At 40.2% G+C, this 72089-nt stretch overlaps 2 protein-coding genes across 4 annotated transcripts; one reads left to right on the top strand and one right to left on the bottom strand.

Annotated features, from left to right (window-relative positions):
* The first annotated feature begins 2892 nt into the window (after positions 1 to 2892).
* Positions 2893 to 4718, top strand: LOC115357118 (BTB/POZ domain-containing protein KCTD12-like). The gene has a single exon (XM_030048497.1). It carries the CDS (start codon positions 2923 to 2925, stop codon positions 3724 to 3726), a length of 804 nt encoding a protein of 267 aa, XP_029904357.1. The 5' UTR covers positions 2893 to 2922; the 3' UTR covers positions 3727 to 4718.
* A 12582-nt stretch (positions 4719 to 17300) lies between these two features.
* Positions 17301 to 48538, bottom strand: lmo7b (LIM domain 7b). Of its 3 annotated transcripts, XM_030045626.1 has the most exons (30): positions 48432 to 48538; positions 48161 to 48253; positions 45224 to 45294; positions 43275 to 43344; positions 42758 to 42864; positions 41287 to 41317; positions 39828 to 39941; positions 39558 to 39723; positions 38342 to 38495; positions 34863 to 34922; positions 33798 to 33963; positions 32333 to 32481; positions 31943 to 32126; positions 31127 to 31738; positions 29658 to 29999; positions 29263 to 29377; positions 28362 to 28523; positions 28022 to 28185; positions 27836 to 27890; positions 26329 to 26354; positions 26115 to 26222; positions 25749 to 25835; positions 23501 to 23682; positions 23181 to 23225; positions 22561 to 22613; positions 22315 to 22483; positions 21899 to 22141; positions 21658 to 21766; positions 20967 to 21069; positions 17301 to 17943 (listed from the first exon to the last, which is right to left on the bottom strand). In XM_030045626.1, exons 2-30 carry the CDS (start codon positions 48227 to 48229, stop codon positions 17921 to 17923), a joined length of 3939 nt encoding a protein of 1312 aa, XP_029901486.1. In that variant the 5' UTR covers positions 48230 to 48253; positions 48432 to 48538; the 3' UTR covers positions 17301 to 17920. The 3 variants fall into 3 exon arrangements, with proteins under 3 accessions (XP_029901486.1, XP_029901500.1, XP_029901494.1); XM_030045640.1 differs by lacking the exon at positions 21658 to 21766; XM_030045634.1 differs by lacking the exon at positions 34863 to 34922 and having other exon boundaries at positions 48432 to 48537.
* Between the last annotated feature and the right edge of the window lie 23551 nt (positions 48539 to 72089).

The raw sequence follows: 72089 nt of genomic DNA, 5'->3' as shown, positions 1-72089 counted from the left end.
TTTTTTTTTTTTTTTTTTTTTTTTTGGTTGTTCTATCTAATATTCTGTTCACAACACAGCAATGGTGTATAATGGAACCCTTAGAGTGAATTATAAAATGAACACGCATCTAATGCTATGATGTTAAGATAATGATGAAGTGATCTTGTCTTTATGTCCTACAAGTTGGAGTAAAAATACAGAGAGTTGTAGTCTATGCAACAAAAGATAAAAAACATTTTCTTGACCACGACAGGATATCAACTGCTTAATAACGGAACAAGCCATAGTTGAAATAAAAAAAAAAAAAAAAAAAAAAAAGATCACAAAACTCTCTTATCTTGTAAGCCTAGGCTCAAGATTGCATCAAAAAATATACCTACATTTCTCAATAGCTACTGGTTTTATACTGACAGAGAAGCTACATGCAATATTTTCTCGAGGTTACAGATTCTTTACACTTTTCAGAGTAAAAATGATTTAATGTATTGACTAGAAGAAGGGCAACTGTCTGAATCAATAGTCTTCAAGAGGATAGCACTTTAAATGAAGGTTAGAGAAATAAGCCACTTCTCTTAAACCCTTGCTAATATTTCAGCCCATGGAAACATAATTCTGTGGTCTGTTATAGCCTTGTATAAATGTCATTTGTGGTCTTACGGGCATAAAAAAAAGTATTTCAAAGCACAAGCACATTCAATGTCAATCTCAGTGTCTCGGTCTTGTCCTGTTACTGGCTATAAATAAGGCACAAATACACAAGGAGATAGCCAGCATCAGCAGGGTGTCCATGTCATGAGCATTATTATGAGGGCAAATACATCATCCTCACCAACAGTGCTACACTGATCTACAGCTGTCTGGAAGCAGATATACTTAACGGGACTCTTGTGGTGGATAACATATTCAGCACAAACAACATTTGGCAATTCAAAGTGTGACATGTAACACGCAAATAACATCAGACAGAATTTAGAATAAATCAGTGGAGTTACAAGCAGACTCTGTGCGCAAATCAATCTTAAACAACGCTGTACACACTGTTTAACTCACAATTCACTTTCCCTCTAACTTGAAACTGGTTAGGATCCTGGCCTGAGTGTGTATAAAGTCTTGAATCTTCAGGTTCATAAACATAAGACCAAACCATTGCAATTCTTCAAGCCCCTGCCACCTCATTGATCTTGTTGTTAGTAACAACCTCGGTTTGTTTGGGTGGGGTAACTAGGAGGACTGGACACCAACTCTAACATCACCTATACTTAATCAAGTTCAAGAAAAAAAATATTCAGCAAGCTTCTCACTGTTGCACAGAGGCACTGGAGGTGGTTGTTAAAAAGGCCTCTGCGACTATCCTGGCAGAAGAAAATATAAAGATGCAGGAGCAGACATCTACACCATCTGCACAGCGGCTGGAGGGCAACTGGACTTTTAAAGCACTGGCCTTAAGGTCAGATGCTCATTTCTTTGAGTGCAACATTAGTTGAATCCAAATGACAAAACTAGGTCAGGATATGTTCCTTCAACTAGACACTTCCCAAACACCCAGAAAGAATTAATGAGATCAGGAAACAACATCAACCAGGCAGGTGCAGATGTTGAAATGATTCCAAACTATTATTCTCAACAATTATGCAGCAAGACCAGTAACACTGAGAAATCCTAGACCATCTCTTTGCTAGATTAGCTGAAAGATTTTTGTTTTTAGAAAAGTGATTGATACACATGTCATCTGCATTTTGCCACTACAACCAAGTAAAACTGCCACTACAATATATTAAAGTTTTAATGCTATTACCAAGCATGAATGTACAATATGCTATTTAAAGGCCGACTATGCAGTTTGAAATGGCACAAAATTTTGTTTACTAATGTTAAGGAGGCTGAGGCTGAGGAAGAATAAAACGCCTCAGGTTCATGCCAAAACTAATAACCCATAGAATTAAGGGAAAACTTAAATGTCTGCCTTGAATCTAATGTTCTGATGTCAAACCCTCCTGCTGTCTGTGGGGTCAATTTGACACCATTCAGTGTTTAATGTCTCTTTTTCCTTATTTAATTGGGACAACTGGGTCAACATAAAATTTACATAATGACATGTTTTCAATATCTTGTACACATTTGGTACACATCACTGTTTGGGGCCAGGACTCTAGGCTTTTTTAGTTGTATAAAGCATATGAGAAATATCAACAAATTTGTTTAGTTGTGTTGGACACTGAGGAACAATAACTAAATAATAATACATTTTTGAATTTCCCTTCAGGGATGAATAAAGTTTATCTATCTATCTATCTATCTATCTATCTATAACATGCTATTTCTAATCATCAACAAACTTTCCTGTACCTTTAGTAGTGCCAGAACTAATCCAGTTCATTTGACATTTGGGAGGGAAAAACATGATTCCCACATGAATCATGTGGGAAGATTTTGTTTTACTTAAAGTGCTATTTAGTTATTCAACAAGACACATACAGTACCTGAGACATAAACTTGGATAACAATTTTTATTATAATCACATTCTGTAGGTTTAAATTTTAAAACATTTGAAGGTAACTAGGGGGTTAACGATGAAGCAAAATGCTCTTATATTTTAGGTTATGATGTGGTAACAGTGTTGTCCTGAACTCCTGAGGCATTTCTAATTTATATTATTTTGAGAAGTGAGACCATTCATCACTCTTTACCACATCATAAGTAGGTGGGGTGACCTCCCATTTGAAACTGCACAGTCTGCCTTTAAAAGAAGAAGTTGGGAGCTTAAAGGGGGGCCCTGTAAGCCACCATATGGTTTCAGTGTTTCCCACTGAAGAGTTAATGTCTCAGGCCGTCCTCTTACCCTTCTCCTCCCACTCAACCAAACCCATATAAACATTTCCTTACTGTGAGGCAACTCCCTAAGCGCCCATCATCACAGGGGCACAGCGCAGAGCATTGAGATGGCACAGAGCGGCAGCCAAAGTTTGCCCTTCCCAGAGATAGTGGAGTTAAACGTGGGCGGACAGGTGTACGTGACACGGCTGGAAACTCTCACCGCGGTGCCCAAGTCTCTGCTATGGCAAAAGTTCAGCCAGTGCTCCCCGGGCGACCTGCCCAAAGACAGCAAGGGGCGCTTCTTCTTCGACCGGGACGGCTTTCTGTTCCGCTACATTCTGGATTACTTGCGGGACTCGGACCTGATACTGCCCGACTTCTTCAAAGAGAGGAGAAGACTTCAGAAGGAGGCGGACTTCTTTCTGCTCCATGAGCTGTCGAGGCGCCTCGGAGCAGTCAAAAAGGACAACTCCTGTGGAAATGAGGAGAGCGGGGATCCGGACGAGGCTGAGCTGAGCAGCCCGGCCACGGTCACGTCTGACAGAGCCGTGCGCTCCCCCTTCCAGGAGGGCAGGTCCGGGTACATCACCGTAGGCTACAGAGGCACCTACACTATCGGGAGAGACAGCCAGACCGACGCAAAATTTCGCAGAGTCGCCAGAATAACGGTGTGCAGTAAGATATCGCTGGCGAAGGAGGTTTTCGGAGACACCCTAAATGAGAGTCGCGACCCCGACCGGCCGCCTGACAGGTACACCTCCAGATACTACCTGAAATATAACTTCTTGGAGCAGGCGTTTGACCGGCTGGCCGAGGTTGGTTTCCACATGGTGGCCTGCAGCTCCACCGGGACCTGCTCATACGCCAGTAATGACCCGAATGAAGACAAAATCTGGACCAGTTACACCGAGTACGTCTTCGCCCGATGAGCTGACTTTTTCTAGGGGCGCGGTGGCCTAACCCCACTCAAAAAAGTAGTGCAACACGCACTATTTCAACAGGCAATAGGCCACTTATTCCATCCTGGGAGCAATAATTAGTTACACCACTCCTTCCACTAGCTTTCTGTTGAATCTCACACACAGATGGTTATCTTTCCAACTCATTTTTCCATTAATGATAACCAAATATTTGTCATGTCCTATTGTTTTTGTCTTCCCTTTGCTCTGTACAATGAAAGTAGAAGGGATAGGTAACTGACCTTTGATTGGTAGCCTAATAGTAATTTGAAAAGTTACACCAGTTGTTTCAGAGAAGTAATATAACTAACAGTGAGGCGTTTCTCCATTTAACACTTCCTGCAGGCTACTGTTTGCAAAGACACAGCTTGCCTAATAAACTTTATGGCTTTTGCAAATGAGTGTTGCATTTTCAAGCAGAGGACATTAATTTAGATGTCTTTTTTTATGATAGCCATATGCCATCAGAGAGATGGAGTGGCAGAAAATATTAGGAGCTGGTTTCTCTGATGTGTATCTCTAAGGTTATTTTCACTCATAAATTAATGTGCTTGCATTTGTATTATTGAGATTGCCGTATAACCGTAGAGGCCACTGATGCTCTGAGGAAGGCCACGTACACCTGTACTTGTAAAAAGCCTTCTAGTGTTTGTTTTGGTCATTGAACTATTAGGTTACAGCTTTTCCTGCAATTGCTTTATGCATTTATCTTGGTTTTTTTCAATATGAGTGATTGACAAATAAGGGCAAGGATTTGCAACATTGGTATAACATTGTGAGTATGGTTTATTATCCACGTTATCTGTTTTTACTCATCTGATTACGCCCACTCATTTTACAGCTTCACAAAAAGTGACTTTTATCATGATAGATTGTTACATGCCACCTTTCAACTGTTGTAACAGTTTCTCTATTGTCTTTATATGAAGCTCCAGATAATAAAGCATGAACACTATTGAGCAGACAGTCTCTTGAGTTTATTCACTGATTCATTCATCGGTTGCAAAATAGAAGACAAAAAGACTCCACCTGCAATGATGCTATACTTCATGAAAGTACATTTCTTTATGCTAAGTTCAGGTTCTTTTCATGTGAAAACATCAAAAATAAAGAAAACATTTCCAAAAACAGTTGTGTTTTAAAATTTCAGTGAAAGATCATTTTTTCTGGGGTGTATAGTCAGTCGTGTTGCAACACCCTCAGAGCATGTAAAGGTTATTGCTGCATCTACAGTGCTTTGACATCAGGCTGAATGTGCACCCCTATGGTTAGGAGAGGATCGCACTAATTACATGTTCATCATGTAATTAGGAGGCTCTGAATAAATTCACATACATATTTCACTGTTAAATTTCACATTTATCAAATCGTACATATCCTGAAATTGTAGTAAATCCTTCTACAAAGTGCAACAGCTACATTATATATCATAAATTAAAGTGCCTTTAAGTCATGTAGTCCTAAGCCTAACATCTAAAAAAGGAGGGCACTTAGTGGTTGACAGTAGAGTAATAAACTGATAGTTCCCATGTGAGATTCTGGGGCACAAATCTAGGTTGTTCCAGGATCAATTCAAGTACAAATCTGTCTTTGTGTACGCTGCGTGCTGGCACTTTTTTTTTTTTAATGCATGTTAAAATAAAAGTCCTAATTTATTAGTTAGATATGCAGTGACACTGAAGCTGTTACTGAGGGCTTTCGCCATGCATCTGTACACAAAAATAGAAAGACATGTCCATGCACCAACAGACACACACAGACACGCACACACATTCACAAAACACAATCAAATTTGCTGAAGAGCGGTGAAAAGGCCCACATCTCTCTACATACAAACCTCATATCTGCTGTCAGCTGCTGTTTGCTCTTTTCCTGTCTATCGCTGCTTCTCTTCCTCTGTGGTGTCATCTCCAGAAACAGGAAGTGGTGCCGCTGTCCTCGACTAAATGACAGCAACAGGGTCTAACTCTGAAATCAGAAAAATTTGTCCTTGTTCTTGTGAGGCTCTAATCTCGACCATATAAACTATTTGTTGTTTATTGCTTGATCCTCTGAGGGTATAATTACATGAAACGGTTTGGCTACCAAGTCACATGTCTTGTGCTGTATCAGCAGACATTTATTATACACAAGTAATTGTGTGTGTGTGTGTGTGTGTGTGTCAGTGCACAATACTCAGCTTCTGGCCAATAGACCATTGTTACAGGCAACATACAGTGTAAAATGTTTTTTTAGATATTCCTCTCTCTCTCTCTCTCTCTCTCTCTCTCTCTTTCTCTCTCTCTCCTACACACACACACAGAGAGAGAGAGAGAGAGAGAGGGGAAGGAAGGGGAGGAGGGAGAGACAAAATTAGTCAATTTGTGGACTTGGAGACAATGCAGAAGTAGGCCTGGGCTTCACATCAGTCACTATGTCCTCTAATAATGCCCCATTTGTATCCTTGACTGTTAATATTTCAGAGAATCTCAGATGTACTGTCTCTAGCTCAGCTCAATAGTCTGCATTGTTTTGATTCAGTTGACTGTCACTGTGAATTCATAACCATCACCTCTCATACACACATTGTTATTTAGGCTCACAGAGAATGATGCATGCAGAGTCATGTGTTTCCCTTTTCCAATGGCAGGAGTGAGAGCAGAAAGTGAAACACCCAGTAGCTGGATGAAAAAAAATCATCATAATAATGTTATTTGAGGATCTCTTTTATAGATAAAAATGTGTAGAATTTAAAGACAGAATTCAAACATTTAAAAAAAAGACAGTCATCATTGCAGAAGTTTCTCCTTTATTTATCTCTAATGAGAACTGCAGATTTTTCCAAGCAGTTCACCACAGCATTACGAATTCAGCAACCACAAATGAATGAAAGCCTCACAAGCACAGAGCCTGTGGAGTAAACTGAGGATAATGCAGTTCACAGTTTTTTCCATGTGATGGAAAAAGATGCAGTTTGAGAAGGGCAAGGGTGAAAATGCTTAGCTTGGTTCCCATCTAATTATCAAATAAATACCCAGTACCCTAGCTACTGCTAAAACTACTGAAACTGTGAGCCACACAGCCGACCACAAGAAATTTTTGTTCAAGTCACCTTAAATCAATTTAAAACAGGAAGAGATTTTTTTTTTAAATGTGACAGATGCTATGACTCCAAAGCCCAGATAGAATTGCAATGAGTTTGTTTGACTGATTGAAATAAATCTGCAACACACTGCCAACACAAACTGTAAGGAAGAAACATGTTCACCTCATTTCACCTCACAAAGATTTTACCCAAAATAAAGCACTCGACATTTTGTCTTTCTTCCAGCTAGTGTTAATAGTAGACACATTTTGCTGATGTAAGTCATTTAGCAGACATCCAAAACACAGAGTCCAGTTCTTTGTCTGCTTTTTCCCCTGGGCCATTACATTGTCTACCACATAAAAATAGAAAAGAAAAAAAATCTTATGTTTAAAATGTCCATATGGTTTCTGACTACATTCTCCTTTGCAGGACAAACAAAAGTCTTTTGACATCATTACATTTTGCAAGCACTTGATATCAGAGCAAACACTTCACTATTTGAATAAACCCTGTGGAGTTTTGTAGTCAAAAGTAAGGTGGGCAAAAGTAAGGTGAACACTCTGTAACAGGGCACTGAAGGCCTATTTTAACATAAAGTCACATTATCAGTGTTTGCTAAGTACCTGAACTAATAATGAGCCCATCAAAGTGTTTATGTTTCCAAGCAAGGAAACCATTAAGGGGCCAAACATTCCTCTAGTCATTAACACAGTGGTCAAAAAATGCTGGTGCCTGGTCTCATGGTAACCATCATGGCTGTGTGCTCATCATAGCGCTGTTTATTACGTCAAAACTAAATGTGCATGTATGACAGTATGAATGGAGGTATGTCTTCAATAGATATTTGTGTTTTGTCATTTCATCAGATGTAATTTTAACCAATTTTCTCTGTGTCTGCCAGACAACATCTCATCTGTGTTACACAACCGCAACGACACATCCTCTTTCGCAAGTCCTTCCTCAGAGCTGGCAGTCCTGCACAGCAACTTCAGACACACAATCCATCATTTGAAAGCACAACTCAGCTCTCTGTTGAAACATCAGACTCCAATCCATCGCAGTCCAACACTAAGATCACTTATTCAGTCACATCAGTTTTACTTGCTGGCAGTTTTTGTCAGTATGGATTGCTTCTCTGTCCTGCACCTCACTCGCTCTGCAATAACACAATAACGTGCAGGTGATACACTGGCAAGGCAGCAGATCCAGGGGTCAGTGTTTTGTTTGTCATGTCCAAGTACAGTATTATATACAATCTCTGGACTCTGTCCCTGGGAGACGAGGTAAGCTACCGGAAATTAAAGCAATAACAAAAGCTGTCTTGTCAGAGCTGTGCTCTCCAGTGAGACTGAGTTAAAGACAACCTGACACAACCTGTCCTGTTTCATCCTGTCATGTCAATTCCCAGCAATAAGAAAACATATACAAATCTGCTTTTCCTCTGCCACCACTGTGTTTACCATAACTCATATTAGAAATCATAGATATGTTTCTAATGTCTTTAATAAATACAGATCTTAAGACGTATTTTCCATCCTAAAAGGACATTACAAAATACATTTCTTGATGTAGCTTGATTTTATGCAAATGAATTACATCATATAATTCCTGCAACAGAGTTAAACCTGTCTGCATCTATGCTGATCATCACAACTGCAGTTTTCACAACCGTACGTGTACAAAAGGCATTCTTGCAAAACAAGTAGACTATCTAACTTGATTTGACATATTTATAGATAGAAGGCCTTGTAAACAGAGAGTCCCTGGGTGACATGTTGGGTGGCCAGTCATTTGCGCCTCAGTCCTTTTAAATCAGGTTTCTTGCTCTATTTGATCTGCCAGCAAAACAAGTGTGGCTTTTTGTCTTTAATAAGACGCTTAATGAACTGGAAGCAATCAAATTCAGATATGTAAATAATCATTAGCCAGTTGAATGAAATTATACTGAACAGTTCTCCAGAGATTTGGGCAGCTGAAAATGCTAATATGATATGGTACAGCAGCGTAGAGTCCCCTTGTCTGCAAATATAAAATCTCATTCTAAAAACCTAGATTTTTTTTTTTTTTTTTTTTTTTTTTGGTGAACATGTAAGAGTGTTGCAGCTGAGAAATACAGCAATGTTACTATAAGGGTCATTGTGTCTGTATCTGAACTCAAAATGATTATTTATGTGTTTATATACTGACACTTAATGCAATGTCCTGTCTGCCTGTCTCACCAAATCTGCTCTACTGCCTCCACTCAGCCCAGAACTTCACCGTGAGGCTTCTCCCTCATAAAGCTCACATCTCTGCCATCTGGGCTGTCTCTACTGGCTGTCTGTTAGACTCAGGACTGATTACACAATCCTTCTATTTACCTACAAGACTCTGCATGAGCAGGCACCTGCATATATTAGAGAATTTCTGACCCATGCCTTGCCAGCTGGTCTCTTAGGCCTTCAGAGCTGCTGTCTGCCTTCCTTATATCTGCTCAGCTAATGTGAACTGGAAACTACAATTTACACGGTGTGATGTGAGTACTCATTTTGTCACTGCACTTAAATATTAATACATTTAAAATACTTTAATTGCAGATAAATAGAGGGAAAACAGGAAATCCACAATGTGGATATTAATTTTAGGCTATCACAAGTTTTGAAACTTTGCTTGCATTTGAAACACTTCAAAAGCAAATTCATACAACTTGAAAAGAAGTGGGCCACTTGTGGCCCACTTCTGCCGGGCCACAAGTGGGTAGAACCCAGGTTTTCTTGTGTATTTTGCAAAGCAGAAAACCTGTGATCCTCCACTCGCCCTGTTAGACTCCTCTGTACCGCTTCTCTCCATAAGACCTTTTCTCTCTGTTTCCTCTGTTGTATTGTTTAGAGGAGGGAGGGTGTAAATGTCGCCAGCCTCTGCTGAGCTGCTCCCTGGGCTCAGCGGCAGACCGGAGACTGTTTCAGCTCCCAGTGACAAAGCTGAGCCTTGGACCGCATCGGTAAACTAAAAGGTAAAGGCTGCCAGCATCAATCAACCACAGGGAATAGAGAGGAAGAGAGAGAGCATCCTCCACCCCTACTGGGGCTGCAGTGGGTTTCCTTTCAGAAGAAAAGCACCCCCCTCCTCCTCCTCTCAGGTCTGTTTGAAAGTGCAAGACACGTAAGAAGCTGATTCAAAGTCCATTAATCAGCCAGTCTAATATCTTGTATATGTGTGTGTGTGTGTGTGTGTGTTACTGGTTTGACTTTAAGCTGTCATCCTATTTGTACTTTGATATGTTTTTTTCAATATGTGACACTGACATTGCCAGTATGATCAAATAATATGTTAGAAGTGGGACAGTTACACTATTACCTTATCTAAATCTGCCAGATGAGAGGCAATACAATTAAAGTGAATGGAAACAGGCAACTGTAAATGCATGAAATATTGGTCAAATAATTTATGATCAAAATTATAGGTTAAAGGGTTGAAAAACCTAACTGAGGGGTTTTCCTGCCTGTCTGTCGTATTAGCCAAATGTTTCGGTCTGTCACTCGGTCTATCCGTGGAATGTGCTCTGGACAGTGTTCCAGCAGTGTTCCTCAGAGGGAGGGCACGCGTCACATATCTACAAGGCACAGACACACCCATTTATTCCTCTCTGCTTCCTGTGTCATGCAGATAAGTATCCCCCTAATTTCTCAGCCAATCCCAGATTGGCAGTCTCTGAGGTGGTATTACCATGGTAACAAGAGGTGGCCAGCCAGAGGCAGAGAGTATTTATGACACATGACCTCTCCCTCCTCAGGCCAGAGATATTGACAAACCAAGTGTAATGCAAGTTTTCATTTATTCCATATGCAATAAATACAACCAATTTCCTTACAATTGAGAATGCATGCACTTTACTTTGTATGTTTACATACTTTGGCATATTATCATCTAGTGTGTTAATTTATCATTTGCATCGCTGCCTTGCCCTGGTATTAATAGGCCTTTTTCATAGTGACTGTTATCATATTGTGACATTGTGTCGTTTACTGCTTTGATCATGCCTTGCTGCAAGCTGAATTTTCCCTTGTGGGACAATAAATGTCTGAACTGAGCTGAATATGAGCCAAAGCTATGTCTTAATGTCATCACGCTTACCCGTTAGTTTACATAAAGATATCCTGTACAGATAGTTTGTCAGTGGTCTGGTCACAAATTGTTAAGTGCAGGCCATAAAATGTCTTAATATTGTGTGCTATGATGCTATCAGGGCGAGACTTAAATCACAAATCTTTGCAATATGGAAACTAACGACATGGAGTTACCAGTGATTGAGACAGGCTTGGGACCAGATCATACTGATGCATCACCTTGGCAGAAATGGTGAAACTGACCTGATGATAATAAAAATTTTATAGAGCACTTCTTGAGCTAAGGATACAAAGCATTTCACAGAAACCCAAGGTGATAAAAACAACCAAAACAAACTGCAGAGACAAAATGAACAGACAATAAGAAGAGAATATCATGATCAATCTAGACACAAAAACTAAGTAAAAGGAAGTTTAAAAAAAGATTTTTAGGATTTATTTAAAAGAAGACATTGACGAAGCCTGATCTCAGGCAGTTTGTTCCATGCTGGTGTCTGCACTGAGAAGGTCTGATCAGTCTTTGTTTTGAACCTGGACTTTTGACCCATACAGCATCCTGTCCGAGGTTCTCAGGCTGCAGTTTGTCTTACAGAGATAAAACGGTCCAAAATAAGGCTGGGTGTTTGTCTAGAACAAGACTTTAAGGTCATCACTTTAATCTTCAATTTGGTCATAAAGTTTACCGGTAACAGAGAGAGCTTCAACAGTAACAGGAGCAAAAATAATTCAAGTAGACTAAACAGTATCATTCAAAAGCATGGACTGCTCATGGACAAAAAAGGATTTAATAAACAAAAAAAAAAATACTTTATTTTGGGGATGATTTTCAACTGGAGGAAACAGGGTTGCAGGTCTTTCTTATTTTTATCACCAAAACAGGGGTTTGGTTGAAAAGTGACTCCCAGGGTTCTGATTGCAGGTTTAATATTAGCAAAGAGACTACAAGATGAGACCATGGCTCATTATTAAAAGAGAGGGACAAATAAAACAATCACATTTAATGGAATATAAGGTAGTAATGAAAGTAAATTGTGTTGTAGAAAAATGTTTACATTTCTGCAAACCAAGGAGGCATTGAAATGTCACCTTTTCAAATTTCACAATGTAGTGAAAAGCAAGGAAAAAACACCATTTCGTAACAATGACCTTTTCCCTTAAACATGATGATTAATCTTTTCTTAAGTTTACCCATGATCTTTTCTTAACCTTAACCAAGCAGTTGTAGTGACTAATGAAGCTAATGACACAAATGAACGTGGCTAAAGAGGCTAACAAGCTAATGTTAGCCAGCTAGTGCTAATGTTAACAGACAAGTGATGCTGACACAGGCTCTACCACACTGGCTTTAGGTCGAAAGTTTGACATACAGTGGATTTTTGCTTCAGAAAAGTTGACAAACAGTGGATTTTTGCTTCAGAAACTTTGACATTTCAGCGTATTTGCTGGTTTGCAGGAATGTAAAATGACAGCATTTTAGTGTGGCAACTGGTTTGTGTGCTGGTGAATGATTTGACCTGAAGGGAGGCATATAGATAAAGAACTGTAAGGTATCTGGACAGAAGATGAGCAGAGGACAAAGATTCATTACACATAACCACTGTGAAATACCTGTAAGGAATCAGTACAACAGTGACAATGGTGCCTGTGGCCTAAGTATAGAATGGTTGATTGTGCCAATGGCAGGAAGGATTAAAAGAAAGCAATCACCAATACTGTCAGATCATAAGTGACTTTAGAAAGTGCAGTGGTGCTTACTACAGAGGGCTCTTAAACCAGGCTGTAATTTCTCACACAGTTAAAAGCAATCTGCTGAGAGGGATATTACAGCTTAGAAAAGGGTTGGTGAGAAGGAACTGTGAAGAACAAGTGGTTGTAAGAAGCTGTACCACATGCAAGCTAGAAAAAAAATTAAGGAAAGAACCAGAAGACAGGGGGCTATTAATAGTTGATAAAATATCTGGTCCAAGTGAACCAGTGATCTGTTTTTGAAACTTTGAAAAGAGGAGGATTTCATAGGAGAAATGGTTTTCTTCTACAGCAAAAATAGTAAGAGGTTGAAAATAGAACAATATATAACAGTTTTGGGGCATCTCTGAATTATTTCCCAAAAAAAAAAAAAAAAAAAAAAAAAAAAAAACAGAGCACACAAACAGGGACAGTTGTCAAAATGAGAACTAATTTAAGAAAATATATATTTCTGGACCATGTTTTCGATACATTAGGAGCCTTTCATAAATCATTTTCACTTCAGAGGCAATAGAATGAATCTCAAGTTGTCAGATGTTGTCAACCAATATTATAATTCTAATTAGCTCTAGGCTACTGCTGCTTTCTTATCTGCTGTATAATGTTGGCATAACGGACTCTATGGAACAGCCTGTTATGCGTTTCTTCGACCAAGACCAAGATCATATTTGCCCATAATGGTTGATCTGTGATCATGTTTCCAAGATGCAACTCGTCATAAAAGTAAGATACTAACAGCTTCTTCGTAGAAAATCTGATAACAATAACAACAACAACAACAACAATAATAATAATAAAACTTTATTTGTATAGCACCTTTCATACAAGAATTGCAGCTCAAAGTGCTTCACAATAAAAAGAACACTCGAAAACCTTAAAATTAAACATTAAAAACAGCACAGGGTGGAATTAAAAAGAAAAGGCTAAAAACGAGAACTTTGAAATAAAACAAAAGATGCAAATAAAACAATAAAAGACAACAGTGTGGAATAATGATGCTCAAGACGGTCCAACCTGACGGCCAGATCTTTACCCCTCCCATCCTGGCAGATGTGTATACGCGAGACTGATTGGCAGGTGTTTTGACTGCACTTCACTCATATTTACACCTGTCAATCAAGATGAACAAAAAAGCAGATGCTCAAAAGTCTGACATTCTCCCTTTAGATGCCAAATCAGATTATTCACCAGCTGTCCGCTTCTTTGCCATCCATGTTGAGTTCATGCATATTGCTGCTGTCTTGCGAATACCACGATAGTCACCAAAATGACAGTTTTGGTGACTACCAGCTCCTAGGTTGGCTGAGAAAATTCTCCCATCCTTGGTCTTATGGAATGTTTTCAAATTCCATCATCATTCCATAGACAGAAAAAAAAATCACAGAGGTTAAGCTAAAAACAAGGCTTTTATTTTCTATGTTCCTGAAATGGAAATTCGATTTTGGAGCGTGAAGTATGGTCATCATATGTTAAAACAGATAGATGCTCCAAACTGAACTGAACTGAGCAGTGATATAATCCTTGATACACTGAAAGCTTAAGGACAATTTTTAGTGTAGGGCTGATAGGCAAAGCAGAGCCTGCCCTGTTATGTTAAAGCTCTCAAAATATCTTGCCTCAGCCTCGTGTATAATGGAAAATTATAGCTAGAGAGCTGAAGAGGGTCAAAACATCGTACAGCATGAGGATGAATTTGTCCTGCGGGGTCACATCCCGTGTTACAATAACACCACTTACGCTACAACCCACCCACCCCCAACCCCCATCTCCAACCCCAAACAGTCTGATTTAACATTATTCACATTGTGCTCTAAACTACGTACTGATTTGTGAGCCATTTAAAATACTTTAAAATGTTTTAAAACTTCCCCCATTCTATAAATGCCAGTATTTTCTACTTTATTCTGTGTTTGACTGACTAAACTTGCTAAATGTTAATGGAAAAGTACAAAATACCCATGGTGCTATAAAAGAACAGATAGGCCAGGATATTTTTGTTTTCCTGGTGATAGATTCAGTACTGCAATGGATTGTTTGGTTTCCTTCAAGCTAGTTCACCAGTTACAGGACACACACACACACACACACACACAATGAAATACATTACAGTTTGGTCTTAATTGCATGTTTTGATTTAGATTCTGAATGACAATGAAATGCATAATAACTGGGAAGTAAATATTTGCCTAGTGATGTTTATGGATTTTAGACATCAACATCAAGTCATTGTACAATAAAAAATTATCATACACAACAAATAAATTTCATCTTAATCTGTTCTGCAGACATCATAGACATATATACGTATATATGTCTATGATCTCTGCTATCAGCTGTTGTAATAATAAACATGATGAGCTGTATTAGAATTGTGCTATAATGCAGATAATTGGCTTCAATTAGAGGGGGGTTTCAGTATCTGCTGGGAAGTGAAATAACACTTTTAGTTCATGTTCTTGACATTTCTGACTGCCCAAAGTCAGAATAAGTACAGCTCAATACTCAGATGTTTAGATTTCACAGGGACATTGATAGCTGTGCTTACTCAGGTACATGTTTTGATACACTGACCCAGGGTCACTGACTTGTCATCTCTGCCATAGACATATATACATATATAAGGTAGACATCACCTTGACCATAAACACACCCCCTCTGCCATATCAAACCTAGCTGCTTTTGAAGATACTATCCACATACAGGCCTGAGTAAGCACAGCTATCAATGGGCCTGTGAAATCTAAACATCTGAGTATTGAGCTATACTTATTCTGACCATACGGTCAGTATCAAACCCTTATATCTCACTAGTGGGACGTGACAGTGACACTGAGAAAAAATCTGAATTCGACCAATGACATATGTAAACATTATGTCCAATCTGCTCAACCCATTAAATCCCAAACTACATTAGAAGTAAATCTTCTGGCTGTCTCCTTGACTGTGATCCTTCAGTGCTTCCGCTTGCTTGTGGTATTTTAATAGGCCAGGCTGGGGTCAGAGGAACCATTCTAAACAGATGGAACATGTCAGAAATTGAAAAATATTTCTACTCGTGCCTTTGGGGAGCTGATCTGTTCCTCCAAACAGAGAGGGTCATGGCAAACCGTACATTTCCATCCATCAGGCCAAGAGGACTGAGAGACTAATGTTTAACATTTCAGCTTGGCTGTCTCTACTGTCCTGAGAGCTCCGTCCTCCAAGGAGTGATTAAATGACCTGTCGAAGACTAAAAGTTCCTCCTAAGACTTGTTGTCACCATGACCTAGAGATAATATGTACTTAATGTTCTTCTTGTTCCACTTTTGCATTTCCTGGTCTTCACTTGGCACAGAGATCGACCATTCAAGACTCTCCAAGAAATCTGTAACGTTATACTTTGTTCTGGCCTGCATTGTTTTTATTCTCATGCAACCCAACTTTCGCTTTTAGTAGCAATACTGCTGTTACAGTATGTGTTAAGTGAACTCAGGTAAAAGGTCGGGGTATTCATTTTAAACAATGACAGAGTCTATTCCTACCATTTTACAGCACAGCACTTCCCTATTCACATGCAAAAAAACAAACAAACAAAAAACATTCTCTTCTCTCTTTCTCTTTAGAGGAAATGGGTAATGGAGGGTGAGCAGACATGGTCTGTGTAAACCCAGTTACATTTCTGAGTGTATGGATGCATATCATACAAGCTGCTAGAGTGGATTTGTGTTTGGGATGTTTACACTGGAGGGACATGTTATGTACAATTAGGTGCAATGTGAACCAGAATGTAGACTTTATATCCTCAAAACAGTATACATAATAAATCCTGAGTTTTACAACATGCTTTTATAACAAATCACTGTGACTTGCAGCAAACTTTTTCAACACGTTACAAAAATAGAACTTTTTTTTTCTTTTTATTTCTCCATGAGTAACAGCTGCCAAAAATGGACATCCCCTTTTTCAGCGGTCAGCCCTGTGATGCATTCGGCAGCAATAATATATCGCCAATCACAGAAACAGGAGGCAAATATATGTCAAACTAACATTGCTCCTTCAGGTCTCATTTAACACCTCATGTCAACACTAGATACCACAGTAAGCAGAAAAATAAAAAGGACAGTGGCTCTTTAAGTATTTTGGCAAATATGCATTCAAGGATTCTGATGGATGTTTGTACTCTTGCATAAGTCAGCGCGAGCTCAGAATTTGTTGATGATTAGTTCAATTAATCTTCTGACAAGATTATTTTAATAACTTGTAGTGTTAATTCTACATCCAAAAAGGTGCTGTTTGTTTACCTGCTGTTCAGCATTGTTTACTAAAAGGCTCATTACCTGATGCCACTGCTATCAGGTCATTCTACATATCCATAAGCTAGCAAAGTGAAAACACACCTGAAGACTACTATGTGTCCTTTAAACTTATTGTTTCTGCATCATATCAAAATTAGATACATTACTGTACAGTACAGGTTAAAAAAATAATTCAAACAGTTACATAGCCGGAGCTCTGTAGGGTATGCTTAACATACACCTAAATCTAAACATGACATCTCTCTTGACACTGAAACAGCAGATTCACTTTGAGGCCAATAATGCCACCATGTGGTGTGAATATGCACAAACAAGTCAAACACCCTCCAGATATAAGTTCAGTGCTTTTTATTTGCAAACAACGTTTCAGTTAAGATACCACCCATTATCATGTGAGACATGTAAGTACCACTGTACCACTGATTTCCCCAAAAGCACACTTGGTGAGTGTGCAACAGAAAGGAAAGTGCTTCAGTAAAAGTCACCATGTGCCTCCATCCATACAGTCTCCCCTATTAAGGTTACATTAAAGGAATCTCAAAAAAATTACATATCGCTAAAGCAATCAAAGATAACACAGGTAACTGAATGAATGGCAACACTAATGTCTACATAAAAAGCATTTATCAAAGACTAATAATTACCATCAGTTTTATATATTAAATTTTAGTGAATTTACTTGGATATAAATGAGCAAAAAGGACAGACAAATTAAGTACTAAATCTGATTAAAAAACAGCCATTTGGAGTGTACACTGCTTATAGATCGACTAGGACAACTCTATGACCGTACATGACATCAGAGTTATGTTTTTTACCACAGGTTAGGTGATGAGAGTCATGGCCCAGTTGAGTGGATCATGTGTCATCAGCACGTTTTCTTTAGAGCTTTATCCAGCAATGTGTGTTGAGGCAGCTGCTTATGCCGCAAGCTGATGCGCCACATTCTGGTCACATGGAGGGGGCAGACATGTCTAAAAATGTTTGAAAATAATTAATAATCATCAATTCCAAAAATTATTTTAAAGGAACAGTTCACCCAAAATACAAAAAAATGGTCACCCTTGTCTGGCACCTGGCTCCTGAATAACATGGGGCTGGAGGTGTAATGTTTTGAGGAGCTCAAACTGTCAAAAATGCACGTTAACATAACAGCAACAGCTTTTTCCAAATGATGACACACACACCTGGTATAATCCACAGCCATCACTGGTCAAGAGTTATGTTGGGAACTATTTCCTGGATAAATACAGGATGACTGTATTTATCTGTCTCTAATTTGTACTCTATGGGGGGTGGAAATAGTAGTAAGGCTGGTCAAGGCCAATAAGACCAAGACATGATTCAAATGCTGTTTGAAAAAACGTTTTCCATATTAAAATGAACAAACAATAAATGAGACTATATCAACTAGACTGCCTCTGTGTGCAACAGCTGTTCAAGAATAAATAACAGCACTTGCAAGGCTTGCAGACATACAGTACAGGCCAAAAGTTTGGACACACCTTCTCATTCAATGCGTTTTCTTTATTTTCATGACTATTTACATTGTAGATTCTAACTGAAGGAATCAAAACTATGAATGAACACATGTGGAGTTATGTACTTAACAAAAAAAAGGTGAAATAACTGAAAACATGTTTTACATTCTCGTTTCTTTCTTCTCGTTTCTTCAAAATAGCCACCCTTTTCTCTGATTACTGCTTTGCACACTCTTGGCATTCTCTCGATGAGCTTCAAGAGGTCGTCACCTGAAATGGTTTTCCAACAGTCTTGAAGGAGTTCCCAGAGGTGTTTAGCACTTGTTGGCCCCTTTGCCTTCACTCTGCGGTCCAGCTCACCCCAAACCATCTGGATTGGGTTCAGGTCCGGTGACTGTGGAGGCCAGGTCATCTGCTGCAGCACTCCATCACTCTCCTTCTTGGTCAAATAGCCCTTACACAGCCTGGAGGTGTGTTTGGGGTCATTGTCCTGTTGAAAAATAAATGATCGTCCAACTCAACGCAAACCGGATGGGATGGCATGTCACTGCAGGATGCTGTGGTAGCCATGCTGGTTCAGTGTGCCTTCAATTTTGAATAAATCCCCAACAGTGTCACCAGCAAAACACCCCCACACCATCACACCTCCTCCTCCATGCTTCACAGTGGGAACCAGGCATGTGGAATCAATCCGTTCACCTTTTCTGCATCTCACAAAGACACGGCGGTTGGAACCAAAGATCTCAAATTTGGACTCATCAGACCAAAGCACAGATTTCCACTGGTCTGATGTCCATTCCTTGTGTTTCTTGGCCCAAACAAATCTCTTCTGCTTGTTGCCTCTCCTTAGCAGTGGTTTCCTAGCAGCTATTTGACCATGAAGGCCTGATTGGCGCAGTCTCCTCTTAACAGTTGTTCTAGAGATGGGTCTGCTGCTAGAACTCTGTGTGGCATTTATCTGGTCTCTGATCTGAGCTGCTGTTAACTTGCGATTTCTGAGGCTGGTGACTCGGATGAACTTGTCCTCAGAAGCAGAGGTGACTCTTGGTCTTCCTTTCCTGGGTCGGTCCTCATGTGTGCCAGTTTCGTTGTAGCGCTTGATGGTTTTTGCGACTCCACTTGGGGACACATTGAAAGTTTTTGCAATTTTTCGGACTGACTGACCTTCATTTCTTAAAGTAATGATGGCCACTCGTTTTTCTTTAGTTAGCTGATTGGTTCTTGCCATAATATGAATTTTAACAGTTGTCCAATAGGGCTGTCGGCTGTGTAGTAACCTGATTTCTGCACAACACAACTGATGGTCCAAACCCCATTGATAAAGCAAGAAATTCCACTAATTAACCCTGATAAGGCACACCTGTGAAGTGAAAACCATTTCAGGTGACTACCTCTTGAAGCTCATGGAGAGAATGCCAAGAGTGTGCAAAGCAGTAATCAGAGCAAAGGGTGGCTATTTTGAAGAAACTAGAATATAAAACATGTTTTCAGTTATTTCACCTTTTTTTGTTAAGTACATAACTCCACATGTGTTCATTCATAGTTTTGATTCCTTCAGTGAGAATCTACAATGTAAATAGTCATGAAAATAAAGAAAACGCATTGAATGAGAAGGTGTGTCCAAACTTTTGGCCTGTACTGTATATACATGAATACATAATATAAAGCTATTTCATTGAGGTTGTCTTTTGGTGAAATGCTGTGAGTCAATTCAGTCCCTTTTAATGAGCAACCACGCAGTGTGTATATGTTCAGGCCTTTCATTGTGTAATGACAAAGGACACGGTGGGAGTTACATGTACCCCCACTGATTATGTTTGATGAAGTAAAAGTTTTTATGAAGCCTTTGTATTGTTATTTTACATAATCCGCACGAGTTATAGGCCTTGGAAAACTGTGGGGTGAGGGCTGCATTTCTTGGCTGTATTTACAGAATCCTTCCAAATGGAACAGCCTTCGATGATGTCTGCAGCCTCGGTTTTGAGTAGCAGTGCCATTAAACCATTAAGTGCCGGGCTGTCTTTTGAGCCCCTTTTGAGGTGCTCAAAGTCTAATTGAGATGTTTTTTGAGTCTAATTGAGATGTTTTTTGAGGTATGAGGGGAGGAGTATTAAAAGCAATGAGGATTTGGAATGAGAATTTTTCTCTCACTTAAGATACATTTTTGATGGTTTGATCGCCTTTTAACTATCCAGCCCCACTGCAAGACTGAAACAAACTGGAAACCTTGCCAAAACACACAAACTATCTGGATGGAAACATTTCACTAATGTTATGTGGGAAAATAACTTTTGTATTTTGGGTGAAATGTTCCTTTAATCTGTACTTGACATGTAGACTGATTGAACTAGAGATACTGGTGCAAGAAATATCGGAATGGAGCTTTCAGAGAGTGAGCTGCAAAGAAAAAGAGTGAGCTGCATAGGGTAGTAATGTATGGCACAGCAGAGATAAGGTGCAACATGTGGTTGTGAAGATGAGGCTAAGTCACTGTTTTCATACAGACCAATACTCACACTTGAAGTGGAAATAGCAGGGCTCACAGTAGGGCTTCTTGTTTCGGATTCGAACCTGGACTCCTGTCTCTGTTCCTCCGAGAGGTCTGCAGCACTCCACACACTGCAGGAGCATGAGAGAGAAGTGAGAACAGGATCAGAGACTAAGCACAAGAAGTTCACCTGATATTGAACAATGTCTATGAGTCCAATTTAGCTCACCACATTCTTCACCTTAGTCAAAAATAGAAAAGCGAAGCAAAGTGATTTTTGTATCATAGTTGTATACCATGTACCACTATTCTATGACTGATAATCATTCTACAACCCTCTGACAAATACAACCAACTTTTACATCGAAATGACAATGACCATTATTCAAATAAATCTGGTGTCGCTCTGTCAGAGAGACTTTCACATTGAGCATCTGAAAGCAAAGTAAAACACTGTATTGGTATCTTCTGCCGCAGCAGCAGTTTTGAAAGGAAAATAAAGACAGAAGATGATAGCATGAGGCACCACCAAACCAGACACACCACCAGGCCACACCCTTACAAAGACCGGTTAAGAAAGGTACAAACATAGAAAGGTGTCACCAGAAACGCTCATGCTAGTGCGTGCTTATTCACCTTGGCAAGGTTAGCGATATTACTATGAACTATGGCTGCTAACAGACTCCCGCTGAGCAGACTAACCAGCCAAAACCTCTCACCTGGAAACAGGCGAGGTGGCAGCAGAGGCCAAGGGCCTCAATGACCATGGCTGCCCCCCTACCCAGGACATGCTCACACACACAGCATGTCTTCTTGCCACTGACAAACCTGGGCAGCACATGTGATAGTGTTACGGGCAAAACAGATCGTGAATGTGCATACAATCATCCTAAGATAAGAAGTAATATACAGCACGACATGCAAAAGACACATAAGCCCTAAATGATTCACATACAGTACCTGCCATATTGCTGAGACCCAGGAAGGGACTGGTTGGCTGGCTCATCTCCAGGGATGAAGCCACTGGAGGAATCGATGGACCAAGGTTGCTGTCTCTGGGATAACCCCGGCCCAACACTGTAGCGGGGAGAGCAGGTCCTACTTGGCAGAGAGAAACCGGCAGCAGAGTGTGGTCGGGAGTAGTGGGGACTTGCCATGGTGCTCGAGACTGCAGAAGTGTGGAGGTTGTCCAGAGACTCATACCTGAAAAGGAGAGGCCACAGTTCAGAAAACAGGGTAGCAGATCCTTTCAAGAGAATGATACCGTTACTGGGTAAAAAAAAAAAACAAGATGTTAGAACAAACAGCTGGCCAAGATAAAAGGCTATACAACTTTAGAATTCTGTTTGAGCCAGGTACAAAACAAAATGATGTACCTCTTCAGGGGAACTCCAGTATAGACTGGTTCCTTATGGATGCTGGAGCTTCGCTGGCGTATCCAGCTGTTGTCAGTCAGAAGCTGAGTTCTCTTCTTCATCTCCTCCAAAATCTGCTGCCTCTCTTGCTCTGCCTTAGATATGCACTGCCCCTTCTTCTTCTGGTCCCCTAAACCAGTGGAACTGTGTGGTTAACCCAGGACATCATCAAAACAAAATAACAGTGTAGTGTGAAGCTAGACTAACCTCTTGTCTGTTTGTGTAGGCTGGCCAGTGCTGGAGTTGACTTGGACTTTGCCCTTTGAGAAAGACAGTCACAGATGGTTCACTTAATTCTTCAAGAAAAATTGCTGAACACAGGCATAAGGTGAGCATGAGTAACTAACATAGGCTCTCAGGGACTGGTAAGCTATAAGATGACAGTAAGCATCTAGGGTGTAATTTCCATCTATGCAGTGGAAACCAGAGAAATTTCCTACGGGATCAGAACAATTTTAGCTTTCTAATCTAAACCTCATCTATAATCACCAATTTTTGAGGGCAAAATATTAGGCTCTGAACCAAATATGTCCCCTTATCATTCTGATATCAAGGTAGGATATGGTTATCATAAGAGTTCAAGACATTATAAAAGCTTTCTAGCTCATGCCAGCATATACAGATCAGACCATTAACCAAACTAGCCAGACAACATGACTGGTTGTCGGTTTTGAATATATTCTCTTGGTTGGCAGCCACTATTACAGATCAAACTGAAATATGCTACTGTAGGACCCAGACCCAGAGTTCACCCAGAGCTTGACAAAAATAACTGACTAGCCTAAGTGTTTGCAAAAAAGAGGAAATTGAGCTAAACTTGCACTGACCTGTGTGCAGGAGACAACTGGGCAAAGCCACAGGAGCCTGCAGCCCTGAGGCACAGCATTAGCAGCAACAAGATGCAGCACAAGAAGCACCAAGCGCAGCAGAATCAGCAAAAGCAGTGAGGGAAAGAGAAACCATGCCAAGTTATAAGAAATGGAGGCAAGGGATGTCACAAAATTGCTTTAGAATTTACCCCAACTCAAACAATACTAACCACAGTGGTTGTGCGTGCTGCATGTAATCACGATTGCACTCAAGAGGGACGGAAGCAATTGCACAATGATGGTGGCATCAAAACCAAGTGGAATAAAAGTTTATTTACCAGTCTTGTTCTGTAATCGTGTCATTCTGCACTGCTTGCCCATTTCTCTGTGGCTTTGACCCTGTCCTTTTCACATCTTCCCTCTCAGGACTCCACCCATCATCTTTTTTTCCAATTCCATTCACAGGGAGATTGGTCCTGACAGAGCTTTCAAGACCTTTGGTTATCTCACAGGCGTTCAGCTGAAAATACATGAAAGGCATTTTTATTGAAACACGGTAAAGAACTGGCAATTAAGAGTGGGCCGCAAGGATCCTCAAAAGGTTCTCATGGGGGCCCTAACAAAACAGTTTAAATGAGGGCATCACTGGAAAACATACATTTAATTTAGTAGGCCCTTGGGGCAAACATAAGTGTCGGCACTTCCAATTAAAAATACCAACTCAGTATTTTTAGTTTCACAGATCTGGGTTTCAGGATTTCCAATGTCAAAATAGTTAAGTATGGATTATGACGTTTAAACAAAATTTATCAGTCCACACTTCAGGTATTCTTGTATAAGTCATATACATTTTTTAAAAAGGTGGAGAGAAGAAGCTGCCACCTAAGACTTGGGTGCATAGTGACTGTTGGTGCTTGATATGTAGATATTGCAATACCATGACGCGACAGGTTACAAACAAATGCACCCCAAAAATGGCAATGTGCGCAATTTTTGCTGGAACCTAAAAACAGCAGTCATCGTACATTAAAAACAACGTTTTCAAAAACATTTCAATGTACACACATGTATTACGTGGTGTTCTGGAAGCAACCAAACCCCAAACTCAAACTTATGGAAAGCCTGGCATGAATTTGTAATCTTCCAGGTGTGTTTCCACCTTCTACAGAGTACAACAGGTGATGATATCACCTGGCACCAAAGATCAGCAAACTGGACAAGTCTGATACGGAACACAAACACTGCTGATAGGCTATGTATTTTCTGGCTTATGGGTCACACGTGTCTGTATTTATATGTACTTTGCTGTGCTTTGTGTGAAACAATCACTTCATTGCTGCAGTTTGGCACTAAGCAAGGGACAGCCTTTTTTGGCTACTTTGTATTTTCCTATTTGTCCTTGCCAACTGTCTTAGAGTACTCCAGCTAAGTTAGCTGGCTTACCATGACAGAAACAATTTTCCCCCTGTCTCTTCTTACATTCAAATCCTGACGTGGTGCCACTGATCTGTGGAGCTGTCTCATACTTGGTGTAGTGCATGGCACTGGAAAACTCTATTCTAACTGATATTCTAAGTGGCTACAGTGTCTACACCCAGATAGTACAAATACATCTGCCCAATACAGGCTGTAGATCTAAGATTGCAATTGGCTGACTTGTGTAGGTCTGATGTTGACATTCCATTGGACTTTTACTCCGGAGACCCAACGTTATAACAATCTCCAGAGTATATCAGGATGCCGTAGGGCTGATGTGAGTGTGCTATTAGGGAAATCTCTCAGACAGCAGACCCATTCTTAAAGAGTAAGTATTGCTGGGTGATGAGCTTGGCCAGGACTTGTGCATCAACTGCCTTTGGACTTGGACACTGTAGTTGGGGACTCATTTTTTTCTTTTTGCAGTATTCAAAGATGCTGAAGGATAATCCCCTTGTGGTGCGCTTTGCCTATACAGATTTTGCAATGGATTCAACTAAGAGCTCAGCTAGATTCTCAATCTGCAAACAAATAGTTGAAAAAAAGACGGGGACAGCATCATATTTTAATAGACATCTGTCAAGGATGCATCCAGGAAAGTATGTGAGCCGATGTGAAAAGTAAGCAGCTGTGTTGTAATCAGTATACATTAAGGACAGGTAACATTATCATAAAAATGACTGTATGTCCTGAATGATCAGCTCTCAGTGAAGCGATGATGAAATGTAACCTCCATGAGCGAGTGAAGTCAGCTAACAACAAACAGAGCGGTCTGAGCCCAGCTTGAAAATCAACTCAGACATGGACAGATGACTTGAGCACAGGCACAGGTTATGTGGACTGGAATCAAACACGACTCAAAATTGGTGACACAGATATGACTCAAACACGGAGGACTCGTGACTCCACTGACTCGAGGCCTAGGGAGTCGAATACAACACTGGGAGGGCTGCAATTTGAGAATTTTAAGTTTGAGGTATGTTCATAATTATAACCATACAGTGGGAAGTACTACAATATTCACTAAGTATGCTGCCTTGGATAGATTCAGCTGTAATTAAGAAATGTGGCTGCAGCCTGAATTTGATTCCACAACCCACACAAATTTACCTCTGGTTTTCTGTATTCTCCAGTTGCATCTTGTTGCGCCTTCCGCCACTCTGCCTCCAGCCTCTCCTGATCCCGCTGGTACTGCTCCTGAAAAACAGACACACACACACACACACAGTTGAAACCACTCAAACCTTCCACAATAAGGTGGACACAGTTAAAGAAATAAATCATGTGTTATCACCACCACCACCAATGGTTGAATCCACAGTTTTCTTAGCAGTGCTATTTTCTCTGTCAGTTATCTTGCATGAACTTAGTATGGTTTTAACTAAACATACGTGTTTAAAAATCAAGAAACAAGACAATATTGTAACTGAGTGCCCTCTCTGCCTTCTGCGATTATGTTCTGGGAATTGTCGTGACCTGTAGGAGACGCTCCTGTTCCTCCTGCCACTTCTCCTGGCGCCTGCGCTCCTCTTCATGGTCCCAAGACCAGCCGGATGAGGAGGCATTAAGTGATGGCACCTGGAGCTGGTGATGCAAACATTAGCTAAATCACAAACACAAATACACAACCACTTTTGCCACACGCATGTAAGCATGCATGCACCTACACACAGTATTCAGCGTTACTTACATCAGATATTGCAGATTCTGAGCCACCTAGATGAAAAAACAAAGTCATCACATTAAGTCTATGTCTCATGTAGGTTTTATACACACTGCACTAAGGCTGGGGACAAACTAGGAGTTAAAGAATCAAAATTAATTTTGCAAATCTATTGTGTCCAATACAACAACTGGTCTCAGGTTTACTGTCTCTTAGACATAAACATGCTCACTCCGAGGAGGGGATACTACACAGTACACAGCTTAACTCCACTTATCCTGCTGAATCCTGATATGTCACTTGTATTGCTTCTGCCTCGATCACCTCACTGTAAATCCAGCTTTCACTGGTTATTGGCATTCGCTGCTATAATGAATCTTTGATCCCCACAAAGAACTTGTTCAGATTGAGAGCAGATGTCAGGTTGTAAATATCAAGCAGGTTTGATCTTATTGGGGCAGCTCACATCAGCTTGTGAGTCGATCACAGTGGCTAAGATTGAATCTGTAAACCCTTCCCTCTACCAGATAATTTATGCCAAACACTGTTCGTGACCAAGCCTCTGATTAGGATTTCCTTCCGATTGTTAAATGAACAAGTCAGGAGTAAACCAGCCTGGTGATCTGCTGATGTATCCCCAGCACAAGGACAGCTCACAGCAAATACTGAGAAAGACACCGTATTGTGGAGAGCAAGCTTGTATGAGCAAAGCATGCCTTATTAGGGACAGAGAAGAACTTCACATGCTGTAATAAAAACATTGTTCACACGCTGCAACACTCCAAAACAAGCAGCCACTTCTGGACTTTAGCATGCTGATCAGAAGCACAGCATAATATCAAATATGCCCACACTATGTTAACATTTACCACAAAGGTAAACCCACGAGTTGATCCTTGCACATCCTGAAGAGAAGTCTATTTTTAGAAAACATATGATTCATGACTGAACCCACAACATTATCAAATCACCATCAACATGTCTGCCTGTGGAAGAGACCTAAATTATCATGAAAAATTACTACCAAAATTAGTGACCATTAACACAGGACTTCCTACATGTGGTGCACGCCCAGTGTATTATTACATTACGGCTATCATCAGTGTTATGTCAATGATACTTGAGTCCACTTATACACAACTGTCATTGTTGCACAGGGACATACAAAGACCGAATTCATCACTTGCATATTTTCTACTGAGACTGTTCAACTACTTTCTTGATTAAATTCTTTTGAAATATGTTGGTTGTTGATTTTCTAATGTGATAAAACACTTAACAATTTTACAATTACCAACAAGCAAAGCGCCAGCCACCAATAGTGTCTGCAAGGAGCCAAAGTTTAACCTGGAATTTACCTTTTTGTTTGAAAAATTCTGCTCTCCTCCTCTGATTTTTCCTAATAATAAGTTTATAGTCTACATAAAGAGGGAGGAAATGTAAGGTGAGGAATGACAGAAGCCAAGTTGCTCAATGCTACTGTTGTTTGTGCTCTATTTAATGTAATCCTGCAGTGCTATAGAAGAGTTATTACCTTTACTCCTGGAGTTGTCAGAAAACTCTCCAGCCATGCCTCTGCAATCTATACCCTGTGAAAGAACACAATGCTTCATATAGTCAGCAGCTTTTATTAAGTTGCACTGCCACAGGTAGAGATTTTGATTCCATGTACTATATTTTGAATACAAGTGATTGTTGAGGAAATTGAGTTGTTGCTCACATTGACTGGCTGTCCGTTGATTTTGGACGATTCCACGACTGTGGTTTCTGCAGAGGCAGCATTGCCAGGGTGACCTATTAGTATGGGTGCTGTAGCAGTCAGATTGAGGGTCTTCCTGCTCTGACATGGCTGGTTGTGATGACTCCCACCACTGGTGCTCCAGTCTAGTAACCAGCCATCAGAAATGAGGTCACATGGTAAATGACACTGCTGCTTTCACAGGACTTTACCGTTTGTAACCACAGAAGTATGTTAGAGTTTAATAATTCAGAGACAAAGAGTGCATAAGAAGTTTGGAGATAGACAAGCTCTCATCATTTGGCTTTTCTCATTCCCTTACCCTTGTTGCCATAGCGCCGAATGTCCATGTTAAGATTGCCATTTTGCAGGGCAGATGTCATGGTGTTCCTCCACTGGTCGTACTTCATATGTGCCACCGCGATTCCATCAACAGCAACGATCTCATCACCCACACACAACTGGCAAAGTTCTGCTGGACTGCCTGAAGACAGAAGAAGAGGCACCATGAAAGAATGAAGGAGCTGAGGGTAAGGATGGCATAAGATAAAAAAGCCCAACTCGAGGAATGGTTTAACACAAGTTGAGGACTAAACTGCAGAGCTGAACACTAAGGTTTAAGATCACAAGTTAGGGGCCAGGACTTTGTCTGTAAATTACATTTCCCTGTCCATGTATATATACTCTAATCTGTTTGGGCAATCCAAAAGCACTGACTTCCTTTCCTATTAGCTTAAAAGAGCAGACCCCCTGCAAACATGTGTGCTAGTAGTGACAACTTTCAAACCAAGTTTTACCCCTCTCTCATTCGACCACCAATATAAATCCTTGGTCTTTTCTACAGCTCACTTCAGCAGGAACTTTGTGTCTTCTGCTGTCATGACTCTCAATAAACTGCCTTGTTAACATCTGTACCTTTGATGAAATTGTTTTTCTTCCTCTCTACTGCCAGCATGTCTATATTTCAATGCCCGGCTTTACTTTTCTTTAGTATTTCCCTGTACTTTGAAAAAGGATTGCCTTTTAGAGGACACTAGATTATTTATTTATAAAAGGGCGACTAATACAGTCATCCCCATCAGTAAAAATGGCCAGTTATCAGAGTGTAAAGTTTCAAGAAAAAAAAAAAAAAATCTAAACTCCATACTATGCCATGTCAATAAAAAATATGTAATATAAATGTATTAAAATTTCAGCAACCTAGAGTTAAAGTGATGTCTTACCGATTTCAACAAATTTGACCCTTGCTCCAGTAGAGTCCCAATGTGTCTCGAAGCCAAAGTCCGGTCTGCTGTTGGGTTTAAGACTAAGGCTCACTCTCATGTCACTGTGATGCACCTGAGAAACACACATACACACCACCCACAGGTAAAGCTGACACCGCGTGATCCAATGTCTTGTGCTTCCTGATGGAAATCAGAGACTCTGATGGCATGCTACAGTGGTCAAGCAAAGGATAAGTGGGACACACATGAAATGCTCTTGTGTTCCATTGTATTAATTTCTAAGAGTCAGAATTACACATTTTCAGCACTGTTTATGGATACAGACATATATCAAAATATATATAGAAAGTACATATCGAGCTCACTGGAGAGGATGACAGAGATTAACAAACCTCTGGGGGAGCAATGGCTAAATTAGATGACAGAGTTGGGGTTTTGCTGTGGTGGGACTGTCCCTTGGTGAGCAGGGCTACTGGCTGGGTTTGAGCGTATGGTTGGTAACGATAGCTACTTGTCTGGCAGGAAAAACGGCTGAATGAACTTGCATGTTTCCCTTCGTCCCTCCGTTCTTCACCATTTTGCTTTGCTTCCTGGTTACCACTGTTCTGTGTGACTGAAGCCTGGCCTTGACCCATAATCTGGGAGGTCGCAGCCTGTCTGGTGAGGGTGGGTCTGATCAGCTGCAGAGATCCATCTTGCTCACTATTCAACAGAGAGCTTGCATTGTTATCCTCCTAGAAATCGACAAAAAAGAAAATGTGTGCTCAGAGGGAAGGCATTCAAGTATATAAACACCATAATTAAACAACATGTCTGTAAATCGTTATTATGGATCCCATTACAGTTCTTGAGCAAGATACACATACCGACGCTGACTCATCATAAATTTGTTGGCATCTTGTCTGCTTGCTAAAACAGGCTTGACATATAAGTCCTCACTCAACCATAACCCTAACTTTAACCATTTCTGGGTTTATTGCCTATGACTCTGGTGGGTTTCATAATAACACAGTGGGGGTCCTTCAATAATGTCAACTAGGCCTACATGTTTGTTCAAATTCAACAAAACACAAACAACAGAATGTCAATAGATGTGCCAGTATGTTGTTGAAATACAATTTATGGCTGTTGACATTCCCCTGACATCTTGTTGATATTTAACTTTTACATCAACTGACTTTCTGTTGAATATCTATATGGGACTATCCAAGGAAAGTGAGCAAATTTTTTTTAACCTTGTAGTGAGCTGACACTAGTTACAATGGTGCAGCAGCATTTGCATTATTAATAGGAAAGGAGATCTGGGAAAACAAAGGTAACGCAAGATCTCTCATATGTAGTACACACACACACACACACACACACACACACACACACACACACACGCACAGGAAATGCTCTTTTAAGTCCTACTTCAAGGCATTACATTAACTAGCTTCAACCTATTTGGCTGGCTAAGTCCTGACACACCTCCCTTTGCCCTACAATCCGGCAATGCCAGGCAGGCTACCTCAAACAAAATCAGCAGGTAGCAGCTCTTTCCACTTTAAACATCAAACATGAAACTGGGCAATCTATTTTCCAGGAATGACTCACAACCATCTCTATGATTTCTTATCCTTATCCCACTGCCATAACCATCTGAAACATTGTTATGGTTTTATTTGATAGTAGGGGTGAGATTATTCAAAAATCTGTAATGTATTTTTGGTTAAAAGTTTTATGTATGCCTCCTGGTAAGCCAGCAACCACTAAAAGGCCATGTTCCAGAAAGCAAAAGTAATGGGATTTTGATGTAAAAGAAACCAAACTAATTTTGTGCTATTTATGTTATGTCTGTGGCCATAACCAGTGGACTCACATTGCACAGTCTGGGTAGTGAGGACACTCTGGATGGCTTGGTCCCATAGGGTCTGGCTGTGACGACAGCAGAGAGACGGGATGAACCTTCAGACCTCCGGTAACCTCGGGGAAGGCTGGCTGAGCCTGACCATGACCCAGTTCTGGAGATATACCTGTAGAGGCCTGGGGCCTGCTGGTCAGAGGCCTCCACAGACATCTGCTGGGCCTCTGCTTGGGACCTCTGAGCATCAGCTGTTGTCTGGTGAAAGATGGGAACTTTGGGATCCATAGGGGAGACTTCCATGTGACAAAAACCAGTGTCCATAGCAGAGATGGGGCCATTTGTGACAGCTGCTCTTGAATCATTGGCACAAGTTGCTGTTATGGTGTCATTTGGCAGTTCTGTTGTGACCCCAGAGGTGATTTGGTCTTTCAAAATATTTCCAGGCCGGGCCAATTCAGATGTGGGTTGGAGAGAAGTTGTGCTGCCCTGGACCTTGGCTTGGGTCTGAGAGCTGAAGGGGTAGCCCAGAGAAGGTGTGGTAACTTCATCTGGGGCTAATGAGCCAGACCAAGCCTCTTCTGCCAAGACTGTGACATCTGAGCCAGGCATTGTGGCGATGGGATGTTCCTGAATATGAATAAATTGACAATGGCTAAAGTAAACACTTTTTCTGTGCCCCACTGATAAAAGGTCTGCTTTGTAACAAACTGAGCAAAACAACATTTATGATACATATCATGCACAGCTGCAGCTATCATTTCATGAGAATCTTTCATCACAATTCTTGAAGTTATACTAAGGTAAACATTGTTAAATGAAGTGTGAGCTTACCTGAGCGTGAGCTGGGTTGTGGGTATTATATGGAGCCGTGGGGCTGAAGAGGCCGTCACTGGTATAGCTGCGAGCCAGGAGAGCTCGAGTGCGGGGTTGGAGATCAGAGCAAGATGATTTTGATGCAGGGCAGGTAGAGGAAGAAGTGGGGGCAGGGTTTCGGCTGCTTAGTGACTGCGGGTCTCTGGAGAATTCAGCATGTAAGGAAAGAGGAGACAATGCAACAGAGGGAGAGAGAGATAGAGAAAGATAGGAGGGGGATGGTGTGTCACATTATATCAGTTTACAGCAGAATTCTCAACAGGTTATCAACTTAGGTTAGCAGTTGTTGGACACAGGTTTGAGAGAATATGGTTTATGTCTTACATCCCATATGTAGTATGAGCGTACCTTTGTGGCAGCCCACCATGTGTTCCATTCTCCTTGAGGCCAGTTACAGCCCCATTGGTTATCTGCTTAACAGCATGCTCTCGTTCTTGCAACTTCCTAAGGAGGTCAGAGTTGGTGCTCTTGCGACGCATCTTCCACTTTGTCAAATCCTGACACAAACACACAAGCCAGCAACACTAATATGTGAATGTACGGTCATGTTATTATCAATATAAAGTAAACAAGCAAGGGGGACGCTGTGGAACTGTCCACTAACATGTTAGAGGACCAAGGTTAGAGTAGTGCTGCCAGGGATGAGTTATCAGTTAGTCTGACAGGCACTACATGGTGCTGCTGTTTAGAGTTCAGCTTATCAGAGACAACGACCAAGCAATACAGAAATCTAAAATAATCCTGAACTAATCCCAACAGAAACATCAGATTTTTCATACCATTTTGTTGAACTTTATATCTTCGAATGTTACAATTGCAGCTGAATAATGACCACAGAAACGATCAACTCAGAAGCCTCTGCAAGTCAAATGAAACACCAGCTGTCTACCCAAAAGTGGCTGAGCAGCATCACAGCAACTATATCGTGCAGCCCAAATGTCAATATATTACCTATCGTTAATGTTAGTCTCCTTAGAAAACCAAAAGAGCTCTCTCACATGTTCTATTCTTAGCTAATTTTGTAACAGAATGGTTTCTGAGTGTATCCTCATGATCACAGTGTATTTAATGTATTTAAATAAAGTTGTCTGAACTGAGCTGAACAATCAATGTTCAGTTTGTCAATTTCTCAGTTTAAGCAGGAGACAGACATAACCAGAAAAAGTTCAGCTGGATGATGCAAGACACCAGGTAAAGTTAGCAGCTTGTCCAGACTCCAAGCTGTTGGTTGTTAAATATCATTCGTCTTCCTACCCCATAACATCTAATAAAATGACAGAACAAGACTTATGAGGGAAGATCATGTTGTGTGCTGGCTGAATGCACGGCAATGACAGCCACCTCCTCACCCCCAGTGAATCCCGAACTGGCTTGAGAGGATTAGAGACACCTGATGGGTATTTCACAAAGCAGGATTAGACAGTCAGCCAGATAACTGTGAAAAAAAGATGATTGTTTATCTATGCCAGTGATACTGGTTTGAATCTGTGAAAACAAAACATGCGTATCAGGATTAAGACATATGCTGTTGTTATGCATGTTGGTGATGGCTTATTTCAGAACACTTAAGCTTATCTAATTTGCTAATCCTATTTTGTGACATACCCTGTGGTAAAATCTATTGTCCAAACTTTTGTAGACACACACACACACACACACACTGCCAGTGGTTGGCACCCATCTCACACTCCTTCCCACGCTTTTGAATATATTCCAAGGCTCATTGAGCATCAAGCAGCATTGAGTCATTTTATTTCAACAGGTACACTCTGAAAGCAATTACTTGTTCTTGAATTGATTTTGCTTAACTTACATCCTGCCATTTAGCTTCGCCCTCCTTGACTCCGGTGGTGCTCCTCTGCAGGTGTTCCTGTTTCCACTCCCTCGCCTCATCAATGTGTTGGCCCGCATCAAACATATTCCCATCAGGAACTTTATGCACAGGATATACCATCGGGATGTCACTCATTGATTTGCTCCTGGTTCAGGCAGGCAGAAAGTCAACAGATCTAATGTTATACCACATGGAATACCGATCAAAAAACACACAGTGGGGGAAAATGCAGTTTTATATGGCTTGACAGCATCACCTTCTGAGCAAGCAGCAGCATTACAAACACGATGAACCAGCAGCAGCTTCCCAACGCAGCACACACGCATGCACAAACACACCATGTTACATTGCACAGTATGTACTCTATGCCAGCTTCAAAACAAAAGGTGCATGCCAAAATGTGTTGAGCATATGGTAAGCCACAGCATGGCAGCCACAACACAGCACATTTTATATTTAAGCAACAAAACCCTTCACCAAGTGAGAGCAGCAGGCAAGTGAAGTGCCTGACCAATACAAATGGCTGTGGGTGTTCTCATTTGGATAGCACAGCAGCCACGACGTGTAACAAACAATATTGCTCTAGGCGACAGAGAACGTCAAACTTGACATTCAAATTACTCAGAGGCATTTGGCAGCTAGGTGCTGCATCACAACAATGACATCATTTGAGAGAAGGCAGCGAGACTGTGATTACAATTGATGCTGCAGTTTGTCATGTTTTAACTGCCAAGTCTCAGCTCAGCAGAGAATTAACAACAGCTATGCCAAGTATCTTCATGATTAGGCAAAGGATGTGTGCGACTTATTTTCTGTGTAGATAAGCTAAACACGGCGACAAAAGCAAACAAAGACAAAGCAAAACAAAGCAGACAGGCTCAGAGAGTTGTCTCAAACATCTTTTTCAGATTCTTTGGATGGACAACGTTTGCTCAACACCTTCTCAGGGCTGTTTTGACAAAGAAAGGTTCTTGCTTTTGCTTTGATATAGAGAAAAGTTGATTTTGAGGAGTCAAAAAACCTGCATTTCGCTCAAGGACTTACCAAATCCAGCCAGGGTTGACCTGAGGTGGTCTCCCAGGTCTGGCCTGGATTTGACATTCTCTACAGAACCAAAGAAACAGACACAAAGACTGATGAAGGTCAATATAAAGCTACACATAAGGCGCTGGTTTAAACCACTTAACTCACATCACTGAAACAAGTGATGAAGATCAGGCATAAAAAAACAGGCTACACTAAAAATTATATTAATATTAAAACAGGCAGATTATTAGAAGGATATATACTTAATGTACTTTAGCATACTTTGCTTCACCGCCACTACTGTAATGTCCCTCTTTTAGCAAAAATAAAAAAAAGTGCATGTAATGCAGACAAACCACATGATGTACAATACTTTATTGCCACTATTACATAGTCTGTTTTTCCAACATTAAAGCCAGATACACCACGAGTCATTTGTTTGACCATCATTTAAAGTGACTCATGACTCAGCATGACACTGTCAACACCAAAAAGTGATCACATCATAACTACTCCATGAAAAGGTGCCCGAGTAAATGCCAGATAACACAGCAAGCCGTACTTAGGAACAAATGTTTCTGATAAACTTTAATCATAAACAGTAGAAATTCAAAGGCAAAGTACACTTGACTGATTATTTTATAAAAAACCCATTTCATAAACACAGCAAAAATTTGCATATCTTAACCAACGTTATGTAGTTCACTGAAGCGTGAGATAGACCTGCAAATAAAGAGCAGCATGTGATGATAGTGTATGAAGGGTGTCTGTGCAAACAGTGGAAAAGTGGAGTGCCAGAGGGCTTGCGTAGGAGGTATATGTGCATGTGCACACGTGTTGTGTTTTGGGTGGTGAGGAATGGAGCGCATGTCCAAGGTCAGAGGGGGGACTCTCAGAGATGGTGTTGATACTCTTGAGATATAGGAGAGATGTTTCGCGCAGCAGATGTCACAAGCCAGGAAATCTCAAAATCAAACTCATCCTCAGAACCTAAAGCTTTACGGCTACAGCAAAAGAAATAAGAAAGGAAGAAAAGTGAATCAAATGAGTAAAGAACAACAATGGATTGAAATGTATGTAGAAGAGTTGCCTTTAATTCCAACATTGTAAAGACAATGCATAGCTATAAAGTATATAGTATAAAGGTTGAGCAGTTTCAGCTTTTATGGATTATATCCTCTACTTAAAACTAGCTTGCTGGTGTGGTTAAGCTCATCAGTAAACTGGTGTCTAAAGCCATAGCCTAAATATTTAGGATTTATTATTAAATTGCATCCAAGTAGACAGCAGTAGACTACAGATTACAAAGTCAGCCATGTGCTGCTGCTCTCTGCTACTTTTGGCCATTTAATGTTTCCAAGAATAATTGCCATCCTGAAGCAACGCAAACAAAAATTGTGCAGAAACACACACTTGAAGCATGAGTGAGTATAACACTGCCTTTCAGCTTTGCTTTGTATTAAGTGAGGCACAATTGCTTTAACACATTCATTCTTAGCACTGAGGACTACTGATCTCAACAAATGACAGACCTTAAGTTTTGCATATTACGGTACCAGGGTCTCTTCTGGGAGCCTAGGTAGATCCTGCGGACACGAATCTCCTCCTCAGGTGTCCAGTATCGAGGCAAGAAGCAGTCATAGTTGGGGTTGGTGGAGGTCTGGTGAAGGGCCAGCTGTACTCTCCTGACATATAAGTCATCTAAGACAGGGTCTGCCTCAGTATTATCATCTTCAGAGTCTTCCTCACTCTGAGCTCGCAGAAAAAGCTCTTTATCAATGGCTTGCTCAAGGGGTGACGAGGCAGGGTGTGGTTCAAGGGTGAAGGGAGCACCTACATTGCTGCTGCAAAGAGTGGTATACAGTAATCATGCCGATGTTTATTCAGGGCATGTGGTGTTGCATCATGTATGCACAACTTTTGAATAAAATATTATCACCATCATTAAGTATGTTACTTCACAAGCTTGTCAAATCATATAAGAGGCAGAATTCTAACTGAAAAATTAAGCATTCTGGGCTTCACGATTTCCAAGTGTAGTGTGTGTAAGTTAGCAGAGCCAGGCACAGCACCTACAGGTATAGAGTTGTTTGCTCAGCCCAATGCTGAACTGCTTGTTAGGTGGATGACAAGGAAGTTCACTATCAAGACAGCCCGAGACAGCCAGCTATATCAAACGTTGTCTATTGTCATTTCCAATGTCTGAATAATGTTTTTGTCTTAAAAGGGGCACTTATCTGAGCTGGGAGTGATAAAAATCCACCTGAAAAAGTATATATCCTAACCCACTTCTTAGGGAGGGGTTGGGGTTTCACAGTATTCATCCTACAGAGGGATGGTAAACAAGACGTGGGACTCAAGTGATCTGCCATCAGGTGATCTGCCATCAGGTCTGGGTCCACTCACAGTTACAAAGGTGAGAAGAGGTTACCTGGAGACAGCTCTTCTCAGTAAAAAAAAAAGGTGATACATACTAGGTCCTGTTGGTCTTCACTAACCAGCACCAGAACCAGTCAAGCAACAAGTTGACAATTTCTTCTAAACAACTTAAAACATTATGTACTGCAGACATCAATTATGCATCGGACTCATGGTATTCTTTTGACTCTGAAACGTAACGTTTTCATTTTATTACAAATAAACACAAGTGTTAACACAGAGTGATAACAAGCTGCTACCTCAGTTCTACCAAATAATTGTTTTGTTAATCAAATCACAGAACCCGGGTTTAAAAAGGATAGTGCCATTGGAATTTTTTTTTTCTTTCAGTAGTAGATTGACAGAAATCTATTTTTAATAGATTTCCATGTATGGGGACCAGGAGCAGCGTTTGTGTATTGGCTGTGTGCATGAATGTTAGCCTTTAGTCTGAAAGGCTACAGGAAAAGATAAGGATAGACAAGGATAAACTGTTAAAAAAAAAATGTAAAAAAAAAAGACTGAAAGAACTGTGGTTCCAAACTGACTTCACCATGGTAGATTTGCTCAATAATGAGTTTCAGCTGAGAACAACACATACCATGACAGTGAGGTTAGAAGCCACTGATATGTAGTGATGAATAGAGAACCTGAATGTCATTTTACTGTAGTATTGATTTCCACATATTATGACAAGTAGCAATAGCTATAGTTTACGAGATTCTGCCACTGTTCCATTAAACATAAACACTTACTTATTTGCTTAAGTTCCACACCATAGTTTTAATGCTAAGTAGTAGTATTGTTTATTCCATGTGATTGTAAAATGTCTTTGAGCACTAACAAAAGTGCTATACAAATTTATTATTATTTTTTAAGTAAAAATCCAAACCTGAAATAAATAAAATAAAAAATGTAAAAGAAAATACTGCAAGAAAACCAAAGTTCAGGACATGCAAAACAAAATGTAAAACAGAATTTCAGATGCCATGCAAGTCAATGATAAGTCAGCTACAGAGAAGATAAGTGAGTTAGTAGCTGCATGTTGGGTGTCTGTGTAGTTCTCATGTGAGCAGTACCTGGTGAGGGAACTGGGACAGTCCCTTCCGTTCTTTTCCCACCCTTGTCGTCTCCGTAGGAGTGGTGGTGGGACATGGGCTTTGTTTTGCTGGGCTGCGGGCTGCGTGGCCTCCATCCTGAAGCCCTGCTCTGCTTCTGCGTCACTCCCACAACCTGTACACCACACAGACATAAATAGGGAGACACATGAGAAGTGAGCAATGCAAGCAGAGGTGGGAAATGAACGCAGCAATAAAAGCGAAGAAAAAAAAAAAAAACTTCACACCAAAAGAGAATACTTTATGCTTTTAAAAGGGAAGTAAAAACCTCAAAATCAAGAGAGAACAGATGATAAACCTTCACACGTCCCAGCCTTTAGGGAGCATTGCAACAGGCGCTGCACTCCCTCCAACCACATGCACTTTATCACCACTGTGTGGAACTTGCCAGAATCTATCACTGACGTGTACTGAGCACAAGCATAATGAGGTTGCATAGAAGTGAAATAGCCAGATGAGGGAATCACAGACATTCAGACTGTTGTGCATAAAATGAAGTTAAGTTCAACATGCATCACAGGACTGCCAATAAAATGGAAAATAATGTAATATCCCAATATATTTTCATTTAGACATTTGTTTTGCTACTGCTTATTGCCACCTGATGCAAAACTAGAGTGATTCAACCTATACTCAGTTCAGAAAAGCTTCTACATATGCTGTTCTGAAGATATGATAGCATCTAAGTCTTTCAAAGGAAAAAATCCTCTGGCATACAGAAAGTGACATATTTTACATTACCATTTAATATACACAAGATGGTGTGTTAGCACATGTGACTGTGATAAACATGCCTGACTCCCCGGGGTAAATTTATAATTAGTTTAAGAAATAACTTAAGTGAGTGCGAGCCGCTTCCTTTTGAATGTTACTAGGAACAGCGACAGTGTTTTGTTTGGAATAAAACAGAAAAAAGAAAACACTTAGTGTGAGCAGTGACAGCCACCGTTGCTCAACAAAGAGCTGCGGTACCGACAGAAACTCCAAAGAAAGTCACATTGTGGAACTGAGCACACTGATTACCAGGTGATCTCTGGGAAACAGAGCAGAAACACCACAGCAATAATCTATAACAGCATTCGACAAGAATCTGGCAGCCCTTTAAGAAAGTTGCAGGCTCTGATGTACACAATTCATAGACTGTGCAGAAAGGATGGAGAATGCAAAGGAAATTTACATTCACTGCCGGTACGACGGGCACGCCAGTCCAGGGATTCGATGCTGTCCGCAGAGTTCTCTCTCCTGTAGCCTGGCCTCATGCGCCGTAACTCCTCTCTCTCTGGATAACAATACTCTCTGTATCTGCTGTCTTTCACAGACACACTGCTGCCATCGTCTAGAGCCTGGGTGCAGAGGGCAGAGAGACAGGGTTAATGCAGGTGGGGACAAAAAAAAAAAAAAAAAAAAAAGAACACACTCATGTATGAAGCATGGAGACGCAGTCTACCTTAGACAAGGCTAACCCCAAAAGCCCTTCAAAGGCTTTGAAGTTAAGCTGAGGGCCACTGTAGAAGGGGTCTAGTTGAGCCTTTCGACCCAACCAGTAGATTGTGATCAAAACCTGGATAAGAGACCAACAAAAAGAAATTAGGTTATTAAAAAAACCCACTGCTGCACATGTTTATATACATTAAAAGTGTGTTGAATACCCCACACTGGCAACCCACAATAGTTATAATCTTTTAGACATTTATTCCGTTTTCCTTACTCTGTACTTGCAATACCCCTTTGTACTGTAAGTGAAAACGTATATAAACACAAAAAGTGGGATTTCCATGATTATTCTAGAGAACCAGTGCCTGCTACACACCAGTAAAGCATCTATGCTGCACATGCTATTCATGTACTGAACTGCTGAGGTAAGGTGATGCCACTTTCATATTTCCTCAGAAATGACTTACACCTGCCCTGAATAAGGACATGCTCAGTCTAAAGCAATAACAGAATAGAGGGATTAGGAATTAAGAGTTCTTTCAGTCTATGCATAAGGGTCATTTTAAACATGCCTATCATAACTTAATGGTGGTTATTTGCAGATATCTTTTAGCCTGCAACACCAGTGTATGTACGGGTACACTATGAGCTAACAATAACCAATTTTCATCAAAGCTTTATTAAAGAAGACATACAGTCAACTGCTGGCTATTTAAGCCTATTTGTGCCATCTCAACTTAAAATGATCTTGGTTTTCCCTCATGTCTGGCCAATTACCATATTAAGGCACCAATTCCCTTCAGAATGCTATAGAAAAAGGCTTCAGTTAAGTTTGTATTTTAACCCATTTAAAAAAGGACCTTCAGCTGCTGATGGATGTTGGGGGAAAAAAAAAAAAAAAAAAAAAAAAACTTTTATTGGTAAAAACTCACATTTTTCAGCAGAAATGGGCTTAAATCAGGGAAAATGACAGACCAAGGATTTTAAATACTTTTCCAAAAGGGCAGTCTTAATGACTTTATAACAACCAGAAAGACTGTCATATGCAAGGTGTTAGTGTAAAAGAGTGACATTTCAGCATAAGAAACATTCTTTGCAAGTCACAGCCATGGAAATGTGAAGAGACAATTCTTATTAGGCTCCTTCCTTGGCTGAGATGAAATTACAGTGCCTAGTTTTGCAATGACAAGATCAATTCTGTAAAATTAGACAAATTGCATTACAATTTACAAGATACATCTGTCTGCCTTTAGAATGTCTCAATTCCTACGTCACCCACATTGCAAGCAACCAGTGTCATAACATTAGAGACAACCAAGGAAAAGAAAACAGAAATATACTATCAACTGGACAGGGAAACTACCACTACTCTGCATTACATAGAAATACTACAAATGAGTACATTAGTGTATTAAAATATTCTAAAATGTAATTCTCTAAATGACATTAGCAAGTTTAAATACACTACTTACATTTTTCAGTCTCCTACTGCTTTCTTCACGCCTAAAGTAACAGGAGAGATATGAATGACTTCATGCAAAGAAAAGTGATACTCATGATTGTATATACAGTGACATCACTTGTAACAAGGATCCAGTTCAGACTAGCAGTATCTCAGCTGCTCAGAGATACAGAGCCATAAAGAAATAAAACTACAGCAATATGTCAAAACCTTCTCATTTGCAATGTCCAGCTATGAGCTACCGATTAGAGTTTACACAGGCCAGGTCATCAGCTGGCATGAACCAGCAGCTTGTCTGGCACGACACAGGGGTAATTTAATATGTCTGAGCTCAGAGAAACCAGAATAAAAACAAATCAGTTATGAAGTCATGAGCACGCTCCCTGTTTTTTTTAAAGCCATCTGCGGTTAAGAGCCACAACCCCATGTTATGAATTATTACATCAGAGCTACCATCACAGAGATTTCTGAACTTTTTCAAGCATTTCAACTTTGGAACTATGTGCAATTTGAAATCACATGCTGTGAAATAATGATGTAGGCACAGTCACAGTGGAGAGAGCCAGGAAAGACAGGGCAGAGCCAGAGCTGGATTCAAAGGAGCCACTGCAGCTAAGTTAACCTCAGTAGTATGTGGTGCACACTTCGCACAGTGAGCCACCAGGGCGCCCCAAACTGAAATATAATTTAATGATAAAAGTTCCATTAACAATTTTGTCGCCATTTGGCATGTTAGCCCTGCTGGAAACCAGCTGGAAATCCCTGTGCCCTCACTGCTGACAGATACATAAGGAGATGTAAGGCACATAAGCCTCTTTTGGCCAAAATTATTCTGCACACAATGCACAAAGCTTTTCAGCACAGGAAACATTGTATAAATATCTTATTAAGTCAGATGTAGCATTTTAAACAATATTTTAGTGTCACAGATGAGAGTTTTGCCATGGGCAAAGTACAGTATCCACACTGCAATGCATGTACAGTGTACAGCACAAACAAAACCGCGCTCAGGGTAGAGGAATGAAAAAAATACATCACATGATCTATTCTAGAGCAGTGGTTTTCAATCTGGGTACTTGTGACAAACCGCACTGCTGGTTTTGATTCTTGTCATCTAATGCTATATCTAGAATGAAATGTAACTACATGACAGGAGAGAAAACTAGCACTACTCTGGGTCCCACTGTTTCTAGATGCCCATACATTCTTTATAATGTTACAATAAAGCTCATGCTGTCATACTATACACAGCTGATGTATATACTTGTCAAAAATCAAATGGTTTAGATATTTAAGTCTAAAATTTTCCATTTATTGTATCTGCCAAGAGAGAAAAGATGGGCATTTCTTATATAAGTATGAGTTCCTATCTTCGATTAATCCACCGGACACCCTGAGCATGCAGGTTTGGATGTTCGCACATGCGTACACACACATACACACACACCTGCCAAAATACTGCTTCTTAAAGACAATTATACCTGAGTGTTACACGAGTGGACAGGTCCTGTAGGTCCCCTGGGTGAAACAGCTGTGACTCATTCAGTCCAAGTTTTCCACAGGCTTTCAGGAACACGTTCACATTATCCTGGAGCAAAATCACAAATATTCGTGAAGATGAAAGACAGGGGTTGGAAGGAAGAAGAAAGGCAATGCTAAGCAAAAGGGAAAAGTTAAAGGAAGGTGGTTAGGGAGCAAATAATGCAGAGAATTTAAAAGATGAGATACTAAATAAAAGTATTCTTACAGTCAAATGTATAGATGGACACCATTTCTCTCTGAATATCAGTTTCACTTTAGTTTTAGGATAAGCCAAATTATAGCAACAGTATGATGTTGCCCAGCAACGCTGACAGGAAGCCACACAATGTGTCTCACTTCCTGGCTGGCAGGTGCCTTCTCACAATACACTTGCATGCAACCTCGGCCCCTGTCCCACAAGAAACCTTACAGCAAAAATACATTTGAAACTCAAGAGATGGGTAGTCCAAAACTCACCAGCCCTGCAATGGGAGTAGAAAGCCTGTTCAGTCTTTTGATAATGCCAGGTTTCAACTGGTTGATAAGGCTAAAAATAAAAACAACAAGTAAACAAACAGTCCTCAGAATACATATATTCACTGATAAGGCTCCATTTGTTTGTTGAGAGAAGACCTAAGGTGTGTTACATCACCAGGAGCCCATTCCACAAAAGAAACTGAGAAAAAAAAAAAAAAAAGATACGGTGTTTACTTTGAAAGGCCTGACTTAAGTTTACCTAACAAATCAATCCAGGATAAAGCAGTCCACTAAGCCAACTTTAAGCTAAAATGCAATTAGTCAAATTGAAGATAGCTTTAAACAGTCATGACAAATGCACACTGACAGCTTAAGACTGAAAATGTGGAACACATCACTTCACAATAGAGAAGAGAGACTTCAAGTAGTCCTGTGTTCATAGCCAAAGAATAATCAAATTCTATAATTAAAAAAGTCAAAACTATCACCACTAATAAAGACAGGGAAAGCTGTGTAAGATATTGCAGAATCCATTGTAAAGTGCTTAAAAGGTTGATAGGATATAAGTTTCGTTACACATTTTATGTTTAGTGCATGGTGAGACAGTGGCTCTTCTGCCCCTGCCCAAAAGACTTTGAAGACCCTTTGAAGACCATATTCTGTTTTAGTACAGGATGAAGACTCATTTGCACAAGAATGGATGACACTGTATTTAGAAAGTCAGGGTAAGATAATCAACATTAAATCTGCAACCATATTCCTACATAAAGCATGGTGAACATGATATTCAAACTATCTGAAGTGGGACAGTGGGATTGTCAGATGGGATTGCAGCTGAATTGAGGGCTTAAATTGGTGCTGATGAAGGTGGAGAGCACTAGTCCTAAATGAACTGCCTATCCCTTATATTACAGAAAATGAATTAAACATTTATAGGAAAAGACACATACTGAGGTAAACTGAGGCAACTGGAGATGATATTCAAAAATAAAATAAATGTAAATGAGAGAAATGGGAGCTCTAAATTATTGAACTTAAGAAAGTATCAAGCTGAACTGTACTAATCATGGGAATCATAATGACCAACACTTGTTCTATACTAATTAAGCCTATGCCATCTGCTATGGGAAATGTGAAGTTTTAATAAAATGTTTAAATTGCTTGTTGGTGTCAGGTTCATTCCTGAAACTGTATTCATGAGGCACTTCAGTTAAAAAATAATGAAAACAGATGGTGAAAATGCCCAAATTGTTGTACATCATAATGCAAAACCAGCTTTTTAAAATCTTATTTTGTCAATAAATTATGTAAAGACAGTAAAGACTAGTGAAGCCAAATACCCTATAATGGTCCACAAGTTTTGAATTTTCACTTCCTGCTTTGACAGTTATACCAGACCTGGTCCACAATGTACCAGTCTGAGGTCTACTTTAATTGCAAGTAATGATAATTTCTACTGGGCTACTTATACTTTAGTGAGAAATGTACTTATAGAGCATATTTAGTAGCAAGAGATGATATCCGAGGTGTCTGGGCGCTACATTTTAAGTGTACTCAGAAAAACTGTAGCCTATGTGAAGTTATGATGCATCAACAGAATTACATGATCTTTCTTCTGTATTTACTTAAAGCTAGTGGAATAGTATAGACATAACAAGACTGCCAAGGCAGAGCTATGGAGACAGCAGCACACTGATAAATTGCACAGCTGGTGAAACCACAACTGAGGCCAAGCCAGCGAGTTAACCTAACTTGGTTTGTGTCACAGGATACGTTTCCATGGTGACTTAGTTTGATCGGAATTAAACCTGTTTTGTGGAACTGAATTCCATAAAAATCATTTTGTGGACCCCCTCTCACCCTCCTGACCCACCACCCACCTACACACACAGTGGAAGTGATGCACCACACCCGGTCTATCAAACTCTATTGGAGGCAGCATTACTCACTCGCAAAGCAGGACTCCATTCTCCAGAGCTGCACGGAAATCTTTGCTACCGAATGATTTTCCAGTCACCTCCTAAGAGAACATAAATATTATCAATAGTTTATCCCTTTTCAATGAAACAATTGGATTTGTAACTGAAGGAGAATGAGATCAGAGCTCCACGACAACAGTGTTTTCCCACTTTTTGCAATGAGCTGATTTAACCAACAAAAACATATCAAGCTATCGAGCTACAGTAGGATCTATTTAGATTTAGTCTAAATACCTCAAACTGCTGTGCAAAAGAACCAAGTAAAACACTGACCCATAAAACAATGCATTTAGACAGGGAGGCCCACTGACGTGCAAAAGCTGTTTTTGGCTAAAACAAATTCAGAATACACAACAATGTGAACAATTTTGCATGTGACAGGAGCAAGAACAAGGCAAAGGGCCTTGTAATGAGGACATAAAAATGGGGTAATTAAGGTTCGGCTCCATAACTAACAGAGGGCCCCAAAAGGCTATTCTTCTCACTAATTAGTCCCCCCAGGAATCCACAATCACAATTTTTTTCCTAGAACTGGGCATCAGGCATGGAATGGATGCTTCCCTGTGGGACCATGCAGAAAACACTGAGCCGAATTAACACAACACAATCATCTGGTGAAGATACTTTTTCATTGTACAACACCAAATTTTAATTGGTCTTTTCAATAAAAAAAAGCCTCCAATTCCACAGATCTCAACCATATGGTTAAACGTGTAATTTACATTTCTAAAGTTCCCTGGCTTGCAACATTTGGAATGGTGAGTTTCAGAGATGTCTGATACAATAAAAAGTATAAGGCAAAGAGTACAAGGGTCAAAGACAGAGTGCGTTTACAATATTGATGTGATCCTAGAATGTAGACAGAAGTGCTGGGAAACAGATAACACATGCAAACAAGCAGTTTCCTGCACAGAAATATAAAATAATAATAAACAGTACCAAGTTAAGCATTATTGAACTGAGAATGACCATCACTCTTGTTTAGAAAATTTTTGAATTTCGAACGACTACAAAAACTTTGCTGAACAGGTTTGTTTAAGGTTTTATTCCTCCAAAACAATGCATGCAGCACCCTCAAGTTTGTTAACTGGGTGCAGATGTTAATCTTATTCCTCACTGTATCTGTTAAAAGACATAAGACAAACATCACCAGAGCACTAATTTACAAATTAAACAAAAACCAACAAAAACAGCAAAAAGGTGATGCACATAAATCCCAGTCAGGGCAAAAATTGACCAGGACCGTTTGGCTCAAGAGGCGATACACTGAGTTTACAAACCAGGCCTTAAAAATGAATAGAAATAATAAGGTTTCTGAAACTCCTGAATATTTGAAAGTACTGGTGGTGGATTTATGATGCCAATTCCCTCAAAAGCCAGCATGCCTTGCTCCTATCTTCCACAATACACCCTTCATCACTGCTTATCCATCCTTGGCTTCGTCTCTCTTATCTGTCAATGCAGAGAATAACTGAGTGGTAAAATTGGCATGGGCTCATTGCCAAGAAAGTGTTGGGCAGCCCCTCATAACTATCCACTTAGACACAATTAACAATAATGGGCCCATTTAGACTTTGTCAGCATCCAGTGTCCACATTCTACAAGTTGTGTTCATTGATTGTGACTACAGTTTACAATTTGGAGGCTACAGAGAGGGCACAGAGCATGGACACAGTAGACTACACAACCTTGAAAAATTATTTCACCAATTCCAGATCCTCTCATTTCTCACAGTCTCCAACCCAAATCGCACCTACATCATGAGCCTTTCCAATTTAACCATTCATTACACTGTCGAGAGCAATGGTGTGCACTGAGCAAGTATTGACTATACCAAAGGGACAAAAATATACTGCTAAACTGAGACAAAATTGAAAGGTTTTTAGAAAGAGGAGTGCATTCTTTCCTGAATGCAGCTCTTTAAAAAAAAAAAAAAAAAAAAAACATCAAGCACAAAAAAAAAAAAAAAAACAAACAAACAAAAAAAAAAAAATCACATGCTCAGATGAGTAAATGTTAGCCACCAAACTTCTGGACTGGACAGAAACTAGAAATACATTCAGTGGCCACTTTATCAGGTCCACCTGCACAATCCAGTGCAGTTCAATGCAACAGCTGAGAGGGGTTTCTAATTTTTTGTCCTCCCTATTTGTTTACATGAGGGGGACAGAATATTAGAAACAGCTCTCAATAAAATGCAGTCCAGTACAACAGCACCAGTAACTATGAGCTCAATGCCACACATAGAATCGAATGAACACCTCTATTTCTGTGACAAAAAGAAACCCTGAGCATTAAAAACACCATAAAAGTAAACTTTCAGGTACAACAGTTGTATTGGATTGTATTAGTATGTAAAGGTGTGCCTAACAGAGTGGACACTGAGTGTTGCTGACTCATGCTGTGTGCACTGTGCACCCATGTATATGCCCTCTCATCCTCTACATAGGCTGCATTCACTTCTGACACTGTATCAGCCCTGCAGTCAAATTATGTCTATGCAAATCTGGACACTGACCATACAACATTCTAACATAGCACTTTCCTGTTTAAGGAGGCAAAGCAAACCCTCATTGTGGCTTATCAAAGTTTATTTGCATTAAGATATCAAAGATGAAGCTGTAACTGTGGCCCAGTTGGAGTTTAGAGAGAGGAGGCTTGAGTGTTACTCTTCATGGTATAAGTGGATGGCATAACTTTGTGGATAGAAATGCCCTGAAAAAGACGGGGAAGACAACAGGCGAGGATGTTGGGCTGAAATGACTATGCCCGCACACTGACTCTACATAAACGAATTTCCTGTCTCCTAAAAGGTTGAATGGCCAAATATTGTCCGTGCACACATGGATAGTCTGAGTCTGCAGACGGAGCATGTGCAAAGTAAAGAGGGGTGGCCGTGAAACATACCTCCATCCAGCGCTGAGCCTCGTTGAAGGCGTCTGCACAGCTGATAGTACTCTGCTGGCGCCACTCCATCTCAATCTCGTCAAAAGCACAAGTCTGATAGAAGGGAGAAAGGTGTTTGAGTTTCTAATGTTTATCATGTTTGTCCTATTGGTTTATTTTAAAGAGCGCTCAAGCACCCCCTCACTATCAGCGTAATAAAATTCATTTAAAATTACTTTAAAAAACAAACAAAACTATACAATTTAAAAGACCATTTTTTTGGTTCGTTCACCTGTCTGGATCACCGCAGATCTCCGCTAATTGGCATCCGTTCAGCACTAAAGTATCAACATCTTTACCACCGGCTGTACATTATTGAAAAGTCTCGTTTATTGGGCAGTTTTGAAGGGAGAGTCTCCGCCTACTCAGCCTATCTAGTCAGCCACCATTGACATAAGCAAAGTTTGTGGCAAAGTGAGACCGAGGGAAGCAATGTGGATGTGACCCTCTAGTGGCCTGATGTATGAACAGACAGTCGGTAACAGGGGTTTTCAAAATAGAGTCCGAGGACCTCCAGCGGTCCATAAGGGCCATCCATGGGGGTCCTCCACGAAATAAGGAGTAGTATAATTTCACTAGAGCTTGTTACCATACAAAAAGCATATGAGCCATTATTTTAACATTATATTTTAATCTTACCACTTTGTATCTATTTTTTTGTTGTTCTTTGTTCAAGTATGACAGCTAAACAATTTCATACTTGACAAAAAGCAAAATATATTTTCATATCAGGGTCCCTGAAGTATCTTCAAATGGGGGTCCACGGCATCATGGAAGTCAGTAACATGAAAAGGATTAAATTAGGGAATATAAAACCAGGGTGAACATGTACGGCCAGCATCACTGCCTTGGAGCATATTCAATAGATTGGTCCAAAAATCCACCCTGATTTCACAAGGTGCAATAATGGTGTACAAAATATAGTAACTAGACATGACCAATGAATGATGAGGCTGATATGGTGATCAGTGGCTACTGTTTTAAAGTAATATTTGTGCATGGCACATGTAGACAAATAGGCCACACAGATCCTTATAACCACCTGCCTCTGTCCCCCTTTGTTCCTGCTGTTGTACCGCCATTCTCCTGTGCAGACTGTACCAGTCTAATACAATATTCATAGATTTGTGTACATTTTAAGGATACCTCTCCACTCCCTGGGTGATACATTGGAGTGATGAAGGGTTGTCTAGGGCATCCCCCTTCTCTCATTCACATGCCTATGAATACAAAATTGTTTTTCCTTTGTAATGTTTCAAGATTTGAAAGAAAAGCATAATGATAATGTGGTGGGTGCATTCTCTGTTACAGCAAATGCTCACTCCAATCCAATTTCCTGCCAAAGGCCCAACCAAGTGCATCATTTGGGCATCAGGGGCAGTGATGGAATAAAAAATGTAAAATGGGTACAAAGGTGTTGGAAACATTGCAAATTCAGTGAGCTGTGTGTGTAGTGAAGAAGTTTCTGTGAATCAATAATCCACACAGACTAGTGACTTGAGCATAACCAGGGAAATTAAAATATCATTTACTGCACCATCTGGTAGAATCATCACTCAGACAAGACAATGGGGATTATCTTTGTCTTTCAATCCTAAATCTTTTGGCTTGTTGAAAATACCAGTTGGAGGCATACAAGGAGCAGGCTGTGTGGGCAGCAACATGTACATGTACATGTTGCAGTTTTAAACTCCCCATCTCTTCATCAGAATAACTACCTTTGTGCTTGGGATGCTCATGTATATCTGTGTACTTACTGTGACTTTAAGAGCAACATTACTGTACATATAGTTCCTGGCAATAACTGTGAAGGTACCAAATGGTTACAGTTCCTACATATTCACCTAAAGCTGCTCATTCTCCAGCTGGGTAATCTGTATAATTATCTTGATTGCACTTGATAGTTCCCGTGTTGGTGAAAGCATAAAATGTCAGATCTTTAGCTCAGCTCCACTTTATGAGACAGGAGCACTCTCCCACACTGAAGGAAGCAATACTCTTAGATCTGTGCATGTATGGTGCTAATTGATCTTGTTATTGAGGGGCGGCTCACTTGAGATAACAGCACTTATTGTTTTTCACAGGAGTGACAGTGTTTAGCAGCACATACTGATCTATGGCGGATTACATGAGAGACTCAGCCTGTACACCATAGGAACACAAACATTCCCTAATGACTCAGAGATATCCTCTTTGGATTTACATGATATGCCTTAAGGTGTTAATAGTCCACTATAATCATGTTCTGAGTGTAGTCCGTTCTCAGAACATGACATGCCTGGTCTGAATGGTTTTTGAGTACAATACATTTACAGTTATATTAACATTCGATTTGGTTCATAAATCATTAGCACCAAATTTCATAACAGCTACGCTGCACATTTGCAAACACTGATGTATCTGTCTTTGTCACCTTTAACACTTTCCTCACAAATATGAGTCAAGAGTCAAGCGTCTCAAAATAAAGCCCACAATTTTTCTCTTCCTTGATTTCATGGCATTTACTAATATGCACCATGACTCTGCTCACTATATGTCAAGTACTTCTTCTCTTCTTTTTTGCGGTCTTTAAGTGGTCAAACGTTGCTTTATGTTTAATTAGTTAAAAATGGATTCATTATGCAGATAACTTGCAAATTAGTGTAAATTAATTTGTCTCAGTATTATATGACCATGAACTGATATCAATATCAATAGCTGCATGGACAGTAAACCAGACTAATAATGATAATGAACACAATGTTTATTATGCATTGATTGTGGGAGATGATGTAACAGAAAAAAAAATTGCATGTATGAAATTAAATTGATTCTATCTTGGGCAAGTTTGAATTTTTCTATGAATATATCATCTGACATTGAACCAATAATCTATTGCATTTATTTATGACTACCAGTAGGTGTTGCTGTACCTCTGTATATTCATGAATGCTTCTGAAAGGGAGGGAAATCATTTGGGGTTTGATGGCTTGGTATTGAGGACAGCCGCTGGTGGGGGATGTGTACATTGATGGAAACAGGAGGTGATGACAATCTGACGGTTTTAAATGTGAAGCAATTATTTCCCATATAGTTTTGCCAGCTCCCTGCGTTTGGAACAGTGTTAGAGGCTTCATCTTAAAGCTGCTGGTTTAGAATACTCACTTTTCAATTACAGCCACAGCCACATCACCATTATCACCGGCAGCATCAACAGCTTATCAGATTTCCATTATTTTCTGAACTGAATTTGAATGGAAAACCGAGAGGGACATTCAATACTGAGATCATATGGCTTCAAAGAGAGACAACAACAAATGTCATGAGACTCAGAGCTGTATGTTAGATACCATATTTTAGCAGGCCTGCAGGGATAGTTGATCAGGTGGCTATTCTATTAAGTAGATGGGTAGATCGCTGAAGAGGAAGTTGGCATATTCTTCTATGTATTTAAATGGATTTTAGGCTGATAGTTGGTGTACTGTAAATTGCCAGAAAAAGCGGTGAGCATGCTCCACTAAACCACTGAGATTTAAAACACATTTTTTTCCTGTTTTTTTTGTTCTTTTTTTTTTTGTCCTGTCTTGTCCTGATGATGTCTGATTACTTTGTGACTCTGTGATGATCATTAAATAAATAAAATAAAATAAAATAAAATAAAATAAAATAAAATAAAATAAAATAAAATAAAATAAAATAAACTTTCACCCAAGTGAAATGTAATGTAAAGCTGCAGGAACGTAAAATTCCACCAGCCTCTACAATTGTGAACCGTAGACTATCCTGTAGAAGACAATACAGAAAATTAATAAAGGTAATAGAGAGGTTCATGTAAGTGCTTCCACCCTCTTCATATTGTTTTGCTCAGAGCCTTGCTGAGAGCACTCATTGTACATGAACTGCATTCAATCTATTTAACAGTCCTACTTCCCCTATTTGTGGTTCTTTTAGTTTTTAGCTCCACACTCACTCCAGCCCTGTTTGCTCTCAGTGCTGGTGGCATCACCCTGATCTGTCTGCTTACCTGCAGTACTTACTGTCATAGACTAATATTAGCCGTTTTGCATGATGAGGGAAACAGAGTAACATTATACCCAATGCATTCAGAGACTGCATTAGCAAATCATTATGGTCATGGTACTCAGATCTTAGGGTGAAGGTTTTGTACAAACACACTGTACATAAAACATATGACCATGGTGCAAAAACATGATTCCAAAACAAAAACATTTCCCTAGTACAGTGCAAATACGGAGGAATGTGCTAGGCAGAGGGATTAAGAGAAAGGCATCACTCACAAATGTCCCCAGTTTATCATTTAATTGTCAGGGATTACTATTATTACCACATCCAAAAGTAAATAATGGTATAAAGTGGCCTAAAACATGGTTGGAGTTTACAGAATAAGGTGTACAATGTGTTTAAGAGGTATTACTAAAAGCCCTAAAACTTTACAGTCATTTACATATTTAATAAATCCCATTCTTTGTTTCTTAGCTGCTCTGTGAGCTACATGTCCATTTCCTACGCATGTAATGTAAATTAGAAGTCCAATAGAAGTATATTAAAACAACTTAAAAAGCAAGCCACTGGGCTCAAGCTTTTAGTTTTGCTTCCTCGCCCCCACCACCTTCCCTGTTGTCCCTGCCAAGGTCTGAAACATTATCACAACAGGATGTGGGCTGGGGTAACACTGAGAGTGCTTCCTCTGCAGTGCCAGTCACCTGGGAGTTTCTGCAATTATCCTTGCATTTTAATGCAACTTCTGAACCTGAGCAGTGCAGTAACTCTCAGGAACCAAAGAGAGGTGGAAACATGGGCCATAAAGCAAGCTTATGGGACAAAGCTAAATTGATCTTGTTTTCTCTTAGTTCTGCTGAAGTATTCACATAGATGTGTCTTTTGAAATTTAAAGGAAGCTCCTCTCCTTTAAAGAGTGAAAATAAAATATTTCCAGCTGTATCGTCTAGGTGGATCCAATTAATAATTGCACACATTCTCAGCAGTTCAGCAATTCTTTCACAATTCTCTGAGTAAGGAAGCAACTGTCTGTGTTTAACAGTTAGAACATTGTTGGCCAGTTACAGCTACTGATTGTTAAATGTAGCAGGAGTATTGTCATATCAGCAGCTGGGCTGTATCACCGCACAGTTCAGCTGCAGTAAACTTTTCCATGCAAATAAATGAGAAAATGGGAAAATGAAATGACTGCAGTCAACACTGGCTGACAAATCACTTGTAGAAAATGAAAAGCATTCTGACAGCGGGTTTGTCGAGCTGTCACAGGTGTAAACACATAGCTGTGTGTACCATAGACAATCAGTGAAAGACTGATTTTGTGGACCCACAGAATGTCTTTTTTTAGTTTGAGCTTTATTATGTCCTAATAATGTCAGTCCAGAACCAGAAAATGTATCTTTATCTTGCAGAAAATTCCCTGGGTGTTGTCTGTGTCACCTTTGCCATTGTTCCAAAACCCAGACTTTACACATGATGACATCCCAGTGTTGAATCAAATATTGATTAGACTGCCCTGGACCACAGGAATAGCTTAAAGGTCTTGGTGCTCCTTTCATAAAATGATCAGTGAGTGTTTTGAGCCGTTAAACAATCCACCAAGATCCTCCAAAAAGACCATACCAGCTAAAACCTAACAACTTTATGTCTCTTAGAAATGTGAAACCAAACCAACCCAGAACATTCTCTCACTCTGACTTTAAAGCAGTTTTGATGATTCATCCTGAATTAAGAGGTGTTAAACTGAGCTCCCAAACCAATCACAAGGTGCTGTCCTGAGGGCTCTTGACCAAGGTGGTAAGTGTAAAATCCTGTTAGTCTCTTCTAATTATAGCTATAATAACCAATAGGACAGACTTTATTGTGATTATGAGTGTGACACATACAGATAGGCATGACGTGCAGCCGAGTACCACTGGCAGCACCAATGTACCAGTAATTACCTCAGACCATCCTCTAATATAAGGTATTATGTTTTCTGTAGTATTCTGCTAAATAGTATACAAAAATCAGAAAGCAAGCACTGGAAAAAAATAAAACACTGATAGAGGCGTTATGATTAAAGGCCAAAATGTCAAACTTTGAAAGGCCCTAATTCACTAAACATTTGTCTGATGGACATTTGTCTGATGAAAGTGCTACACAAATCCATCTGTCCTTACAAATTGCATTGATTGGCCTGATGTAGATGCTATGATTAAAGGTCAAAATTTCAAACTTCAAAAGGCCATAACTATTACACTACTAGTTCAATTTTGATGAAACTTGGAGAGATGATGCATGTTGTTACTGATTGTACCAAGGGATGGAACATGTTTTTCTTGTTTAAAAGCTGAAAAATATTTCCCCAATGACAGATAGCTCACTGATTCTTGAGAATTTGGATAAAACAGGCTTTAATTTTGAAAAAAAAAAAAAAAGTGCGTTAAATTACAAAATCTGAAGGTATATCATTATAGGCCAAGGTCTTGGCTGTTCAGTGATGTACCGGTGCAACCTCCTCATTTTGCATTTTTTTCATAAAATAGGTTTTTCCAGTTATTAGGCTACTTTGCTTTTGTCAACACCGTCACCGTAATGTTTTTTTTTTTAATTTGAAAAACATATTTTTGTATTCAAGAGACTATTACATTAATAACTCAACAGCACCAAAGAAACATATTGTAAGTATATTCATTTAAAACAAATATAACTGCCTCTGACGGTGGTGACACTAATCTGACAGTGGTGACAGTGGCCTCATTAAAACATACATTTCCAAAATTTATACCACTCAAGTCAATGGCTTCTTGCTTAACAACTTTATTTAACTATTTGGTACAAAAAATAAGTATCCTGAGCACTGTTATAAGCATTTTTCAGACTTCAGTCATCACTGTCAGACAGAAAACCTGATGGTGGTGACGTCTGACGGTGGTGACAAAAACCTACTCTTTCACATGATAAGCATGAGTTGTTCACATTAGCCAGCTTGTTTTCGCCCTGTTGCTACCTACATCAGACCTCTTTTTAAAAAGTATACATTTATTCCATAATCTAATTTAATATTTTTTATACAGAAGTGACGGTGTTGACATGTTATGGTTGTGACAGTAGCAGTGTCCAAAAATATGAAGAGATTTAAGAGAAAATAGCAAACTTCCAGGAGCCTGAGTGGTCTTGAAGCATGCAGTAGAGCTGAAGGTTTGAAAAGGGGTCCTCAGGAATGTAATTGGCCTTGTAGTTTTTTTATTATTATTTTTTAAATATATATCTGACGGTGGTGACGAATATGTGGGACACATTTTGAGCAACCACAAAATAATAGTAAATATTGTTCAAAACCCATCGTTTGTAGTTTTTAATACATATTATGATGTACTCTTTCATGTGGTAAAGATATTATTCAATGAAATTATTACTTTTTGTTGTTTTAATCAAGTTGAAATGATTATCTCCTATCCGAGGACAACTGGTTTTGTAGGCCATGGGCCAACATATAATCATTAAATTAATACAAATTAAAAATAAACCTATAAAAGAACCTTACAAATGTGCAAAGGACCCCCTGATTATGCCCTTGATTCTTTTTATTCATTAAAATGTTGTAAATTTCCAGCAGAAATAGGATTTTTCTTAGTGGGACATGATTTATCCAAATTCTCAAGAATCAGTGAGCTATGTATGTAAAATTTTATCACATTTTTGATAGCATTTACTGATTGATTCAATCTCCTCATTAAAATAAGACAACAAATATACACTGATGGTATATTTCTGGTCAGTAAGCTCTCTGTGGCAGGTTGTCTGTGCAATTATTAATGTGACCATTTCTCGTACAATCACAATTCACATCACGTCACACTGCTACCATCCTCTAGTCATGTCCTTTATAGTTGCCTCCACTGATTTTGCTGTCATGTCTTTCTGCAGGCTGTCTATTCAGCTGTTCTTAGCACAGAACCTGAGCTTCTATGCCAGCTGTTCATAGTAAGATGTAATACGTGCCTACAGTGAAGTTTATTTCTTTATTTGATTTGAAACATTTACTGGTGATGTTTGTCTGAGTATACTGTATGTCTCAACCTCCTTGTGTGTCGTTAAATAAATAAAAATCAACACAAAATAACACATGCATTTTTTAAAGAGTAAGATTAAGCAGCATGTTTCAGTCTCTTCTATTCCATACTTGGCAATTTTTTGCTCATCTCCTTCATGTGGTCTCTGACCTGGACCAGCATTCTGGAGTCAAGTTAATTTTATTTATAAAGCACATTTCAAAGTAATCTCAAAGTGCTTCACATACACACGCACACACGCACGCACGCACGCACGCACGCACGCACGCACGCACGCACGCACGCACGCACGCACACACACATACACACACTCACACTCACACTCACACACACACACACACACACACAAACATAAACATAAACAAATGTATATTTAAATACAAAAAAAAAAAAAAACATAAATCAATACAGAATTAAACCCCCGGCCACCCATACACAGTGGCTGTAGCCTAAATGTTGTAATTAATTAGTCAATAGACTAATTATTTACAGCGGTCATTTTGACATGAATAGCGGTAATTACAGCTGTTGCTAATGACATGACGGTTGTGTTGCTTTTCGATCTAACAGCACTGGGGTCCTGGTGTTGTGCATGCTGGCTCACTGGAGAGCCTCTCGTTAGAGTTCTCATCGGGCCTGAAAATTAAGACCCGACCCGACCCGGGCCCAACTGGGCCAGCCCGAGGCCCGACCCGACCCGACTAATTAGCCGAACTTTAGGCCCGACAGCCCGATAAAGCCCGAAAAAAAAAAAAAAAATCGCCAAATTTGCCATTATTTAGCAGCGCCGGTCGGCCGCGGCACCGGGGCACCATCAGTTGGCATCAGGCGAGCCGGCCGCGGCAGCGGCCAGCATCAAGCAACTCACCTGTCAGATCCGGCAGAATCGACCCGACCCGAAAATGTCGGGTCGGGTCGGGTCGGGTCGGGTTCGGGCAGAATATGAGAACTCTACCTCTCGTACACTTAAAGCTGCAGTGAACGATTTCTGACCGCTAGAGGGTGTGGAGAGCTCAAACTGATAAACAGTCAGTCCTGCTTCTGGGCTTACATTAAATATTTGTAAATAACCAACCGAGAGTTAAGGCTAAAAGTTGTTTTTGGGATGGAAATGAGGGATACATTTGATTCTCACAAAGCTCTTGTTGTACTTGGATTATTTTGTGACTTGCAGCTACAAGATGAGCTGCTTTGTGTGAACTTATTCATTGCAGTGCTGATTGCAGTGACAGATGCTCTCATGTGACTGATGTGAAATTTGGATTTGTTTATCTGCAGAATATGTGTTCTTAGAGATGCTTTGAATTAAGCTGAAGTGGCAAGGGTGAGAAGAGGAGAGCAGAGGAAGGGGTGTTTTGGGCTGATCAGGGGCTGATACAGAGCTAAAACCAGGGGAAAACAACAGGCTGGCTACAAACTGTTTGGTGGAAAAACAATACACAGTGATGACTGTGACGTTGCAAGGGATCATTTTCCTGTAAAAATGCATTTAATATTGCTTAATGTAACTTTAATTAGTATAACTGGAAAATGTTGGCCTTACTCACTTTGCTACCATGTTTGGCTTACTGACATCATGAGGGGGAGAAGTTTAACAGACTCCAGTGGTAAAAATCTGTTATAAAAAATATTATTTCAAGGGTAAGATTAATCACAGTCACAGCTGGAAATCATCTCAGTAGCTATAATAAAATATTTCCCATGGCTTAGTTATGTTGTCTTACTGTTGTTTTATGGCTTTAGAACAAATGAAACACAGTCAACAGAGCAGCCATTTGCCTCCATTTGTTTTATATCATGAAAACAGCAATAGTTAAACATATCTGGTCTTTTAATAAGGATTTTGATATTATGATAGTGTGATCTGTCATTTCATTCAATACTACACTTGAAATAGTATTTTTTCGTAAGTTTAACACTGCAGTCTATGGCACTTGTCTGTCCAATACAGTGCTATTAAAAGAAGGGTGAGACACCATCTCTGACCCAATGGGAGCTGTGGGGTGTGACTTACGTGCAATGTAACTGGAGCTGCGATGTTGGAGGGCTGTGGCAGATGGTGCTAGAAATAAAGCGATGGTGTCCGCTCAGGTGATCTCTGAGTACTGTCCAAGCGGGTAGCCTTAGCATTTATGATCACGTGCCATCTATTGAGCCTTTCCACAAGTGCGGGCCAGATTTTACCTCACAAGAGTTGTACCCCAATGATGTGACGCAATATGACCCCATGTCCTCTCCTTCGTTTTAGCATCGTTGGTCTAAACCACCTCATTACGTCAATTTACCAAACAGGGTGCCGACTCTGAGGTGAATAAGGTGCATTTATGTCATAATGGCTGCTGTGAAAGGAGTCTATTGTCAATTGAGAGCCACAAACCTTCAATACCCGCCCTCCCCATCCACCCACACACACACACACACACACACACACACACACACACACACACACACACACACAAACACACACAGGAATACACAACTCAGACTGCAGAGGGAGAGCATGTGTATAGAGGAGGTAATGTGAAATTGTTGTAATGCAAACTGCATAGCGGAAGTGGAATAAACTTGAGTGAGGACAATTATTTTCCACATGCACTAGGAGCCACATTCAGGTCAGTCAGTCTATCATCCTGTCAAATAGAGCTGCCTCACAAGAATCAAGACCAGCTAGGATCACACAGTGGTCCTGACCCAGTTTGCCCTGGCGTTACGTGGGCTATAGCTTAGCAACCATGTAGGATAACCTATGGGTAACAAAAGCTGGCAAATTACATTTAACTAGACTAAGCTAACAAAGCAGTTTTACCTTCCCTTACCTATGATACTTAAAGACCTGTAGTTGCACAGCAGATCTTCCTGCCAATACATTAATCCAGGACTGTAGTAACTTTAGCTACAGCAACAGTTGATGCTACACACCTATGTAGATGCTACAGGACTGGAAAGCAGCTGCACTGGTCAGTGTATTTCTTCACTTACAATATAATAACACAAAATCACATTCTGGATGCAGAATGAACCAGTTTTCACTGGCATGGTCTCATTCATTTCTGCAGTCGGTAATACAATGCCTTTGAATTTAATTTGTGAAAGATGTATTGAAGTTAATATTTTATATGTAGAATACTGGCAGTATCTTTGATGACAAACATTTTTTTCCCTTTCGAATGGTGTTTCGAGTAAACATTAAAAAGTCATTAATTAAATCTATTAGTTATGTTGAGTTATCTTAGCCTCACAGATTAGCAACTAATTAATTAATTCAAGACAAGTTAACAGAAACACAGAGAGTGGTGGAAGCTGCCAGATGCACAGCAGCCACTGGATGAGAGACTGTGAACATTTCCCTCTACACAGTTCCCTTTTCCTTGCTATATTTGTTACTTTCTACCAGTAACACATTTTTTTCCTTGAAATAAAAATACAGCGAAGCAAAGAGTTTAAGCACAGTATTTTCCACATAGTATTAGTGAAGTGGCAATATCTCCTAACAATGTAGTGTCAACATAAAAATATGATTTTTTTTCCCTTAATGATGAGCAGTTTGTGTTCATGCTCGCCTGCCTTAAACCTTGGAAACCGAGACAGGTATAGCTACACCGTAAACATTCACTCCCATGAAATCATTCAGTGGTGTGTTATGGCCCTACTTATCACAACATGTGGTAAACTAATTAATATGACTGGTGCATATTGCAGACCAACAGTGATAAATGTTACATTTCCCCACATCAAGTCTTTGCAGATGGTGATAATTGCAATGCTGTCATATTTTGAATTTATGCATTTCCTTTTTTTGCTACTGCTTTCCTATTCAGTGTTTGTTTTAACATGAAGAATGTGCATTTTCCGTACACTGATTTGAGTTTATGGAACTGCTGTTTAAAACACTTGAAATGATTTTTGAAGACCAATGCAAGCCCACCCCCACAGCCACTAAATCAAGGGGATTTAAAACAGCCATAATTGTTAAGTTCATTGAGCTGGCTACATTCCTCTGACCTCAGCCATGTGTCAGTAAGAAATAAAAAGTCTAAATTATTTTATAAAATAAGACAATTTCAAATGGATGCCTTATTTGAGGTGGATGTAACATTTAACAGAGCCATCCTGACATGATTAAGAGGCAATTTAACCAGGTACCAGGTCAAATCAGGTGGTGGATGAATAATGAGCAGGTTTTCATGATTTGATGTAGTATGGCTGAAACTTTCACTAGGCCTGGTAAAAGAAAGTTATGAGACCTTAATTATGAGGCCTTAATCAAGACTTTCGAAAATGTGGAATTATGGACGTGATTCTTTGAAAGCAGGCACCGCTCATAAAGAAAGCCTCCTAGATATCCTGGTTGAATTCATGAAATGGATTCTTGTGAGTTTGCAGTAAATACGTATTGATGCTCTATGGATTGCTGCCTTTTTATAATGTGCTCATGTTTTAGTTTTATGTTATCTTTCTATGCTTTGATTGTCCTATTATTTTTACCTTGCTATTTTAAGTATTATGGATCTCATCATTTGTGAAATGACTGACATATTCACTGAGAGTTGATGGGGTTGATGTGAGGTCTGTCTACACAAGCAGGGAAATAATGACCCCACTGAGTCGACTGGCAGGGATTAATGCAAGGATTTGCTTGAAAGAGGACATGCATGGAATGGTAAGAAAGGTGCTGCTTCTGCTCTGGGACAGTGAGGAGTTGATGCAAATTCAATATGGTAATGGTGGACCTAAGAAGAAGAGAAAAGGAGACATTAAGATGCATCAGCACCTTTAGTTCTGTCCTGCAGATGAAAGGAGAGGCAGATTTCACTTATAGAAGATCATGCGTTTGCAGCTATATTGTTGAGATTTTATTACTTTCTCAACAGCATTTATTTCAAAGTAGTGCAAGGGGTGTTTTCAATTATAGTGGTGTATCAAGTAAGTGGTCAAAAACCACGTGGAACACGACATAATACAACTGCACAGCAAATTCTGGCCTTTGGAATAAACTCTCTGGGAGTTTATATCAACTACATTTGAGTGTACATGTGAGACCGTCGAATGTACTCCTGAGAAAAGTTAAAGTAAGTCTTTTCCGGGAGTTCATTTTTAACTCTTTTCTGGAGTTAAAACTGAACACTTGAGGGAGTTAAAAAACTACTCCCATGTGGGGTTAAATACAACTCTCACCTGGAATTAATTTTAATGTGAACTCTTTTATGGTGTTAACAGTCAAAATTTAAATATGTTAAAAAAAATACTACAAAACCGACAACAAAAAACATTGATTGTCACACATTTTTATTTTAAATGCATTAAATGCATGCTGACAATTTGAATAATAAACTGTGTAAACATGTTACACCAAACTACATAAAAGAAAATGCAAACACTGTATAAAATGCACAAGAGGTAGACTTTAACCCTGTAATTTAAGTCTGACAAAGCAGCAAATACCATATTGCTTATATTAAGCCAACGATTTTTCATTCATTCATTCATCTTCTAAACCGCTTATCCTCACTAGAGTCGCAGGAGCCTATCCCAGGCACTCATAGGGCGAAGGCAAGGAAACACCCTGGACAGGTCGCCATCGCAGGGCAGACAGACAAACACTGACATTCACACACACAGTCATACCTAGCTTCTTGATTTCACCTAACCTGCATGTCTTTGGACACGGGGAGAACATGCAAACTCCACACAGAAAGGACCTTGAGTGGGAATCGAACCCAGGACCTTCTTACTGTGAGGCAACGGTGCTAACCACTGCACCACCGCTGCTGCCGCCAACAATGTTGACACATTAAACAATACAACCCTCTGACACAATCTATCCATTTCCAGAACCAGTATCTTTCTTGGGATGTTTTCACTTATTTGAAAAGCATGGAAATGATCATGGAAACAAGTTTCATGCTCAACCGAAACAAAAACAACTTTACCATCATGCAAAATGATAGAGATTATTTTGCTGAACACTGGCATGTTTTCATCAGTGCCTGTGCAAACGAAGAGGCCAACACGATATTCAACTCCACACCTTACCCAGTTTGTGTTAGTTTGAGTGGAGATCGGCGACGACGCTGCACGTTGACTCAGGTGTAGTGTTGAATCAGGCTCCTCAACACTCAGTGAATGAACTCCGACATATCACTCTGCCAAAGAGTTACCCTGAACACAAGCCATAGTTGAAGGTAGAGAATAAACTCCCAAAATCGAACACTTTAACACTTTTTTGTTTAACTCCAGATTTTTGAACTCCAGAAATTTGCTGTGTGATAGTCTTCTGTGTCCAAGGCCAGCAAAGAATACCCTTTGGCCTGTACACAACATTGTCCAGCATACAGCAAATTCATTTAAAGTCCTGTCAGTCTAATAATACCAACCCAGAAAACAAGGTCTCAGCACTCTTAGTGGGCAGCATGTTAAAACAAACACACATGATGTTAAACAACATTCACGGCAGTGTTGACATTTTGGTGTCCCAAATTATGCAGATTATCATTTATCTATTATCTATTATCAGATTATCACGTTTTGGTTGATGGTATGTATCCTTGACAGTTTGCCCAGCAGGGTCATACTAACGCTTTCTCTGACAGGTGAAAGAAACTATTCCCGGAAATATCTCAATTATTACTACAGTTCTCACATAGCCCGGTGGATATGTAAATGGAGACTGAAACAGCTCATATTGCTAATGCTGCATTAACAATCAGTCTTGACACAAAATATTACACTTGAACTGTTTTGCATAAACAAGATTCTAAAATGAATATGATTTCAAAAATGTTCATTATCAAGTTAAGGGCCACCATTTGTTTTGGGCCTTCCCTTGACCCAGGGCCCAGGACAACTGACCTGGCGTTCCACCCCCACCCCACCCCGGCCCTGATCACGTTAAGTAACTCAACCTTCTTTCTTTTGCTCATTCTTTTGAAGCACATTGCCAAGATGCACCTTTGGGATGTTTGCCCTTTGAATTAATTCGGCTCAGAGTGCATTTCATTTCCTCCCACACAAGGTGATTAGGAGTGGAGACTGACATCATAGCATGGGGAGTTTGGTTTTAAAAAGGCGGGGGTGTTACACACAACTATTATTCTGCAGTATTGTCTGGCAGTTTTTTGTTTGTGGAACATGGCTATTCCACATACATGATTGGCTGCTGTCTTTGGGCTTGTAGTGGATTGGTTCCTGTATGCCCAATCAAGTCTGGCCGTTCTATCATAAAGGCAACTGTGTTACTTTACATTAAGCACCACTTTTAATGGGTTTAACCAGAGGTGTCTTACTGCCAGCATAGTGGCTTAAATGTGCCATAAGATTCTCAAATTCACTGCTATTTCAGTACTACCACACTGAATTACTAAGTCCTTATTTGTTAGATAACATTTCACGCTGGGTTTCAACCACTGTGGTAGAAATAAACATGGAATCAGGAATTCAGTGTGAGGGTGCTTGCTTGCCTTTGCATTGCAACCATTTTGCGAATCATGTGGGGGCACTGAAGATTTCAGAACATTCATTCATTCATCTTCTAAACCACCAGTAAGTCTTTTCCGGGAGTTCATTTTTAACTCTTTTCTGGAGTTAAAACTGAACACTTGTGGGAGTTAAAAAACTACTCCCATGTGGGGTTAAATACAACTCTCACCTGGAGTTAATTTTAATGTGAACTCTTTTATGGTGTTAACAGTCAAAATTTAAATATGTTAAAAAAAAAATACTACAAAACCGACAACAAAAAACATTGATTGTCACACATTTTTATTTTAAATGCATTAAATGCATGCTGACAATTTGAATAATAAACTGTGTAAACATGTTACACCAAACTACATAAAAGAAAATGCAAACACTGTATAAAATGCACAAGAGGTAGACTTTAACCCTGTAATTTAAGTCTGACAAAGCAGCAAATACCATATTGCTTATATTAAGCCAACGATTTTTCATTCATTCATTCATCTTCTAAACCGCTTATCCTCACTAGAGTCGCGGGGGGGTGCTGGAGCCTATCCCAGCGCTCATAGGGCGAAGGCAGTGAAACACCCTGGACAGGTCGCCAGTCCATCACAGGGCAGATTTCAGAACATCAAAATCAAAATTCCTCAAGGTTTTCAATATGAATTTTTGCTTGAAGCACACATCTTATAATGTTCTGCCTCTCCGGCCAAACAAAGTTGTCACTATTCATAATTCACTGTATAAAGCAAACGTTTCCCCAGGGACTATTTTCAAGCAGAGAGACTGTGTCAACCAATTTCCGACCATCAAAACACAACAGTGCTGCTGCTTTGAGGAAAACTAATGTGGAGGACCTTATAATGGTGATGAAATACTGGTGTGAAGAAAGTTTGAAGTCTTTTAAAGTTTGTTTTCATATCGTAGTGATATGAATGGAAACCAATGGCTGGATACACAAAATCCCTATTATGGTTCTTAAATGTAATTTCAACCAAATGTATGTGCAATCTTTTTTTTTTTTTTTTTTTTTTTTTTAGTTTTGGAGAAAACACATATAGCTCATGCACATAATTATTACTATTAGCTATAATAATATAGGGTGTCTAGAGAATGTTTTGGTATATTCCCTGTAATGTACTGGTAAGGTCCTGTAAGGTCCCTGTAACATAAAGATAACCCTTCAGAAACGAACTTTCAGAGGGGATCTTGACAGACAACCTCAGGACTTGCCCCTCATATTATAGCTAGTCCCTCATAGTATGGCAAAATATGAAATGTAACCCCCTTGAATGACTGATGGGTGCAGACAGTCACGAATCAGGCAGACTGCTTGGTGCTGATGTGGAGACCCTGGTGCTGAAAGAGCCTGTTGTAATGTGATGCTTTATAGTCCTGAATGAAAAAATAATAAAACAGTTTAATCAGTTAGTCAAACATAATTTTTAATTTCTGGATTGTATTGTGATCTGTCAAGGGTGCTAAACATAAGGATCAAGTGACAAGTGAATTAACTTGGTCAGGTTCACTGTGCATTGTAGATTATTTTGATCAACCAAACATGCCTCATGAAATTATATAAACATAGGCCTGAGGCTTTGCTTTATCACATCGCTGCTATACCATAGCGCCATCAAGAAACTTGTTTCATCATTTCAAAAGGACTGAAGAGTAAGTCATTAATTTTCATCACTGCACACAGCAAGGACTTCGTTACAGATACACAGTGGATTTGCACTGATGAAACGAGGATGAAAGCATATTTCTCAGTCCACTCTTCACGGAAAGCCCAGTCAATACCTCTCTTGAGATTTTTGGGTGACATTTTCTCTTGCTAGATGGCAGGATAATGTTTCACTGACTGAAAGTAGTGGCACCCATCACTGTCTGTATCTTTCTTAGTCTCCCAGCAATATGCACCAGCCAAAAAACAAACAAACAAATTAAAAAAAACCCTCAAAGGTGTGGAGTATATGCAGCATAGGCTAACAAGACATTGTCTACTTGTAATTTCAAATATAGGCATGTCGGCGTAAAAGCATATTATGACAATCCACTAATTACTTTTCTTGATGTCTTCTGTGCAAAGTTGACATTTTTGACCCAGGGTTTTGCCAGAAGAAAGGTCACAAGGTCACCAAAATTGACAGGGTTCATCCTCTAGGGAACATGAAAGTGTCAATTTCAAGGCAATCCACTCAATAAAGATCCACCAATTTGAGATATGTTGCCTTGAAGTGTTGAAGAGATAGTTGGATGGGCAGATGGATGGACAAAGTGGCCGACACCGGCTGCCAGTGTGGAAATATCATCTTTATATGTATGATGCAATGCATTTTGAAAAGTTATGACAATGCAAACCCCTCCCAATAAGAGAGGCTGATCTTTATTGCTCCAAGATAATTTCACAGAGCAACACATTTCACAATATGCCAGATGAGTTGAAATTCTACATTCTACATTTGTTTGAAATTGCTTCTTTGCGTGTTCAAAACCTTTTGTTTGCCAGTTTCCCCTTACTTACTTTAATTTTCTCTCTTGTCCAGTTTAGGCTATTTTTCAGTTTTCTCAGAAACCTTCATATGAGAGGTGGTGCAGTAGTCACACTAGCAGTGCAGCCCTCTCTGCAGCATTCCTCCAGTAACTCCCATCTTGATTCCCCAGTAATGTAACGATAATGATAATGAAAGGTAAAGGTGAAATGAGAATCATGCCTGCTGAGCATGTTGTAACAAACTCAGCTGTTTTGAAGCATATATCTTGAAAATATACCTGAACCAGATTTTGTTATGATTCTTAAAAATTCTTTACCTGGTACAGCGCCAAAATCATTTGTAAGATACAAAAATGCCACATGAAGTGCGAGCTCTATTCTCTTGCTTGGCTAAGTACATTTGGTGCCAAGTCATACTGGTGCATTACTTCACTGCGGTGTTGATCATCCCTTTTCCTTCATTAGCAACTTCACAGCATATGCACCACCACACTAAAGAAAATATTCACTTCTACATAAAGGAGGGAAATTGTCTGTAACTAACATCTTCAAAATATTTCTGTGTGGAAATGAAAATTCTAACACCCATCTGGTGGCCTATAACTCCAGGTGGTAGGACAGAGCTATTCCAGCTCATTCAGCCACATTTCCCATGGCTTTTCTATATCTGTATGCAAAGAGGTCTGTAAAAGAGGTCTTCCAGCTTATTATTTCTTGCAGCTTATTGTTTCTTTCAGGCAAGCACATCTCTATCATAGAAACTTAGCATAGTTACATAAGGCGCTTCCCATTTGCTTATTTTGAATCCTTGTTACCTTTCCTCATGTCTCCTCCTTGCCCTTTCAGGGGAGGGGTGAGCAAAGGAGGCAAGGAGGAGGCAACAGGCATTCAACAAAACAAGATATCCTTGCTCACTCAATTTCTCATTTTAAATCATCATTAAATCATCATTTTAAAGCAATTATGACATTCCTCCTACCAGACTGTGTTGTGATGTCTGAAACAAGTGTTTTTTTTCTGTTTTGCCATCTCTCTTTTAAGAGCAAATTTGTTGTCATATGGTTGTTGACAAGCCCGGAGTGGCTAATCGGGAGGACCGGGACAATTCCCGGTGGGCCGGTCTGATGTTTGGGCTGCGAGGGCTGGTGTTCACTTTTTTTAAATTTTTTATTTTTTTGGGGCCGGTGTTCAGTCCAGTCATGGCAGTGGGTTGATCACCTATGCTGCTTACTGCTGTGCCTGGGCCGCCTCCGCCTCCACTGGCAGCTCTTTTTTTTGTTTTGTTTTGTTTTTTGTTTTTTGTTTTTTGCAGACGCACCCTGACGTAAAACGTCCGTGCACTCGGTCAGTGGTGTTTCAAAGATGGAAAGTAGAAAGAGCAAGGGTAGCGCGGAGAAGGCAAGAATTAAAAAGAGGAAAACTCCGGAAACAGACGCAGCCAAATGTGCTAAAATTGGCAGCTTTTTTAATAAAACGAGATCGCGTTTTGAAACGACAAATGAGGACGATGGAACGGGTAAGGCAAGATGTTGAACTTTGCCTGCAAACCACCGTTCAAGTTAATTCATTATCAAGTCAATGAATTGTGTGGCGTTGTGACAAAACATAACTTTATATAATTTAAATAATAGTATGATGCAACGCCACATAACTTGGAAACTTTGAAACTTGTAGCCCCTCAGAGTCAGAAGCAAGATCCAGCACCAAGCACCAGCCATGAGCCCACAAGTCCAGAGTCGGCAGGTAGGATTGCTCATTGAGTGAATATTATTAGAATTAATATAATGAAGAGTATGGTGTAGACCTGCTCTATATGAAAAGTGTCCTGAGATGCTAGATGATTCAGCAGTACATTAATGAAACTGACCTGAATTGATCAGAAGGCTTTTTGATTTGTGCTGAGAATTATGACAATTTTTAAAATGTGATTTGGTGTCAGAAGCAGAGCCAGGAGCCAGTAGTGATGAGGGGATTGCTCCTGTCAGTATGGAAGGAACAGGTGAGCTGTTGTAACAAGCAAGCATTAGTTCCAATACAACCACTTTCTATGCCCAAACGATACTGACCCGTTATATTTTATTATTTTAATAATAATAGGTCGCGTAAAGTGGGCCGGTCTGAGGCATGAAACTCCAGGGCTGAAAATGAGTCCCACTCCGGCCCTGCAGCAGCCCCTGTCTGATGGCTGTGCTGGACAGGCAAAAGAATGCTGGAGCTGCTGCTGCTTGGCCTGGGAACAGCCTGGTCGGCCCTACCCCCAGGACAGAACCTGGCACATCATCAAGACCTTGGACAGATGCTGGCTGCTTGCCAAGCCCATCCAGGCCTCCCGGTGGACTTGGATGCAATGCAGGTCATGGGGTCAGATTCCTGTGACTGGCCAAGGAGCCAACCTCACAGTCCCCTCCACTGAACCAGAGGGTTGCCTGTGGGGTGCAACGAAGTTGCCGTGCTATAACGGGAAAGAGCCCATTGTCTACTCCTAGCCAAGTGGGCTGCAGCAGAGCAAATGATCAAAGAGATTATGGTCAAGAAAAACGAAGGCACCTGGGTTTTTCCCCTGACTACCGCCTCCTCAATGAAGTTGCCAACGCAAGGCACCTACCTGCTGTTCCACATTTACAACACCCTTGACTACATCACTGGTTCCTGCTGGTGCCTTTGCAGTGGCTACTGGCAAGTGGAATTGACCCTGGAGGTGTGTCCAATAACTGCTTTCTTCATTGGCCAGGAGTTGTGGCAGTTTAACCCTTTAAGCGCCAAAGTCGCAAAATTGCGACAAGCAAGAGACGCGGCGGCGAAGCAGTGGTAGTAGTGCTGAGCGTAGCGAGAGCAGAGCAGAGCGAAAGAGTGTTTTTTCATTTACTCACGATGCCGAGAGGTCGGTTTACCGTTGACGAAGTACTTCGTCAGGTACTGGCTGACTCCGATTCCGAGGAGGAAGACATGCAGTTGTCCAGTGAAGCAGAAACTGACGTTAGTAGTGACGGCGAGTCCGCGCGCCATAGTCTACAATCAGCACATTGTATAGCGGATGCTTCACCTCAGCGTGGCCGGGGTGGAAGCATTCTGCGAACGCCAAGCAGGGGACGTGGTCGAGGTGACAGGGGGGCTCATAACACCGCAAATATGGGTGAATGTAGCGGGGATGAAAACAACCGCGGTTGTCGTAGCAGACGCGGCAGAAGCCGCGGGAAAAAACCTCCGGCGCCTAAAGGGTTAAAATGCCCTTCAGCCTTTGCAACGCCCCAGCTACCTTTGAGCGACTGATGGAGAGCGTTCTGGCTGACATTCCCCAGAGCTATGACGTTGACTGCTTGGATGACTTACTCGCCTGTACTGCACACTTTGAAGGTGCCCTGGTCAACCTAAAGCATGTCTTCCATGTCATCCACCAGGCTGGTCTTCAACTTGCATGGTGAGCAGGTTGTTGCATACTACAGCTGCTCCCTAAGCTGACCAGAGAGGAATTACTGTGTCAACCACAGCTATCTAGCTGGCCCGGTGGCTAGAGACACTACAGGATTAAAACTTGTCCTACACCATGCCAATGCAAACACCCTGTCCCAACAGCCCTGTGAGGAAGAAGAGTGTTGTTACTGCCAACATGTTGAGGACTTGAGGACTTGCAGAATACTTCTTTGGATGATGATAGCACAAATGCCCCTCCAGCCAGCAACAACAGCAGTCTCCAGGTTTCATCAACAGCAGCAGCTGACAATGACCACCACTGAATACATAATCATCTTAGACCAGTCAGTTACAGATTGCTATAAATGGCTCTTCATTTCATTTCTTCCTTTCCCACATTTTTACAATACAATGAGCAAAATGAACAGGTGAACCATGACCCCTCTCATCATGAGTTGTGCTCTCTAATATCACTCAACAACATGAAAGGACAAATGCATGTGGCTGCACAAAATATTTGTGCCACACCTTGCACTTCCTCTTCACCTTATCCCACGTCTTGCTGACGTGAGTGAGTGGGAGGGGGATCTCCTTTCCCTCCACACCCACTTGCTTTATTATTTCCCTGTGGGATTATAAAACATGTTATATGCCATACTCATATGTTGTTTTATGTAAAGGTAGCTGCATATTCATATGGGTGAAGGCATATATATTTATTACAAGAATCCAAAGACATTGTTTGAATACAATTAACAATTACTTTTGTGTTTGCCACCAGGGGGCTGTTCCATGACAGCAGCTAAAGAAAGCTGCGCTTACGTGATATAGCCTGGCTTGAATTAGTGTCAACTTTCACTAAAGCCTCAACCCATTCCACTAACACGATTCAGCAGCGTCAAGCCAACGCTAATTCTAGCCACATTTGAACAAGCCTCGAGTGTGCGCATTCACAGGGTACATAAGCAGCCCGCAACAGTCGATTGTCGAAACGAAGATACAACGTCTCAAAAGGAGGGGAAAAGGAGAGCCTCGACATTTTCAGCGGCGGAGCAGACACCGCTCATGGAACTATATGAAGAAAATAGGGAAATCATCACAAAAAAAGGCAACACTGTTGCAATTAACAAAGCAAGGGAGATGGCGTGGCAAAAGATTGCAGACAGATTAAACACGTAAGTATACATGTATAAATATTGTTTTATTTTTTTTAATACCGTATTGACCCGCATAAACGACAACCCTGATTTTAAGATGACCCCTCTTTCTCAAGACCCTTTTTTGGAAAAATACTTTTTATATAGATCGGCATCAGGCGAGCCGGCCGCGGCATGGTGCTGCGGCCGGCCCACCTGATGCCGACCAGTGCCGCGCCCACCTGGTCAGGTCTGCCGAATCTGACAGGCGAGCGGCGCACACATACTGCCATATATAGCCTATCTTTTATTAAAAATCAACTTTTGTTCATACGCGGCTGCAGCAGCACAACGGACAATGACACAGACAACATGGTTGATTATTGACTGCGCAATGCAGCCATTCGCCGGTAATCGCAGCATCAGGTGAGCCTACCTACTGGTTTACATATGCAAGTACAATACATTTGTATTTGCTTAGACCCCCCATATTAGGCGAGGGCGTTTTTTCTTATATTCGGATGAATACGGTAATTGAACATTCAGATCACAAGATACTGTTAGACTGTGGCGATATTATCAGTAGGCTAGGCTAGATTTTATCAGATGTATGTTTAAAATAATAGTATAGGCTATATTAGGAGGACCGATATAACTGCAATGCATTTACTTTCAATCAGCCTAAGTGTGTGTGTGTGTGTGTGTGTGTGTGTGTGTGTGTGTGTGCGTGTGTGTGTGTGTGCCGAGTAACTCTTGGCCTATATTAATTCTTCTCTTCTACATCTCAAAAGAAGCAATCTGAATAGCGAAAAAAGAACCTGCCATCAGGTGAAAATAAGATATAAAAATATTTTTCAGAGTGTTAAGTAGCCTATTATGAAATGTGAAATGTATTTGTTAAAATACATGAGCTGAAAATATGTACCATTGTAGCCACCAGAAAAAGAATGGAGGCAACTGCTACTGGTGGGGGTCCTCCACCTGAGGACCTCACCCCTGCGGAGGAGCTGGAGGTGAGAGGTCAGAACAGCCACGGAGCAGGCTAGTTCTGCTGACTAAGTTACCATGGTTACTGAGCTGCAACTCATATAAGCCACTTTGATGGAACGGAACTCTCACTTAAATTAGCGAGGCTTATCGAAATAAGCCAGGCTATCCTGTTACCCAGCTTGATGGAATAGGCCCCAGTTTTTAAACATATGAAACATCTCACAGAAGGCTGGAAGGGAAACAATGACCAAAACACCGTAAGCTGCAGCCCTCTACATGTGACAAAGACTAAAAGGTTGATCGGCAAATGGCAATATATAGAGTAAATGAGTCTAGTAAATCACTTTGCT

The sequence above is a fragment of the Myripristis murdjan genome, chromosome 3, assembly GCF_902150065.1.
Source record: "Myripristis murdjan chromosome 3, fMyrMur1.1, whole genome shotgun sequence".
Taxonomy (NCBI): domain Eukaryota; kingdom Metazoa; phylum Chordata; class Actinopteri; order Holocentriformes; family Holocentridae; genus Myripristis; species Myripristis murdjan.
This window is presented reverse-complemented; position numbering and strand designations above follow the sequence as displayed.

Coding starts and splice junctions, on each gene's coding strand:
- lmo7b (XM_030045626.1), bottom strand. CDS start 48,229: ATGGAGTGGCGCCAGCAGAGTACTATCAGCTGTGCAGACGCCTTCAAC. Junction 22,614..23,180: donor CAGTTGTCTCCTGCACACAG/GTCAGTGCAAGT, acceptor TCTTTCTCAAAG/GGCAAAGTCCAAGTCAACTC. Junction 22,142..22,314: donor ACTGGAGTTCCCCTGAAGAG/GTACATCATTTT, acceptor TCTCCTTTTCAG/GTATGAGTCTCTGGACAACC.
- LOC115357118 (XM_030048497.1), top strand. CDS start 2,923: ATGGCACAGAGCGGCAGCCAAAGTTTGCCCTTCCCAGAGATAGTGGAG.